Source organism: Antrostomus carolinensis, unplaced genomic scaffold, assembly GCF_000700745.2.
Source record: "Antrostomus carolinensis isolate BGI_N321 unplaced genomic scaffold, ASM70074v2 scaffold2164, whole genome shotgun sequence".
Taxonomy (NCBI): Eukaryota; Metazoa; Chordata; class Aves; order Caprimulgiformes; family Caprimulgidae; genus Antrostomus; species Antrostomus carolinensis.
The window spans coordinates 1-60,114 of record NW_010309867.1 but is presented as its reverse complement, the minus strand read 5'-3'; the positions used below and the strand labels follow the sequence as shown (position 1 = coordinate 60,114).

General features: G+C 36.9%; 2 protein-coding genes across 2 annotated transcripts; one reads left to right on the top strand and one right to left on the bottom strand.

Moving 5' to 3' along the window:
• Nucleotides 1–4,134: 4,134 nt before the first annotated feature.
• On the top strand, nt 4,135–12,076 carry LOC104523573 (homer scaffold protein 1; the record flags this gene model as incomplete). Its single annotated transcript, XM_010166203.2, has 3 exons — nt 4,135–4,245; nt 5,853–5,933; nt 11,073–12,076. Coding segments are annotated over 3 exons (381 nt in total), but the record flags the coding sequence as incomplete, so codon positions are not given.
• A 19,423-nt stretch (nt 12,077–31,499) lies between these two features.
• Nucleotides 31,500–59,695, bottom strand: JMY (junction mediating and regulatory protein, p53 cofactor; the record flags this gene model as incomplete). The annotated part of the gene is made up of 8 exons (XM_010166202.1): nt 31,500–31,807; nt 34,047–34,599; nt 35,896–35,991; nt 38,390–38,476; nt 44,884–45,071; nt 48,814–48,979; nt 57,165–57,334; nt 59,462–59,695. Coding segments are annotated over 8 exons (1,802 nt in total), but the record flags the coding sequence as incomplete, so codon positions are not given.
• Between the last annotated feature and the right edge of the window lie 419 nt (nt 59,696–60,114).

Below are 60,114 nucleotides of genomic sequence, written 5' to 3'. Positions count from 1 at the left end.
AGAGAAGTTGTGGATGCCCCCTCCCTGGAACAAGTTACCTTGCTGTCTAACTTCAGCTGATGCATTTATCACTGAAGTATGCAGCTGAGTATAATGCTAACCATATAACAGAAGAGTTAGTTCATTAAATAGTCACTAAAAAGCCCTTTCAGAATATTTTTCCCTGTGTGCTATCCTTACCTGGATAATAAATGGAAAATAAAGAAGCAGAGGCTAAGAACAATACTTGTTTTCTTTTTTAGTCTCAAATATGAAGCCACAATATTGACTTTTTTTTTCAGATATGTAACTCAGTGCAGTCTTAAGGTAGCGTAATAGAAGAATCTGCTTTAATCAGTTATTGTTTGAAGACTGTTCTTTCAGTCTGAATTCTGTACTGGAAATAAATCTTAATCACAGGTATATTGCTCAGTGTTGCTGTGCAAAGGTTTGAATGATTGATTGAGCCTTGCTTTTAAACATGAAACACTGAATGAGGAGATGTCCCTGAAAATAGTACGTGGGAGGGTCAGACTAAAACATTTTATCTTCCTTTTATTCCCCCTTCTGTGCATAATGCACAAACAGCAAACAGTTATTTTTAATGATTTTTGGACCACTGGTCATGAGAAAAATAAATTCAATTTGAAACAAGGAAATAGAGCAAGCAAGTGCTGTCCAGATTTTTGCCTAGAGCTTTATCTTTTGTTACTTCTGTCTTCAATTGCACATTCTTTATATCACATCATTTCCTAGTCCATCTTACTCTACAGACTTTTTTCAAAGAATCACAGTATGATTTTCTTTTTATAGGTACATTCAAGAAGATAACATCGTGAAAATATTTGACATCTTTTCAGATCTCTGTAGTAATGGGCATTTAAATAAAACTGCAATTAAAGTAACCCCATTTTTTAAATTGAATTTGTTGGTTTTTTCCAATGTACTGATTTTTCAACGAACAGTAGACAAAACAGTTGAACAATGCATTATTTTCTTGCATAAGCAGTAAGAGATGGATGTCTGTCCAGAGGAAAGCTGGACCAGAGTAAGACATCACAGCCCTTTTGGTTAATTGCCCTTCTGACAGCAGTTGCCTCTGTTGGCAAGAAGGTTTGTGAGAGTCCCTACTTCACTCAAGCAAAATTAGCTGTGTTTGCTTAAGCTGTTTCAACAGGTGTCTTGAGTTAGTTTGGATCAGAGTGTACTGGGGAGCGTTCAGGTGAGCCATGTAGCAAAGGTGTTTTCAGCCATTGGTCATGCACGCAGCCAGAGCAGTAACATTTATCATAGAACCACAGAGTGGTTTGGGTTGGAAGGGACCTTTAAAGGTCATCTAGTCCAGCCCTCCTGCAGTGAGCAGAGACATGTTCAACTAGATCAGGCTGCTCAGAGCCCCATCCAATCTGACCTTGAATGTTTCCAGGGATGGGGCATCTACCACCTCTCTGGGCAATCTGTGCCAGTGTCTTACCACCCTCACTGTAAAAAATGTCTTCCTTATATCTAGTCTGAATCTACCCTCTTTGAGTTTACAACCATTACCCCTTGTCTTATCTTTGCAGGCCTGGCTAAAATGTTTGTCACCATCTTTCTTATAGGCCCCCTTTAAGCATGGAAAGGTTGCAGTAAGGTCTCCCTGGAGCTTTCTCTTCTCTAGGTTGAACAACCCAAATGCTCTCAGTCTGTCCTCATAGGAGAGGTGTTCCAGCCCTCAGATCGTTTTTGTAGCCTCCTCTTGACCCACTCCAGCAGGTCAGTGTCTTTCTTGTGCTGAGGACCCCAGAGCTGGATGCAGTACCGCAGGTGGGGTCTCACCAGAGCCAAGCAGAGGAGCAGAATCACCTCCCTCGACCTGCTGGCCATACTTCTGTTGATGCAGCCCAGGATGTGGTTGTCCTTCTGGACTGTGAACGCACATTGCTGGCTCATGTCCAGCTTTTTATCCACCAGTACCCCCAAGTCCTTCTACACTGGGCTGCTCAGAATCCCTTCATCCCCCAGCCTGTATTGGTACTGAGGATTGCCCCAACCCACGTGCAGGACCTTGCACTTGGCCTTGTTGAACTTCCTGAGGTTCACGTGGGCTCACTTCTTGAGCTTGTCCAGGTCCCTCCAGATGGCATCTCATCCCTCAGGCGTGTCAGTTGCACCACTTGGCTTGGTGTCACCTGGAAACTTGCTAAGGGTGCAGTCGATCTCACTGTCTGTGGAGTTGATGAAGATATTAAACAGTACTGGCCCTGTTTGGAGCAGAAGGCCTTGACCAAATGGCCATCAGGGTTCCCTTCCAGCATAACTTACTCTGTGCTTCTGTGATTCGTGCTGTATCCAGATGTTAGTTCAGACACTGTGTCGATACATGTTTATCCCAGTTGGTGTATTCCAGTTCTGATTGATTGTGCTTGAGTAATTGTAGTGGTGAGTACTGTAACCGTCACAATTTGTAGCGGTCACAGATAATCTAAATAGATATGTTTTTGTGTAATTGAAGCAAATTGAGAAAACTATCTAAGACTTCAATTGTAATGCAGTGGCATATAAAACTGATCAAACTGCTATTACTTTTTGCCATGAGCAGTGATACTTCTTTTGGGACAATTCCAGCAAATAAGATGGGTCTTTGGGGTTGGGTGGGGGTGTTGTTTTACGAAGCGATATCCCCATCCCTCATTCCCCTTACCTCTCCCAAGAATTTGCTGTAATCTCAGTTCGGATGTCTAATTACAGTTTTCCAGTAGAAGAAACTAGACTTGTTGTGGCTGTTACAGAGGGGAAGTTCATGCCCTGTGGCTCAGAAAGGAGAAATTGATAGGGATTTTATTTTAATTTTCTTATATGTCATCTTGGCTTTCCTTTGACTTCTCTCTGCACTCAATAATCTACATTTTGAGCCTACAGATAGTTCAGAGTCTGAAATTACTGGCATCAGAGTGGATTCACTAGCTAGACTACATCGGTGCTGGAGGGCACCAGCCTTGATTCCTCAAGATGTTCTTTTTTATAAGAAATAAAATTGTCCTGGATAATACCTGTCCTCTGTCTAAGGGCTAGTTCTCCAAGAAAGTTAAATGGAGACCTGAAGGTTTTAATTGCAGAATTGGGTAGCACTTTGTTCAAAGGAGCTTTTGGGCTGGATTTGTCAGTTTCTGCAGGTTGATGGTGCTACTTTGTTGAAGATTGTATACTAAGATGAACAGGCTCATATCTTCTGGAAAAAAAAAAAAGAGTTATTAGGTTTTAAATAGTATTTTTAGTATTTTAACAGTTTGTTATTAAACAAAGATATTCTAGTGCACAAATCCATGCAGACATGTAGTGTGGGGATTCTCTAATATTTTGATCTGTAATTTGAGAGGTACATGAACAAAGACTTCTCTGCATAAACTCTAACCGCATGGATTTTATTTCTTCGGCATAAAAGCTATTTTTTAAACAACTGTTTATCTGTGAATGCCAGGACACTAACATCTCTTTGATTAAAAAAACAAAATAAAAAAGGTATACCACTGCCAGGTATCTTAACTTATCCAAGGGCAGATGGAAAGTGTTTACTGTCTGCTAATAAAGAGAAAGTCTGCAAATTCAAATTGTGCCATTAGCTGTTGGCTTTGTGACTGAGAGATGAAATCTGTAACAAGAGGAAGTAAGAAGTTGGCAGCTGTACATTGGTATACAGCTGTTACACTGTTGATGCCGAGTCAGAAATTGAGGCTGGGAAGTGTTAATTGGCTTGCTAGGAAGTGGGCGAGCATTGTGGCTTAGTTGATTGAGATGGTACAACATTAAAAAGTGTCAGATGGAGAGTGGTCTGTGTTTAATCGCCTGGCCGTTATTGTTTCTGAAATGGTAATTCAGGTCCTTTCATAAAATTTTCAATAATTAGTAAGTATAAGTTTTAATTAATGTTCTTTTCAGCCTGCAACATATTAAATTTATTGTTTCTAGGAAGTCATAGCAACCATTTTATGCTAACCAATTTATTAAGGACTTTTATGCTAATTTCATAAAAACACCCTCAACATTTCAATCAACATACATCACCCAGAACTAAGGGCATATTTCTAATGCAGCTATTGATGCAAAGAAATAATAGTACCTTGAATTTGTTGAAATTAATTCTGTACGTGTTGCTTCTTCTACTTGATTCAACAGGTGACTGAGCTAGAGTGTGTGAGCAGTCAAGCCAATGCAGTCCACACACATAAAACGGAATTAAACCAGACAATACAGGAGTTAGAATCTACACTGAAGAAAAAAGAAGAGGTATGGGCTAACATTTATTCTGGCTTTTCTGTTAGGTCATTTCTAAAGGTTTTCAATACTAAGCTTGTGATGGCTGGTAAATACTGTATTATTTCCTATAGGTGTTATGAAGTAAATTTTTTTTCAGCTTCTTTGAAATGGTTAGTATTTTTCCGTGTATATAATTACATCAGTCCAATATAGAACTAGGTATTTGAACAACAAAAAGAAGTATCATGTTTTCCTGTTTGCTTTTACCAAGCATCTCTGTTTGCAAAAGTAAGTCATAAGTGGTTTCCACAGAGCAGTCATCACACTGATGCAGTCCAAATTCACTAAGAAGGGAAGCTCTTGTAAACGCGCTTTCCTTTTTCCAGAGAGTAGGGTTTGGAACAAGTGACAAATCAATGCCTTTTTCAGGTCAATCTGTTTTTCAGGCTATGTTAATATAGCTGACTTTTATGATCCCTGAGATCAGCCCTTTACTTAAATGCATGCCAAACGCCTGGCCTGAAACTCAACAATATTTATTGTGCCATCTGCCTTGGGCTGGACCAGCAGCAAGAAAATAAAAGGAATTGGAGCAACACCTGCACTGGCACTGGCCACATATGAAGGATTGTTTGCCCCATGTAAGACCAGATCCCTTGAACCCTCCTTGACAGACGCAGCAGGCATGTGTGTGTGGGGGTGTGTGTGTGAACAGCGTGCCTGGCAGGGTCTCGCCTCCAGCAGGGCAGTTGTTGGGTGTTTCCAAAGAGGATGCAGGAGGGGCACAGTAATTACAGAATATCCTCCCAAAATGGAACAAAGCCTCTTCCAAACTCCCTCATACTTAAGAGATTAGCCTCAGGTTGGCCATGTTTTCCATTCTGGTGCCCATTCACTTTTGAATCATGCTGAGCTGTTGACTGTGAAGAGATCTTTCCAAAAGGAGTTCTGGGAGGTGATTATGCCCTTCTGGGGAAAAGTACATAATAATTTTGTTACCTTTTGGTTTCATTAACTGTTTCTGTTCTTGTCTCCTGAAAGTAAGCTGAGAGAAGTTTTTGTTTCCATTCATTATTTTATCTGTATTTGTTATTTTTATACCTTATTACTTTCTTCTTGCTAAATCAAAGATGCCCTTTCTTTTAGACTCTCTTTTTACAGAAATCAGTGGTCAAAGCATGCAATTTTTTGATGCACAGCCCTGCTGCTAGTGATACAATAAGCAGCTCACAGATGAAAATTGGATTTTTCACTTGAAAAAATGGGGAAGGATAGACTATAATAGAATTCAAAGTATAAAATTGTTTCTCTAATTACAAACACCCTTAATTTTCAAGGAAAAAAATATTTCAGGTATTTTGTATGGGAGAGGAAAACTTGGACTTTTATAAAAGAAAATGCTTATCTGCATTGTTGTTTATTCACAATGGAATTGCTGTTTTGGGACTGTGATTCAGGAGTATTGAGAGCAGGGCTTAAATTTCATGTACTGTGATGGGCAGTAGCCAGCTTTCAGTTTTGGTATCATTGCAAATGATACCAAAATGCAGGAGAGGAGAAGAAGCGGTAGCCAGCTGACCTGCACTGGGGCCAAGCCAGGTAACGTATTGCTAGCAAGGTTGTTTCTTCTCCCTTAGGAAATAGAAGGACTGAAACAAGAAATCGAAAATGCCAGAGAGCTCCAGGCACAGAGGGATTCTTTAACCCAGAAGTTACAGGTGAGCTATAGTGTATCATCTTAATTTAGAGAGAAGGGAAAAATGATCATCGAGTCAGCAGTTCACATCAGCACTTGTGCTATATTCACTGCAGGTGCCAGATAGATACGTAAGTTAGGCTGCATTGCAAGGTGGTGGGTGGGGGATGATCCTTAGAAATTTGTATCAAAATTTGCACCTGCTGTAAGTTGCTATTTTTACCCAAGAGAATAGACCCAAATTTCATTTGCACTGTGTAGTTTCAGGCTCGCAGATGTCCTTCATCAATACATGGTCTGGGCAGTGCTGGTCTCATTTTCACTGCAGTGTCTTCCCATGGGTCTTCTGTACCACTGAAAGTGTCAGGCTGGGATGAGTATCATCAGGTTGGGATGAGTTTGTATTCAGCTTTTAAACGTACCCTGACAAAGTAAAGGTTAAAGCATTCTGGTGTAGTACAGACTTTAAAAACAAACTTGCATGTTTTCTTGGAATTATTTAGAATTATTGTGTTTTTATTGTTTTTTCTGGGGTTGTTTCTTTACTGTATACAAAGCCAGATATCTCAGTGTACCCTCAGTATACCCTCCCTTGCTACATCTGAGCTCCTGTCTGTCTGTCGCCGGGCTGACACATACACACCTCCCTGGTGAAACCGGCCTTGTGCACAAGGCTGACCCAAAGCTTAGGTGGGTTACACTGTAAATACAGACCTTAGCCTTTTGGTAGGACTGTAAACTCGGGCATTAAATAGCTCCAAATCTGAAGTGCTGAAAGGTGACCCTTGCTGTTCTGTGGCTTGACTTGAATCAGGCTGAAAGCAAGCCCCATCAGACTAACCACAGCTTAAAAATCTTTAAGCAGGTATTCTTTGAAATGCATTACATGAATTGGAACTTCCTTGAGTCTCATTTTAACCTACAGAATAAACCACATAAGAACAAAATCAATTTATTCCCTTTTCCCCATTCTTAAGTCAAATTATTTGGAAAAAATATGTTATACATTAAACAATCATTGAAGATTATTTTGAATGCACCTGAGCTTGCCTGTTCCGCTATTCCAAAAAATGTTGCTGGCTTCAGGCTAAAAATGGGAGTTTCCAGCTGAAAACGAGCTTATTTTAGAGACTCAAAAGGGAAATCATAATGAAAGTTGAAAATAGTTCTAGCAGTAACATATGCAATGATTTCAGTGTAAGATCATATGAAAAGTAATAATGAGCCAGGAACTAGCTATCCTTAGGAAACAGAATTATGAGAGACTGGTAAGAGATGAAAGATTAGAAAATGCTAAGTTTTTATTAAAATTTTTACTTTATGAAGTCAGTAGCTTCCTTTTGGTATATTTATATCTTTAGTAACCAAATGGATATATTGTGTATATATATGTCAGTACATCACATTGTAGGTGATCAGTTCTTGAAAATAGTTCTATATGGTTCTATTCAAGTAAATCTAAAGCTCACTTAGGATCACTTAGTTAAAAGTTGCCTTTCTTAATCTTAAAGCTTAGTACTGATCCAGTGCAGCCCATCTAAAAGATCTTGATTCTTTATTTTGCTATAATTGTCCTGCTTTGATTATACTGGCCTTCTCTGAGCCACTTCACCCTACATCTGTGACGTCAGTGAAACAGTGTTTTCTTCTGTAGCTCCAGACTAACCATCTCACATCTGTTCACTTAGTTGACTCATCATCTCTTTTCAGGGGGATTGTCTCCAGGGTCCATATCAGTTCATCTCGCTCTTTTTACTTCTACTTTAATTTTTCCCTTTTGTGCTTGCAAATGGATTATGTAGCTCTAAAATATTTTGGAGTATAGCCTGTATGAAAAATGCTGTACAAAGAAATTACTATTCAAGGTGTATTGCATTTCTGACACACTAATATCAGGGAATAAATTAGAAATCCATCATTGGCAAATTCCAGTGAAGAACAATCTGTTATCACTGTGAAGGGTAAGTACTGGGGCCCTTGTTACTTAATAATTTCATTAGCAATGGAGAGAAGACATATCAATGAGTCATGATCAGTGTGACTCTCACAGTAAGTCAAGATATCTTTATTACTGTGGCTGATTCCTAAATATAGCTGTTGTGTATGGTTCAAATATTTTATTTGGATCCTTGCACTGAATTCCACAAAAGATTATTACAGTTAAAAAAACCCTGTATCTTGTTAATAATTTATTTATTTTCTAAAAGAAAACAATGTATGAGAAATTATTGCGTCCACTGTAAGAAAAGCTTGAAAAAACAGTGTAAAATAAACATTGCAAAGGGCCTGAACGTATCAGAAGAGTTGGTTAATTGTTAGGTAATATTAATGGCAAATACAGTTAAATGACACAACTAAAGGATAGTTTACATTACATGGACACCTCTCCAGTTCTTCCAATCCAGAAGCAACAGTTTTTAGATAGACTGGTTTGTAATAGGAAACTACACATGAGCTGGACATGAACTTGTAATGCAGTACTATTGCAAAAATCATTAATACTAATCTAGGGTTAATATGTGAAAGGATCAAATGTAGAATTTGTGAAGAAAGCTCTTCCAGAAATGAAAAGCAACAACTCCTGGCATATTTCAGTTAGTTCTACTTCCCATACATTAGTAGATATGTTAAGCATAAGTTAGGGAAAATAAAACAGGAGGACATGTGGGAGAAAGTCCCACATATCTGAGGAAATGTTTGGGAAGCTCAGTGTATATGGATTAGGAGTGTGAAGTCAGCTTGGAAAATAAATAAAATATACAAGCTGGAAGTTTAAACAAAAGAAGGGAGCTCTTCTGATTTGAAGAGATACAGGGCAAGGACTAGCAATGGAGGGTTAGCCTTTTGCTGAATATGGATGGAAGTTCCTACATCTAACAAAGCTTTCAGTTTTACCTGGGTCCTCCCACCCCAACAGCTTACAGCAGAGCAATTCATTGGTTCAAGAGCATTTGAGGAGGGCCTGAAACATCATCTTCAGTGCTAGATACAGGCCAATGGGATGCTTGTCAGGCCCAGGTATCATGAAATAAAACCATATGTATATCCATGGATTTGTTCCAAAGTGGTCCCTTTCATCACTGGCTTGCCTGCTTAGAGGAATTTATTATCTCTGGGGTAAAAGCACTGGCAAAGAGACTTACTGGAGCACACATATTTGGTGAGAAGAAGAGGAGCAGTGACAGGAGAAGCAGGATGCATGAGCAAACATGGAAAAACAGCAGCTGGTTTTGTGTGAGCTAAAGAAAGGACTGTGTCATTCCTGCAGAGCTGACAGGACCTTGAATTTCCTTTTTTCTCCTATAGTGTAGTCACTTGGCCTCAGGAGGTCTTGAACCTGTGCAGTCACTACACCAGGTTGTACTTGTCAGTACTCGGTTTGGAGGGCAGGAGTAGGCTCAATGAAGGAGAGCCTTCAGAGGGTGTGGCTGAATCATAATCAGTTAGCTTGTTCTTTTCTAGCAGCACTGGGGTAACTAATCACTATGTAAGCATATGTGCCTTTTTTTTAATATTGTTTCTGCAAATACTTAGCTTCCTTTAGTGCTTTGGTAACTTTATTGTTCAGTGTTAAACAGATCAAACTAATTCTTCTCGTGGTCCTGTCAGCAAGAGGTAATTCTTGCTCTAAGCGGTGCTGTTCAACACCAGTGCCTAAAACTCTGTAATTTTTAACTGGCACATTTACAAACAAGAAGGGAGGTGTTCCAGTTCAGCTTGGACATAACACTTTGCTGCATAAGTAGCCACAGTTGCAAGGAAATCAGGTTCTCGGGGCTCTGCCTTCTCCACCTGCACCACTTCTCGGGGTCCCAGAGCTCTTCCCTGCTGCAGAGTCTGGAAGCCAACACTGAATGCTGGCCACATCACCCCACCCCTCCTCTGGCCAGGGATGCAGTGGCTGATCGACAACTGCCATCAGACCCCTCACGGGTGGAAATGTGTCTCGGGCCACAGACTTTGACACAAGTCTGCAGTTTTATACCCGTTACTCGTGACTGCCCAACTGCTTGTTCTGTACGGGTCAGGTTCTTTCTTATGGTTAGCTCAGGTCTCTCCAAATGTAAACGTGAATATATTTGTTAGTTTTGAGGGAGACAGAAGAATCATAAGAAAAATGATGGGAGAGTGGGAGGGCAGAAAGAGGAGTCGCTCATAACTGAAACAACAACATTTAGCGTGAATTTACGGGATGTGCAATGATTGGGACAAATCACAGTATGCTATTCCAGGCCCATGTGACTGCTGCATTCATAATCTGATAGAAGAGAGGGCACCCGGTTTGCCCAAAGCCAAGCAGCCATGGCCTCCCTCCCATGCCAGGCCCCAGGCAGGGCTGTAAGGGGTCCCAGTGGGCTCATGCGAGGGGCTTCTCTTCCTCATGAGTGAGAGCCGAGCCTGCTCAGGTCACATCCCCTCAGCTGTGTGTAACATGCCAGTGCTTCGTCTTTCTGCCCGCTATGTTGGGACAGCTTCTCCCTAGGGCACTGGTGGCCAGTCCCCTTTCCCTGCTCCCGCAGCAATGCTGCAGTGGGGCTGCCGGTGGGTGCTGGGATGCACCGTGCAGTGAGATGAGACATTCGGCTTGCATTGGCTGGTTTACAAGCAGCATCACCCTGACATCAGTCTTGCTAGTTTATGTTTCTGTCTTAATTTTCAGGCTGAAAAGGCCCATAACGTGGGAGAGGAGTAAGGTAGTTACTCCATCCATAAAGCAGTATTCTGGATGAGTTTCTGTATGAGATCATTTAATGGGGACTGTGTCCTTGAGCTTGTCCTACTTGTGTCCATGTAGTCAATATCAGGGAATACTTGAAGTAAACCTTTGAGAAGCTGTTTTCAGTAGGTGGCAAGTTCCTGCGTGATAGAAGCAATAACTTACCTGAATAAGTATATCACATCTGTTGTTTACTGACTACATATTATCCCTCTCCAAAAGTTTCTGTCCTTCAGATGAATTACTGAAAAAATGGAGGAAGTGGCAGTACATATGCAATTGTAATAACAATTTGGGTTCTGGTTTTGGCTCAGTGGAAACTGTAAAGGGTCACAAATTGTTTTAAAAAGCAGTTGACAAAAATAGCACATGAATACCAGCAGGAGGTTAGACTGCTTTCTGTTTGCAGACAACACATTAACATGTTATGTATTTTCTCTGAAGGAAGTAGAAATTCGAAACAAAGACCTGGAAGGCCAGCTGTCTGATCTAGAGCAACGTCTGGAGAAAAGTCAGAATGAGCAAGAAGCTTTTCGCAATAACTTGAAGACACTTTTAGAAATTCTTGATGGAAAAATATTTGAACTAACAGAGTTACGAGATAACTTGGCCAAGCTAATAGAATGCAGCTAAAGAAAATGGGATTTCAGTGCCAATCAGCTTAAAGATGCACTGTCTCTCTTCATAGGACTCTGTTGGGCTCTGCATCAAAGTTGCACAAAATTAGAAAATGCTCCTCTGAGAGGGCTTGTTTTAAATTTGAGTCATATTTCAATGTAAAATTTAGAACTCAGCTTGTGGCTAGTTGAAGTAAAACAAACAAACAAACAAACAAACAAAAAAAACTTGAATTACAAATTACCTCCTTGTACATTATTGGCCATAGATAACTTGAAAGATATTAACAGTAATTGAATGCAATCCTTTTCTAATTATCAGTGATGGAAGAACTAGCAGTGTCCAAGGTCACATCCCCTTTTTGTGATAGACACAATATAGGTTATTTGCTGTTTTATTTATTTAAGACATTTAATTGCTGTGTTTTGTGCAAGAACTTGGTGATGACAGCCCTGTGTATTTTGTTGTTCTTAATAATTTCTCAGGATACTTTGCACTGTGGAGAAGCAGTGCCATTACCAATTTATTCTTGCCAGGAGTGAGAGAGAGTTGCATCTTTAATTGAAACAAAGTTACTATAACTGCTTGTACAAAGTTCTAACTTTTGGGCTTTTGTTGGTTGGTTGGTTGGTTGTTTTTTGGTTTTTTATATATATATATACTGGAAGATACCGTACTTCTTTATGGAGCTTACTCTTGTGTTCTACAATATTGTCCAATGTAAGGTTTACTTTTTCATATGAAATCCATGTAATTACAGTGAGATCTTCCACTTAACTATATTTTGAAGCCAACCAATGATGGAAGGTGAGTCCCCTAGGAAAAAAAAGGGGGGGGGGCAAAAAACCCCTGAGAATTTTAAATGTAAAATTTGACATACACAGATAACAAGGAATAGCCAGTCATTTGTTTTCTGGCTTTGATACATATATCACATATATATGTTCAATTAACTGTTAACCTGTTCTGCAGGAGACTTTTTCAGAATGTCACATGAATTTCAGGTTTTGTGAATAATGGCTTATGGGGAGCACTGTTTTAGTACAGATTGCATTAAGGGCATAGAGCTATTGCAAGTGATTACTCATACACTGAACTTGTCCAGCCAAGAAAGCTGTTTCTAGAAGTTTTGTTGTCATAGCAAATTGAAATGGAGACATGTTTACTCTTTTATGGGTCTTCATATCACATATTTATTGAAACTACACCAGGCAATATTCTGAACTGTTAACTAAATGTTTAAAAACAGAAAATTGAATTCAATTATCCTCAGTGAGCAGGTTTTAAAGTTGTTTTGATGTAATTTTAACAGACTTTTGGCAAACACACATTTCTTTATATAACAGATTTATTTAAAAAAAAAAAACCTCTTTGAAAGGTAAGACAAGTGTCATGTGTCTCGCATCAAAGTGCATTCTTGCCTTCTTGCCATAAATTGCTTGTAATGTTGAAGAGGGCTTTTTTAAAATGTATGAATGAGTGTCAGACTTCAGAGTCAAAAGATGCACGGACCTTTGTTTGCTCCCCAAATTAATTTGAATGTTAAACATGAAATCTAGCTGCTTATTAAATTTGTATAACACAATTTTCTCCACTTAGAGACTGCTATTCAAAACTAGAAAAGATAAGTTTGTTTTCATGTGTGTACTGTGTGTATGTACCATATCATACACACAGCTTCTCATTTATATTAGAAATACATGCATTATTTCTAAAATACCATTACTAGTGGTTTATCAGGTCTCCCCTGACTAGTCAGGAAAAAGGTTTAGGTCAAATGCTAAACCATTATGTATTATATGGTATGTAATGTACACAATGTTTAAGTTTTCTCCATATTTTTAGGGTATTTTCTCAATTATTTTATTTATTAAAGGGGTGGGGGGAGCTTGGTTCTGCGTGCTACTGGTTGAAAACTTTGTTGTGAGCTACATGTTTTTCATTCAGTGGATTGTAGACAGTAGTGTGTATATCTTCATCAGGTCCAGATGAGCAGATACAAGCTGTTTTTAATTTACATGGGGATCTTTGGGCCTAATTCTCCTGTCACTTGAGCTGCTGTAAACCAGATGTGTCCTTGATGGGATGTCAGCAACATTCCGCTGGCATAACATCTGTGGAAGTGCAAGGAGAATCTGGCCCGTTAATGCTCATCGGACATAACAAGGATGAAGAAAAAATAAAACTACAGAAAGTTCATGATGGAATAAACGTAATCTTATTTTTAATGATATTATTATTGACATTTTTAAAGATATGATGTCATTTACGTGTGGGAAAATAGTGGACAGAAATATTTCCACTTAGATTTTGTGAATATGTGTGGTACATGAGTATTTCTATGTATACGTACACACACATATGTATATACAGAACGTGGAAAAATTTAAATGTGCACATTTTTAATATTTTCCTATTGAAATTAAATTTAAAATTGGAAATTGATATTTGAGAATTTCTTTTCTCACAGAGTAGATACGCGTAATTTTTTTTTAAATAATACAATTACTGAGGGCTGCACCTTCGAATTCCCAAATAGTTGCCAAACATAAATATGGGATAAGGTGGACATACGTGCACATATAAATAAAATCCTATTGCTAAGACTATTTGTAATGTCTATGTACAGTAGGTGAGTGTTTAGAAATTGTGACCTACTTAGGTAGCTATACCTACTGTAGCCTCTCCACTTCTGTTTTAAGATAAAAGTTTGCCTATTTGAAACATTACTTTCCCAGAGACAGGTATTATACATTGTATCAATCTTTGATGAAACTATGGGAATATGTATATGAGAAAACAGTATTGAGTACTATAGCCTGAAAACATGACCGTGAACTTGCACTGGAGGGGAGAGCAGTCACATTGCATATAACTTGTAATATAGCAACTACAGTCTTGTAAAAAAAAGAAAAAAAGAAGAAAAAAAAAAAAGAAAAAAAACCAGAATTATCAAAAAACGTAACATAACAGAAATACCCAAGGGTTGGGGAGGGGAAGTTTTTTTTATTTTGAAATACACTTGCTGTTCTCTGGAGAATGTACTTTTACTCTTTTTTTTTTTTTCCCCCTCCTTAAATCTTTTTCAAGTATGTGCAAGTGATAGCAGCAGCTACCTTAATCTGTCAGGTGCTACTGGATTTTGCATTAGAGTGTTATGTTGTGAAATCCTGACTTTGACATAAAAGGTTTTTGTAAGTATATCCCCATCTCCATAGTTAGATTTTGGAGTGTCTTGTTCATAATTCATATGCCTCAATCATCCAGAAATTGCATTTTTCTATGTGAACAAAGTAAAACATGTGAATTAATCTATCTGTTACAGACTGGGGATTCCGTTTCCTGGCTAATATATCCAGGAAAGAGGAGAACAAAATGAACTTATAATGCAGAAATGCTGTTATAAAGTCTCTAAGAAAATACATTTTCAGGTAAAATATGAATAAATAAAGGGCTAAACCAGCTATAACACAAATAAGTATCGTTTAATGCTATTGGTGGCATTCCCAAGATAATTCCTTTTAAAGAAAACCCTGCAAGAACGAACGATGCGTCAATTAAAGTTTAATATTTTGGGATGTGTCTTTTCAGTTGTGAAAGGTTTCTGATTTCTGCTCATTTTTCTACCAGTTAGGGATTAACTTCAGGTTTACTTTCAATAAGAGGCTAAACCACAATTCATTCTATCATCTTTTATATTCTGTGCTGAAGTGGCTACTGAACAGTGCTCTGTGAACACGGCGTGCAAAAGTCAAAATCAAAACCTTTTTCAGAAATACTGCATGGAGAGAGGAATGGAAAGCTTGCAGACCTTAATTCTGGGGATGTCAGTAAAACCACTTAATTTGATTGACTGCAGAAATGTGGGATCTTGAGGCCAAAGACAAATCTGATTAGAGATTAGCTCTGGATGTCAAAAGACAAAAAAAAAGGACTGTCAAGAACTTCCATCGAAATGCACGTAGTTCAGTCTCAGTAACTGGACGTGCCAGCTCAGTGCACAGCTATACACTGTTGGTTTCTGCTTTTCAGGAAACGGACCTGACTCTGCAAAGCAATGTTCAAATTGTCTTGTTTACATTTTCTTAGTAATGCTGCATAGGTGCACTACCTCTGAATGGTGCTAAGCAGAGAACATATCACAGAATAACAGCTATTTTTAAAAAAATCTCTATTTTTGCTTAGTAGCATTAGGTCTTTGTTTAACTCTGCTTACTTCAGACAAGTGGGATTAATTTTCCCCATTATGTTAAATGTTTGGGAACAATGAGCAGAGTTTTGTGTTAGATCTTGAGTCAGTTCAGCTTGTGTCCACTGTTATAGCCGTGCAACATGGCCAGAAAGCAGGTGCAACTGTTTATATCACAATACCTGCAATACCTCTAGATACCATAGCTAGAAGTGGGTTTTCATATCATATGGGGTCTCAAAATTTGCCCACCACAACCTCTCAGGGACCTGTGGCTGCCAGTACTGCTTCTGAACTGCTGGCAGCTCATCCTAGGACCAAAGAAACAAGCGTAATCTACACCCACTTTCTCCCTCATTGCCAGGTCTTGCACAGGCAAAGCTGAGGTGCAGCAATACACCTAGCAGTTTGTGTTCTTTTCAGATACAGGCATGGGAAGGAGGAGTAACCATCAAAGATGTTTTAGGTAAATTCATTAGGAAGGATCTTGCTTTCCTTAGATATACACATCATGCTAATATTGAGCACACCTGGCTTGCCCCAGAACTCTGATCTGATTGCTCTAGGCTTCTTAAGGTCAGCATGAGGTGTGTGTTTCATGAACACCACTGAATTCCTGGCAGTCTGCAGACCCCATGTCCTTTCAGTCTTCTATTTTCACAACTCTGGAGGTTTGGTATCAGTATTAGTTATAAGCAGTGGTTGACAACACACCCTATTTTTTCCTGCCATCAGTTCCTATCACCTGTAGTACTTGTGTAACAAAGTTTTGAGCTGGGTTTTGGGGTTTTTCTTTCTTTTAATGTTGAAGTAGTTTCAGACCTTGTCCATCCCTGCTCTGGGGATTATCATCTGTTCTCATCCGAGTGTCCTCTCACTGCGTGGAGCCAGCAGTGTGCAGCTGCTTTTGCTTTTGCTAGATTGAGAATAGCAACCTAGAAGATTTCTTGGAAAATAACTTGCATTTCTGTGACTGTGGTAATTCTTGAAGAGGCAGGATTTCCTTCCCAGTAGATCAAGAAGGAGGCAGAACTCAGGACCTTCGGAAACAATACGTGCGTCCAAGTGCTAAGGGGAGAGGAAGACCTACACCGACAAGGTATGTTTAATATGCGTGTATGGATTTCCCCCTTTTGAGATAAATATGGTCATGCAAATATTTGCAAGCTTAGGATTTTCAGAGAGGGAACAAGACCTTTGAACTTCTCTGAGTCTGGATTGCATTTTTTTAAAGTATGATGGGAGTGTTCTCTAAACAAAACAAAAGAAATGTGAAGCAAAATGATCTTGTACTTCCTTGCAAGAGAGACATCACAGCTGTTACCTGTGGATGGAAATCTAAAAATTAAATCTACTTTATGTGCATCTGAATATACAGTTATTTTTATAATTCCAGCAGTGTTGTTTCTCAGGAATCTGCAGCAGTGGGAACCAGATATCAATGAAAGGCACAGCTCTCTGACTTTCACTTAGTGAGAGGAGCCTGGATGGTTATGTGTAGTTAAGTGACTCAAGTAGTATCTAGTCTGAGCATCGTGCACAGAGTCACTGCTGCTTAGCCTCACTGCTACACCCTGTTTGCTGGGTGGAAGCTAGCACAAATGTGGCTGCAATTGCTGCACTCGCTGTCTGTCCCAGAAGCCACTCTGGAGGGTTTGTTGTCCTTTGTTCAGAAGCTGCTGGTTTCAAACTGTAGCCCTGACATTACCAGTCAAGCCTCTTTACTCCAAAGCATTCCGCACATTTGTAGATTTGCTTGCAGGGGGAGAATACAGAGGGGAAATGTCACTCTGTATCTGAAAGAAGCAGAGTAGTGTGCTGGTTTGATGAAAGCATCTTTTCCCCACCTCTTTGAAAGAGAAATAAATTACAAAAGCTTTATTGGGGTGGTTATTGTTATCATTTGAACCTACAAGTCAAAACACTTTCATCCTGTATTACTTGTATTTTTCCTTTTCTCCTGCTTAACTTGGAGCAGCCAAGCACATGTTTACGATAAATGTAAGAAAGTCCTAAGCTGCTTATGGAATGAGATACATAAACATCCAGTGTCCTGTTCACTAGGCAGGCACATCAGCAACCCAAATAAAAAAAACACATATCTGTAGGGATGGGGTGCTGTCTGTTGTGCATGGACATCTCAGCCTCAGTGAAGAAGTCAGCCAGCCAAAGAAGCCAAGAGAAGAGGCCAGTGATGAAGCATCAGGGATGTTCTAAACAAGCATTACTGAAGCATGCCACGAGGAAGTATTTTGAAGCTGGGTAAACCAGTGAACAATGCAAGTATTTTCAGCAGACAGGAGTTTGTATGCTCTTTATTGATGATAACTGCATTGCAGAAACAGAAAATTCCTCTAAGGCATGTTTAACTCCTCAAGTCAAAATACAGTATTTCAGAAGAAACTAAGCTGATTTTCTTGCTAAAACAAAGGGATCATATACCAGGCAGGAAAAATTTACATCAAACCAGAGGACTTGTCATCAGCTGATGGAGACAGATCTTTTGCAAAGGAATTAAAGCAACATTTAAAAAATTCCCTGAGAGAGCTAGTACAAAGATGAGAGCGGATTTCTGTGCAGCAGCTGCAATATGCCCAAATCAGACTGGGAAATCTAGCTACAAGACTTACAGCCTGGACTGGTAGGTAGAAAACTGTGCTGTAGTTTCACAGGTTTTTAAGGGAATTGTGACACTTCAGCCAAATTGCAGTAATGAAGCTGTAACAAGGTCATATGTATCTAAATCCTGAATTATGTATTCTAATCCTGAAGGAATTAAGGCCTCCCAGAGCACAGCAGAACTCAGCCCCATGGCTGAGCAAGCAACCACAGCAGGAACTCCTGGTATGTCTAAACATGCAATCACCTCTGTAACTCTGGCAGAGAGAGTGGGGTTTACTTGCAGGGCAAAAGCAAACAGATTAACCAGCCATTGAGCCTGGTTTTACAGCTTGGGAGTAGCTATTATGTGGTTGTGGCACAATTCACTGTGAAATCTTAAGTCTCTTTTTCAATGTGCTGCTCCAGAAAAGGGAGCCACTACTTGAGGAAGTTGTAAGCTGACATCCATGACTCCCATAAACATAGCTCTGTGTCTCATATTGGATAAAAGCTGGGGCATAGCTGCTTGGAAAATAGCTGGTGACAGTGGTGTGTCAAGACATCAGGCCTTCATGAGCTGAAAGGCCTGGACGTATAAAAGTGAAGATATTCTAATATACAGTATTTCGGTATATATATGTTGTTTGTTTTTTTTTTTTAAGGAAGCCCCATGACTTGCTATTGCAATGACACGTTGATGGGCTAGCAAAAGACATCTTGGTGTCCTCTTTGGAAACAGCTATGCTGCTTCCACTGGGAGCGCTCCAAAGCATGCAGTAGCTAAATTTTGCATTCAGTTGCTTAACCAAACTGGTACAGACAGTACCAAATGCTTTCTTATTCAGAAGCATCCTTGAAACCTTGAGTATGCACTAAAGAGTCCAGCGAATTCATGTATCTGCACCTCAAATTTAGACCTGTTGGGCAGCTGATGGCTGGGAGTAGAACCCAGGTTTACCCCAGATGGCTTGTCGTGCAGTCTTGACAAATGCTGGTTGGGACACAGAGGTTCTGTTTAAAGTTTCCTATTGCTAATTGAGCTTAAAAACTGAAGACTTGAAGGTTTTTTCTTCTGTGAAATGGGACATAGCATTGACTTAGAACTGGAAGTGCTTTTGAGTATTTAAATGTGTTTTAGATGTAATATATGTTAGTTTATATACAAATCTAAGCAAGGCATGTCCTGCTAGGCAACCTGCAGCTCACGGTCTTCCTGAAAATACAGCCCGAGTAGTGTTTGGTTTGGTTTTTAATGAACAGTGACAAACTTCATCTCCTGTTTAGAGATTTGCTCTATCAATCAAGCATGGTTAACTAATGCTATCTTTGACTGAGGACAAGCCCTGCACTCGTCCCATCTCTTCCCAGAATGGATTAAATGAGAGTGGACATGATCTGAGTGTCACTCACTAGCATGCATCTTTTCTTGATCCCATCTGCTGGTCACAGGCACCAGAGGAATGGCCCATGAGTGGCCAGACCTCGCAAAGCCTGCCCAGCTGGCCCACTGAATGCCATTTAATTTAAAACTGAATGGCAGATCAAGGCCAGGTGGGGTAAGGGATAATGGGACACATAAAACACTGTTGCAGAGCAGGTGGAAATAATTTGTTCATACAGTGGTAGTGGGCATGAGAAGAAGTAATGACCTATGTTTGATATTAGGGGACACCTTCAACCAGTAGGCACTGCAGTGGATCATTTGGAGAAGCCGTGATCTTCCATCAGTAGAAACGTTCAGGAAACTTTTATGGGAATTACACAGGTATATGCGCTTCAGAAAAAAAAGGACAGGATGTATGATTTTTTTATATATATATTATTAATTTTATTTTTTAATGCCAATTCAATACCTTCTGGTTTTAATATGTCACCAGAAACCAAAGCAGTGTGCAGTGGTTTCTTTGTCGAATTGTTTTTGCAGGACTTTGCCCACTCCAACAGTTGTTTTACTCACAGAAAGTGAGTGTGGGGGTGAAAAAAGGCCATCACTTTACAATGCTTCATATGAAGTTGATTCATAAAACATCTGTTGTGTTGTTTAAATGGTGCAGTTAACATGCATGGCAGTTTGAGCATGCACTGATGAATTTGTATGCTAAGAGCTCAGTTACATTCCTATTTAATGGGATTAAAATAAAGTACTGAGGAAGAAAAAGTAAGAGTTAATATAAATGTTTTGTATGAATTGCATGATTCTTTAATTTTTCTTCTTCCTGTGACTTTTAAACAGTAATATATAGAGAGTGTAATGCAAATTAGAGAAGTTGTTTAAGATAAAAGAATGAAGTAAACAGTGAGTTTTGTTTGAAAGACAAATTTGCTTGGCCTTATATAAACCATATGGGGCACAGTGAGATGCCTTAAGAGAAGTCAAGTCTACTGTCTTCCATGGTGAGAAGAAAGAGTGAAAATAAGGTAATACAGATGATTTGTCTGTGGCACAAGCATCTCCAACAAACACTCCACAGATGGCACACAAATACAGTAGGAACAAAGGATTAAGGCAGCAGATACAGGGAGTGATGCTGAATGTAATTTCTGTTTTAGTTTGGGGTTTTTTTTCCTGGAGTTTTGGTTGATTAATGAGGAGAGAGTGAATCCCAGCACTAACCAGACAGGCAGCAGCTGTAACAACAGATAAGAATCTCTGCCTGTTTTTATTCACCAGCCCTTCCTCTTGAGGCAAGGTTTCAAGGGAGACAGGCTGTCTCTGAGCTGATGAAAGTCTGGACAGTCAGCATGACAGTGATGAAGATTTGCATAAAGTTTAGAGAAAGTCATAGACTGAATCTCTGTGCAAAGTAGGAAAGGGCAGGAAGGCATATCTGTGGGAAGAAATCAGATCTGCAGTTCTGCAGGATAGAGAGCAGGACAGAAACTTGCACCACAGGTTACGTGGGAATGCTGCTGCAGCTGCCTGGTAAAACCTCTGGATGGAATTGCTTTCTGCTGTAGTGCAGTTTGTGTCAGCAGAGTGATGCTTTTAACAGCTGAATGGCTGTCATGGTACATCTAAAGCTTAGAGAGGCTGTTTCATCATTTGGTTAATTACATCCCTCCCTCCTCAAAGGTAAAAACACAGTGGCAAAACTTTATAGCACTAGACCTAAGTAAGTGATCTGTGACATAAGTGTAAAGCTCAGGCTTTGGTGGCGGTGGTAACATGCTGGTGGTTTGGTGATTCAGAGATACTGCAAAAGTCCAGAATTCATGTAAGTTCTCTCCTATGGCAGGAAGAATAAAGCCTGTAAACTGTGCTTCTCCCCAGTGGGAAAGCAGCAGCAAGAACTGTTGAAAAAAGGAACAGTTCATAGGTTTTAGAAGAAGAGATCTGACAAACTCACTTTCCATTTTTACTTACCTCCCTCCCTTCTCCCCAGCCCCTCTGCTAAATATTAAGTGGTGTAACAGAAACAAGCCCCACAAACACGAATAGTTTCTCAGAGAAAAAGCTGGTGGTTTATTTCTGCACGTTTGAGAAGGCCTGTGGCTCAGTGAATACTTACTTACAATGTACCCTTCCTTTACATCTGACAAGTAATGAACTTGGGGGGGAAAAAAAAAAAAAGAAAAAAAAGAAAAAAAAAGATAGTTCTACCCATGTCCCATTTTTTATGTTTAGCACTTCCTCTGCATAGCGTACCACTGCCTTCCAAGTGTGCCCAAAGATATATTCACTAATTTGCAGTTCTCATGCATGCATTAAATATACTTCCAACCTGTAGGAATACCCATAAGAGCCACGAAAAAGCAGCTACTTATCTACTGAAGCCAATGTCAAAGTAGACACCAGTTGATGGCAGTAAATACTCTTAAATGTCCTGCAGAGCAGAACGTGTGAAGGTCCCTACACCAGGGTCACACACACGGCCGAGGGCACGGCAAGGGCACTAGGAACAGACCTCAGCTACAAATGCAACCCTCTTCTTTCACAAGAAAAATCAGTGATGATCACAGAACTTGCTTATTTCAAAACTTATTTCCTTCTTGTTCTACATGTTCTGCAACAGCCAGAAATTAACAGCATGTCCCATGCCATTATCACCAGGAGTGAAAAACAGCACTAGAAAACTGAGCCAGACAGACCTTGGGTTTTGGTTAAGACACTTTGCAATGCAGATTTGTGCTGCAAATACAACCTTTGTTTCATTTTGTTATTAGAAATGCCATACGTTTTTCTTGTTTTCTCAAGATTCTAATTGCACTGAGAAGTTCCTGTTCCAGAAATACACCCGTTTTTCTTTTTCCCCCTCATGTTAAAGGACCATCTGGGCATAGAACCTGCCTGCACTGATTTACCTGCACTGTAGGTTCTTGTACCAGAAACACAGGAGTGAAAGGAAAGATACATAATACAAACATATCTCTTGTGTAAGATATATGTCTAGATAAATCACAGAATCATAGAATAGAATAATAAGAGAAAATGGGGAAAAAAACTCTAACCCAAACCAAACAAAAAAAACCCAACCCCCCAAAAAACCCAAACAGTTGGCAACGCTAGTCTGGGCCGTGACTGGTCATCTATTTTGGGATATTTCCCCTCCCTGGGAAAAAAAGTTGAACCCTTCAAGACACTCATAAATGTACTTTGGAAGTATCGAAGGTCTTAGTATGCAATCTAGTTTGCTTTTGAAACATTGTACTGTACCTATACCAAAAAAGCAAACAGCGGAAAATTAGCATGTTTTTGATCTGAGCTTTTCCATTATCATTTCTTGTCTTTTAAAGTGACTGCAGGTGGAGGCTTGCTCTCTCCATGTAATGGCATTGCCACCAACTAGCTCTAAAAAGGTAGAAAAGTGTCATAAGGGAGATAAACTTCTAACATTTCTGGGTTTAAATTTTTACCCTTTTTCATGAGTGTGATTTGTATTTAAAGCACTGCATTATTTAACAGCAAGATTCTTTAATCGTACCTAGAATTGTTTATGTGACTTAGTTTACAATGCTGTTACCTAAATACAGTTATTCCCTGCTGCAACATAGCTTAGGGACAACCATCTGCCATTAAGCAATGGCAGGCAGCTTGAGGAGTTAAAAGACTAACAATGGAAACCTAAATGAACTAGATGATAGTAATATTCTTTTTGTGGGAAACAAACTGCACTAAAAATATATTTTTAATGTTGGTACATATTCAAAGTTAAAACCAGACAGCAGTCAAATAAATATCCTTTAATAAAGAAAAAAGGAATAATTTTAAAGCACCAAAACTGTGAGTATGATGTTACATTGCATGTGCAAGAAGGTGAGTGCAGTAATTTGTGTACAGGTTTAAACTTATGAGTCATGATAATAAAAACCATAAAATACACAGCAATAAACTTGCACTGCAGAAAAGCTGCATTAAAGAAAAAAGAGCAAAAAAGACAGGTTTTTTGGGGTTTTTTTTTTTTTTTAGTTTTTAGGTATTACTAGAAATGTTTGTTTAGGTTTTTACTTTTTTTGAACCACACTTGTTGCTTAATACTTTCTAACATTAAGCATTTTTAGGCATAGTAAATTTGCAGTCATTTACAATAAAGTATGCATTTAATATGTCCTTTTGAATATAACTGAGTTAAAAGAACTTTCTGAAAGCCAAGCACAATAGTAGTGCTTGAGTCTACTGATAATATTGCACGAAGCTAGTGAATGGGAAATTGGTTTTCTTTTGATTCTTACTTATTCAACAGGCTTAACCAAGAAGTTAGTTTCATTAAACTTCACTAGCTTAATTCACGCAAGACAGCCTGCAGCCATCTGTATTTCTTAAGCTTTCATCTTATGCTGATGTATTTGTATATATTTAAGATTAAATTTAAAACATATAGAAACCATAGTAACACACTGGGGGAAGTTAGTGAGTATCCCCAATCCCCAACACCTATTTCCTAATTCAGAAATCAAAAATATGTTTTTAAATCTAAAAATCAAGCCAGTCTACGGCAAACTGGTGACAATCTCTGGAACAGATTCTCTGCAGAGTTTGGACTGTACTCAAAAAAGCAGCCATCATCCTTTTCACTTGTTCCAAATGGACACCCTACTGATTAATAGCCTTAGATATCAGCTTTAAATAATACTATACATTAATATTAGAAACTCAGCAGAGTAAAATTCATTGCTTGGTCATTTTCCACATTAGAGGTACATCAGAGCATTCACATTTGAGAATGGAAAGACTACCTTTTCTGTCAAATTCTGAAGCTCTGGGCCACAGAATATAAAGACCTGAATCACAATAAAGATACATAAATGTCAAGTTGCAGATTCACCACAGAGCTGGGAGTTGTGGATTAATAGTCAAATTTACCGGGAAGTGCAAAGACCCATATATACAACAGCCCCTCCCAAAAATATTCTGGCATGCCCACCCACCCTTGACCCTCCAAAAATTTCTGATTTTAATATTTGTGTATTAGGCAGCAATTAAATATAAATTCATTTTGTAGGAAACACTTAAATTACAGTATATTTATAGGTTAAAAACAGCCATTGCTGTACTTTTTACAGCATCCATAGCAGTATGTCAATGTGCTTATTACACTAGAGAGTAATTTGCAGTCAAGCTTAGGATGTCCTACTGTCTGTCAGCTCCAGTAGCACTGAAATCATGCAACACGCTCTCCCAGTAAGGTGCTTGTTTACTCCTTTTCTTTGCAAGAAGCTTTGCTTTTCTTAACATTAATTCTGTAGTGCTTAAACATAACAACATATTGTCCATGCTTATGGAATCATTACCAGAAATATATCCAAGTAATTTAATTACATAACCATTACAATTAAAATAACGTCTGATTACACACGTGAGCAAACTTGATTTACAAATTACACTCTTGTAATTCAGTGCAACAAACAGAGTAAGGGTAACATTAACCTATAAAAGTTTCTGCCTCCTCTTCTCAGTAAGTTGCATCTTCAATAATGCACCTGTCATTCCTTTAATATTAAACATTACAGAATATAGTGCTTATACTCAAAATGATTCTTTACAAATAATGTAGTAAAGTATGTTGAGTTTTATCCCCAATGCAGCCATAAAAGAACACAATATATAATAATACTAATGTATTTTACATGTATCTAGTGTAGGAAGCAGACTGTAATTTTTTTAAAAAAAAACCTTAGAAGTGATGTTTAAGAAAAATAAAAAAGCCTTCATCTACCCTAGACAGGTAATGTAGTTAACTAACATATGAAAACATAGTAAAGCAAATAAAATAAAGACTGTTGGTCATTTGTAAAGGATATGGAACCTCTGTCAACGACAGCATGAAATTCATGTTGATGCAAATTCCATTTCAGATCAAAAGACTATTGCTGTTTCATTTCTTGTTCCCCACTCATAAATGATTTTTCAGTCCTCATGTGAGCACTTGCACAATAAACATTGTGTTCTAACTCTTTACCTCACTGAATCAGTTATACTATACTAAACCAGTTTTAATCTGAAAAAAGAAAGAAGTTATTAAAAATGTAAAAAGCCTGAAAGCTGACAAACTGCTTATGATAAATGACTATCAACAAACAACGCAGCCACAACAATGAAGTCCAGCCACAAATGAAAAATACCAATAATAAGTGCAAAGTTCTTTTTATGCAGGCTTTCTTTCCTTGCATATGTTTATGTGTTTTTTCTGCCATGATGCTTGCTAAGATTTCTCAAGGACCAACACAATTATTACAGCTTTTCTCAGCTATGGAAGAACCGATCTCAATGCACGACTCTCATAATTTCCTTAAGTTTCTTTTGAATATGCTTAAAAGTTTCCCCATTTGCTGCTCCAGCCACATCACTGCAAAATTTCACATTATAGGGGATGGGCATTTTATGCATTAGCCTGTACACTATATATGCACAATTTTTATATCAAAGTGGAGAATTATGTGAAATTCTGACATCTAGTGACTCATGGAGGATTAAGATCCAGGAATTTTTTTTAGCAGTATGTGAAAAAAAAACATTTACTTTCCACATTGAAGATGGCAGTTTTGAACTCATATAAACTGCTATACTCAGCATAACAACTATTTTTTTGTGTGTGCATAAAATACATGTTCATATGAGAATTCAATTTCTATAAACTAAGCTACTACAGGAAACTAAGATTTCAGCTAAATATTAAACAGCCTAGGGGCAGTAATTCTTCTCAATCATGCACACATTTTTCAAGGCAAAGATGACAGATCACATGACAAACAAATCTGAAAACTGTAGTACAGTACAGCCTGAAGCTGTTTAGATAAATCACAACACAGTGGTAAACTGCAGACACAAATGTTGTGCAAGGGGACTACTGCACCTATACTTTAAATTCACACTTTTTTTCCTTGGCTTGGAACTTTGCTAGTGTCCCATATGCATTCTCTAAGGAATAAAACCGCAGGCTGGAAAATAGGAAAAAAATGGACATAAAAGCTGCTCAATCACCACTGTTAATTTAGCACTAAGTTTCAGATGAACTGTGTAATCTGAATTACCATTCTACAGCATAGTTCTGCTTTGTGCTACAGCCAAAAAATTATGTTATTACCAGTTTTAATGTGTGGTGTGACTGGAACTACAGACAAACGTAGAGCAAAAATACACCACAGCTTACACTATAGGCAATGTCAAATGATTATGATGAACTTTGAAATTGCTCTTACTGCTGCATGAACATAGTATTAGACAGCTTGGAACCATGCCATGTAGCTTGGGGTTCAGAGAAACAGTTTAAGAAAAAAAAAATATCGTGTAGTTTTAGGTCCTTGGAAAGCTGGTGTCAGGTGTTTCATAGCGCTGATCTCGGGGCAGAAAAATACAGACCTGACAACTAATACAAATACAACTCCACAGTAATGCTGCTCAGAGGTACTCTGAGAATGAATGTTCACTAACTTTATAAATAAGGCAACAAGGTTAAGAAAATGCCTGTTGACAGCAAGGGTGACATGAAATCCTTTCAAGATGTTTGACAGAGCTTTAATTTCAGGACAGCCACAGCAAAACAACTGAAGGGTCCAAGAGCTGAGGTTCCTTTAGGTTACATAGCCTATTGCTAAGGTAAATTCTCCTGTTCCTATTTATATAAGTAAATGGCAAGATGTGAAATCTCCTGTTATAAATGTTAACACAGTACATGTTCCCTTACATGACAGAAGCAGTGCATAACTCCACTTTAAAAAAACATCCCCATAGGAGTTTCATCTGTCAGAAGAGCAACAGTGAACGGATCACACTACACAAAGGACAGGGACTGTGTAATTCTCAAACACAATGTATATCATGCTACTAGAAATAAAATGCTAGTGAAAATTCAGTTCCTTAGAATTTTAACAGGCTGACTTGAATATCACATGTCTAGACGGTACAAGGCTACTTGTATCTCTGTACTGACCTGTACCTCTTTGTACTGTGGTATTGTAAGAGTAGCTGCCTGCAGCCATTAGTCATGAAGTTTAGGATTACTTCTAAGTATTCATTGAAGAGGAAGTTTTAACTCTCCTTTAAAAAAAAAAAAAGTCAGAATCAAAAGGGAACTTTTTTCAGCCAGTAGGTTTTGGGTATGAAATACAAACATTTTTTTGCAGCCACTAGAAGGAATAATGAAAACCAGCAAGAGAAGCATGATTTTCACAAGTGAATTATCAGTATGTTTAAATGCTTTGATCTTTTTTAAAGAAGGCTGCTTAGAGTAATCAAAAGCCATTTTAAACCAAAAGAGAAAAATAATTTTAAGTATGAAATTACAAAATATTGCTTCTTAAAAGAAATGATAAAAGTATATCTAACTTGGTTCAGCATAGCTAAGTATTATTTTCAAAAAGCATGAAAATGTCTGCTTTAAAAAGGTGTCAAACTACAAATGACATTCTAAAAAGGTGCTGCAGTATGTCTTATGTCTTGCTAAATGTAGCATGTTGGAAACAAATACATTGTTGAATATTGAATTCAACTCTTAGTTCTCATTGTGCTGTAGTCACTTGTTACTTTTCATACTGACATACACTTCTTCAGACTAAGAAGAAAAAAGTCTTAGTTGCACGTTACTGAATTTCAGCTACTGTTGTGCAGCTAGGAATTCTGCCCTTTCTGCAACATGACACTGCACACAGTAAGCTTCTCTGCAAGTAGCCTATTTAGTTGGATTTTCAAGCAGATGATATTCAGTGCAGTGAAGGGGACGTTTTATAGCTCGTTTGATGTCTCAGCCGAATCCCAAAGTTACTCTAACAGCATGTATTGTCCCAACTCAAAATGCGCCCCTCACTTAACTGGCCACACATTACTAACGCAAATATAAAAAGTGCTTAAGAATTGGGCGTTCTTGATTATATAAAACGCGTATCTAAACAACTTAGCTTTCTGCCCAAACCAGAATTCTTTAAAGAAATTAAAGAAAAAAGTGACCTGAAAATGAAAATTTCAGGCCATTTTTTCCATTTACTGAATCATTTGCCAAAGAAAGCCTCCCGTGGAATTGGTGGTCATAACTGCTGGCTCTGCATTTTCAGAAATGAAGAGGAAAAGTAATCTTCAACTGGGGTTTCTTTTCTCACGTCAGTGGCTGGGAATCACCTGTTTGGGAAAAAAGAAAAAGGAACATCTGAAAAGCTAAACAGCTGTACAAATACTCTCTGATCAATGTATCAGGCAATTTCAACATGCAATACTGAGCAGCATCTTCAAAAGCCTTGATTCTCTTTGCTCCTAGGGTAACAACACACTAACTCTGAAGCTAGGGCACAGAGAATATAACCAGGTCTTTTTTTGCCTTCTGGTATTATTGTCAGTGAACACATAGTTTGAAGAGGCCCAAATTACTGGATTAGAAGACTAGGGAGAGCAAAAGCTCACTTCTTATATGCTCCTTTGTCCGTCACCAACCCAGGAACCCAGGTTTTGCACTACTTACAGTACTCTTAATGTACTATAGTGATTTATGTGTACCATTACGTACACATACACACAGACAGGCTTGGGATACTTTTGTTAACCAGTAATCTGATTTTTCATACAGAAGCTACTGCATATTTATACTACTTGTTCAGCCATACTTCCAATGCACAGAATGCCTCAACATTTTTTTACATAGTTTAGTGTGTCTGTAAGGAAGGAACTGATCTTAAAAAAAATTAGTCACAACTTTATGTAGATGTTAACTCATAAAAGCAGGAAATAGAAGAAGTTATTAGATCTCCTGCAGGAATGAGGTACTATTAGTCTGTCTTCAAACTTCAGTAATTAATGAAACCACTTCAGTGGGCATCGTTAATACTCTTTGCACATAACTTTAAGATGCTTTTTGGCACCTGATAAACATATATGATTATAACAGATTTAGCCTTCATTCCTAAGGCAAATAAATGCATTACAGCTTGCCTATAAGGCTGTATGTATATTAAGCACAGTTTGTAACATATGAACCAATATACTTTTCTATAATTGTTTTCAGCCTAAAATCTCTATGCAACTGTTTTTTGAATGTGCAGAGCTTACAGTTAAAAATCACTAGGTCAGTCTTAAAGCACGGTATTAAATGGATAACCTCAAAGTAAAACCAAAACAAAACATTACAAAAACCCACCAACAAAACTATTCTGCAATTTCTACAACAGACTTTCCTTGGATTTTACTCTTCTGTAATAAATTCAGGGTAACCAGCCTATTTGTTCAAGTAAGCACACTCATATATGGGAAAAGGGCTTTTCCTCAGTCTCTGTTCTCCCAGATTATTTCACATGCTTCCACACTGGGGACCCATATTTCCTTTCTGAGCTGTTAGCTATTTTGTACAACCATTTTTCAATCAAATCTTTACTATCTGGATAATTTCCTTCTTTTTTTTTCTTTTTTTTTAAAAAAAAGAAGTGTTCTTGCTAAAAAATGCAAACAAGATACAGAAGAGTAAGTTAGATTTACTAAAATCATAAAGTCAAATCACAGATTTTAAATTTGCTCAGCTATCTAGAAAATGGAAAGACAGTAACTGCACTGAGATGACATGCCAAGTCAGTTCCAAGGCATGTCTTTTCTTATAGCTGTCACTTGATTCCTGAAGGGCTGTGGTAGTTTTCAGTATGGAAATAATAGAAAAAAAGTTATATTCAAGCAAAATTATTTTCACTTTGAGTTTCAGCAAGTACATCTCCACTCCTGGATTTTCAACTCCGAAACTAGCAGTACTAACTTGGTATGGAATAGAAGGAGCATGCCATAATCAGAATTAAATCATCAGCATGGCCAACAGCTAGTTCATAAGGAAATAAAGGCAACATTTATTTTCCTTTTTTAAAATTTTAAACACTATAATTTGAAAATAGCATACCAGTTGAAGAGATTGAGACATAGAATCTCATAATCACAACAGCATTCAGCCTGTGATGTGCTAAGTCACCATCACTTTTTAAACACCTGTACGCATTTTATCAGTAATCACTCTCCCGCTAAGGTAATAACTAACCAGGGCAGAAATGCCTGACTGTAAACATCCAGAAAGGTTATCTTTTTCCTACTGCAAACTGTGTTGGAAATTATAAATATTTCTCTTCCATACTCTTGAAATATTCTTTGATTTTTAAACAGATTTTCAAGTTGTTTACAGATTGTCATACCTTTCTTTTCTCCAAATTTTAAGTTTAGCAGGAGCTTTCATTGAGACTTCAGTTCATCCATAAGCCAGTAGCAGGAAAGAACCACCACAGAACAATAATGCTCTATGCTGTTGTAATCATGAACCTCTTTGTGCTGCTCATGCAGCCATAATTCTAAAAACTAATCTCTTAATAATTTCTGGTTTATTCTGAAATTATTAAGTTCACCTGCTGAAGTCTAATATCTGAAGGCACTGTAGCTCAGTATTATGCAAGTTCATGGGATTCCTAAGTAGCAGAAGTATAAATTATATTTGTATATTTACTGTTATAATCTGGAAATTCAATTAACTTGGAGAGTTTACAGCCTGAAACCAAGCTATCAAAGGACACAAAGGTTAAGCAGTGAGATTTCTATGTGTTCAGCAGTCACACGTAATTGTCTTTCACTTGGAGCTATTCAGTCTGAAGTGATAAACATGCTAAATAATTACAAGGCCAGAAGTAATTAGAAAATGAGTACAAGACATGTCCAAGATTGATTGTGCTGCTTGTTACTTAAAAGCTTTTTAAAGCTTTTTGGTAAGCTGCAAAAAGTCCCTTCAAATTTACTAAATAAAATAGAGCTTTTTATAGGAGCAGTCCTGTCAACATTCAGCGAAAGTATTCAAACAGTAAAAGGCTAAGATGTTGCCTAAGAAAAGTTTTCCTTACTATAAACCTTAAATTCTTTGAGAAGTCAGTGATGCTAAATCCACACATACAAGTTTTACCACGCTGTGACAAGTTTAGTCACATTCATACTAAGTCTCCTAGAATACTCAACCTGAGGCTTAGCTGCTATTGTTATACCAAAAGTGTTGAAGAATTTTTTTTTTTAAATGTAGGTTAATTACAGGTTAATTTTCCCAGTCTGTGCAAGGCAAACTCTCCTCTTCATCCTCTGATTCAGGTGACGCTTCCTTAATTCGTCGCAATGCTTCATGGATGCTCCTTGTCAGAGGGTCAGTATCAGGCAGAATTGTAAAGGATTCTCTCAAAACATCTTTCTGCACTTTCTTCAGTTTCACCCCTTTCCTGATCTGTGCCAAGATGTTATTGCTATCATCTTCATCAGGAAAAGGAGGGAGACTTCTCTGCTCAACTTTTCTTAAATGAAAGCTGCCACGTTTCAAGGAAGCCAGCACTTCATCCATTGGGGAACTCACTGCAGTAAATCAAAAGACCTTCAGTATTTTTGCTAAATTTATCAGTCTTCATTTATATTTCCTACAGACCAAAAAGTAGCCACATACTATTAACGTGATAGTCTAACACTATAAGTATAATGGTAGCTCCACTGCTGTTTTAGCCTCCAAATTTATCCTATTACCAGGTCAGAACAGGTTTATACAGACAATCCTAATTTTGAAACTACTTAACCTCCTACCAGGCAGATAATAAAACTTTTTGAAAAAGATGGATTTCCTGTTTGCAGTCAGGAAAATCAAAATAGTCACAATAAATTCAACTTAATGAAAGTGTTTATTAATATTATTGACTTTGAAACTCAGGTAATGAGTACGTATTTTAAGTATTGGACTATGCAGTCCATTCTCAGCACCTGCATTTTGTGGCTGATTTTCCTTACTACAGAACTACTACTGAGACAAGCAGCAGTATATGGATTTTCCTGCTTCTCTGGATTCATGTATGTATTAGCACCTAGTCTATATAATTTTTATATATTTTTACACATAAAAACTTAGACAGCATGCCTATATAGATTCCTTTCCTTCATAATCAATGAAAAAAGAGAAATAAGAGTTAATACTTCATGACAAATCCTTCCTTTATCACCAATTTGAAACTACGTCTCTGCAGAAATAAAAATCAGGCTTTGGGTTTGTCAAGAGCTACAAGTAGGTAAGATCACCATCCTAGGCAATAATTATAATAAAGTATAACAGTTTGAAATGGCTTGCATACACTAGCACATACAATGTGCAGCACATATCAATCAACGATGAATATCCATCTCCAATTTTTTTTTATATTGTAGAATACATTTTTAAAACGTGGGTGGGCTTTATCCATCAGACCAATGGCCCAGACAGTTGGAACAGACACAAGGAAAAGAGAAACAAAAGAATACACAGCTGCAAATTCCAAGGAGGAAGGAAGGACTGTAAAACACTCATCTGTCATACAGAAACAAATTTCTGAAGGCACTTAGAGACTTGGAACATCTCAGGGAATACAGTACAGCAGGTGGAGTGCTGCTGCAGACCTAAACAATACTCTTTTAAGAGGCAGGATATAATTTGATTTTATATTTGTCATTTTATGATGTATATCAAATTGCACATACAATAGGTGCTTTATGTAAAATTGTAAGATAAAATGGGTATCAGAAAAATAAACAATAGGACTACAGAAAAAGAAAAATGGACCACTCTTATTTCTGTCTGATTGATGAAGACAGTTCTAATTTGTATTTTATATGCGGGAAAATGTCAATGCAGGGATGTTTTTTGTAATTAACAGAGCCAGATAGAATTTTTAATAAAGTGTTAGTGCAGCCATATTACAGCAGTGTGAATCAGGCTCCACTCCAGGTACTTTTTCTTAGTGACTTTCAATAAAATAGTTCAGCTGAGAGCTTTTGAAAATCCCGTCTCTGATTTTCAAAAAAAAACTTAACTCCAATACAGCATGTTTCACTGGAACACCAGGATTATTTTGTTCAAACATAGCTGCCATTCTCCCCATTTTATATATGGGATAAAGAATAAACAGTTAAAAACAAGTAAGCACAGAATCCAGAAGTTGCAACAGATCTCCCAGCTCAGCCCTGTGCTCTGTTCATTCTCCTCAGTTTCCAAAGATGTTTTTGAACTTTTAACTATTCATTAACATGCTTTGCTGAATGACTACAGATTTAATTTCCAACTGTAGTTAAATGTATATATTCTTACTCAGCTCTCAAGGATACTTGCGTGCTTGTGGATTTTTGTATGAAAATTTCAAGAAAACTTTAAGATAGCATTCTCAAGGTTTCCTATATCCCAAGATAAGTATTCATTTTACTAATAAATTATGTAAAAGTCAGTTATTAAAAAAACTTCATCCTCAGGTGAAGCATATAATATTTGCAATACTGGCTGTAAATTAGATAGGGAAATATTATTTTAGGCAATGATTAGCTCCATTTTCTAGCAAGTCTAATGTGGTATATCATAGAATCAGTTTCACAAGTGTTTTCTGTCTAAATGAACAAGTATATTGCACACTGTCATAAAGTTCCTAACATTTGTTTTAGTTGCTGACATTTGTCAACTGAAAAGGATTTAACAACTTGCCCGTTAATAATTATAAATGAATTGCAGCATACACTTTTCTATAGAGCAATTCAAAAGAGGAACTGATGTACATTACAATTATATACCCAGGAATGAAAATACTACCTCTCCTCCTCTGTAAACCCTCTAGATCACCAGTCTTCTTAAGCTTCTTCTTGGCACTGACTAGCTGACTGCTGTCAAACAGATGTGCTGGTGGGACACCAGAAGAGTGCTGGACTCCTTTCTCCTCACTTGGACGTTTAACAAAGCTGTCGCTTTTCTCTAAGAATTTGGTGACATCTTCCTTGGAGGGCAAAGGTGGAGGCAGAGGTGGAGGTGGTGGAGGCAAAGGAGGTGGAAGTGGTACTACAGTAACAGTCTCTGGTTGAAGCTCATTACTGGTGACTGGAGAAGTACTAACATGAGGCAGTTCAGAGGTAACACTATTGGGAGGTAACGAGATATCCTGAAGTTCTTCTAAGCTTGTGGATTCCTGCACTTGCAAAGGCTGAACTGCATTTTCCAGTTCCACCTCTTCACTTTTCTCTTGAACTTGTATGGTTGCTGGCAAAGATTGAGGCTGATCGACACAGGACACTGAGCTGGCTGCACACTTTCTTCTTGCATGAGCCAGCCGTAGTCTGGTTGATTTAAGTATTACTTGCCCAGGGTACCGCTAAAGTGAGAAAGTTATTGACAATTAGGTAAGTACATGCAACACACTCTTCTAGATACTAAGTACTCATTGTTAGGGTTTGCCTTTCTGACAAGTAGAATTCATCTGCTATCTCCATTCATTTTGCTCTGGATGTAAATCAAAGCAAATATAACCTTACCTTTATGCAAAAAAAGATCAATTTTCTTAATTTTTATTCTCAATTAAGCCACAATTTACATGTGGTTGGTCTAGTCAGGGATACACAAGGGTTAAAATTAGGATTTCACTAAGAATGAGACTGTACATTCAAAACTGTTTTTTCTGCAAACTAAAATTCAAAATTCCCTCTTGCTTTCCTTTTCTAAAACTGGTCAATGGTTCCCTCTGCAACAAAGTCCTCTCTGACCTAAAACACTGACCTTAGATGTGAATCACACTGCTTGAAAAAGTACCTCTTGAAAACACCAAATATTTTGAGACTTTCCAAACTATTTTAATTTAGTTCTTAAGTTTGCTGCCTCAATATCTCTCTTTTCAGGTTAGTTTCATCCATGGCGATTTTTATGCAAAAATAAACTGCTTCTGAAGGACAGATCTAATTCATTTTGCACAACTGTGGTAGGCCTAAAGCAACAGAGATCATAGCAATATAAACATGCTCATACATAAAGTCAGCTTGTTAACAGTTGCTGGTTTAAATAAGAAAACTTGCTCTAATTTATAGAAGCTATCCAATTCAAAAGCCTTGCAAAAAATAAGGATATGAAGAGTGTACTGCTGAGCAGGACAGCTTTCTAGTAAAGAAACTGTTCACATCTGTATTTTTTAATGTATTCAGAAAAAACAGAGAAAGTCTTCACCAATTAATACAGTCTCTGTTTTCTTGCACTTTCACCCCTTTCCTTAATCTCTCCCCCTCATTTCATCTCCTATCCATTTTCTGATACTTACATTGTAATAGAAAGGGGCAGGTATTGGGCAGGTGTTCTAACAACCAGCAGTAGTAGAGGTATGTCAGATGGTAATGTTCTTTGTGGGAAATAGCATTTAGATTATACTTTCAGGAATATTTGCTAAGTGTCTAGTCACAAGGTGTAAATGTAGGAGTGAACAAAAGCTTATTATGGCACTGGGAATGTAACAGCCAGAGGAGTTAGTTACCACCAATGCCGTATTTTGTTGTAAATTTTTCAAAGAACAGTTATCTATACAATAAAAGAGAAAAATCTAATAGCATAGTATAGTCCTGGAACTATAGTGAGAAATTCTTTTGCAAAAGAAACTGGTGGACAAGAACAGCTCTTCTTCTGCTACCTGTTTAAATGTGCGAAGTCTGTCCAGTGTTTTCTGCCGTTCCTGACTAACCCAGGAGCTCTTTTTTTCCTCTTCATCTTGTAACTGATCTCGCTTCTGAGAAAATACATGGAAAACATATAAGTATTACATCCAATGCTACATTTAGCATAATTTAAAAAACTTAACTAAAATAACTCCTTTACTCATTTTTAGGAATTACATAACAATCTACTTCTCAAATAAACACATTTCTGAACTTCAAAACTTGCTCCCTTTAATTAAAAATGGTATAGATTAGACAGACAGCAAACTGGTATTCATTTTCTCTCATCCCCAAACCAAAATGACAGTCCAAATTGCAAGGTTACACATTTAAAACAAGTCATATTAGGTAGTTTTGTGTTGCAAGAAATCACAGAACTCAGTGCCACAAAGTTTTGAGTCCAATACTGAGCAAATTAAGTAAACATTTTCATTATAATTTACAACAGTAAATGAAAGTTTTTTATTTAATTAACTTATGCTATCATCATTAATCTAGCTTGATTTTCTGTAATGTTACTTAAATAAAGGTTTGAAGCCCTTCCTTGCAGCTAAGACAGTTTTGTTTTTTTTTACTTGTTTGGGGATCTTAACCTCAGTGAAAACACACGTCTGGATCCATCTCCTTTAACTAGTCATCCATTTTCACAAAACTTCAGAGAAGTTACTATATCTTTGAAACAAAACACTACTCTTCAGTCAACTTTATTGAAAGTCAATGCTAGCTATCAGATGACAAAAGTCATTGTGTGCAAGTTCAGAAGTTATCAGGAAAGGTGATAGAACAGGTGACTATAAAGAAAAAGGCCCTGAGCAGAAACAGCAGCTTTAATTCTTAAAAGACTCACAGCATTAATTTTAAAAGCCCATTTTCATCATCATAATTAAAAAATCTGATCACTTTTGTGAACTTCTATTGTCATTCAGTCAACACAAAAGCAGTGTCTGTGTGCCTGCCCATTTTCAGAAGTCAGCTAGTGGCCTGATGTCCTTCATAAAGAGTTAACTCCTGTGATTTGGAAGGAGGTAAGTATAGATGCATTAGGGAAAGGAACAGGAGAACGTGTCTGGAAAATAGTAAGGACAGAAAACAGGAAAAGGTGAAGAGGAAGAGAAGGATGTGGTGAAAATGACAGAGCCATGGGGCAAAGAAGTTAAAACAGAAGCATAAAGAAAGGTTTATATCAAAAAGTAAGGATAGTTCTACCACTACACCTGCATGTTACGTAAGCAATCAGGTCAAACTTTTCCTGAAGCAGTCTCAAACTCAAGGGGGTTTTGTTTGGTTTGGTTCAGGTTTTTTTGTTTTGTTTTGTTTTTAAGTAAGAATAGTGAAATTACAATTCTTACTTGGTTTCAGATTTGGACACCCTTGAGGTTATCTTTTCAAAATTCTTCATGAAAACCAGTAGCTGAAAACCTTTTACAATAATAGTATAAATTTTTCCATCATATTATTAACAGCAAAAAAAGAAAAAAAATTCCATAAGGTTCTTTATATAATGCAAGCAGGCAACTCCATTAAATAAATAAAGAAAAGCCCTGTAGTGTTTGAGAGACAAGGAAGTCCTTCAGCTTTGTCAAGTCTTATGTTTAAGAGTGATAAATGGACTACAATCCACACAGCAAATTCCTTTGCCGTATTGTAAGAACTGAAAAAAAAAAAGTATATTTTTCTAAGTTCCTGAAAGAATATGCCAATACATACTGTCTTTCACAAGTAGTCTTTTCATAAAATGAATTACACAGCTGACTTCCCGGACAAATGTATCAATGTTAAATATGTATAAGAATGAAATAGAATCACTTTCACTAATATAATTGAAGCCTGAATTAAAGAGACTTGGATTTCAATGCATCTTTGTCAGTGAACTTTATTAAATATTGATACTGTATCAGCTCCCAAGACCTAGCCCAGAATTTGAGTATTCTTTAACATAAAGTCTATTATGTTCAGCATAAGAGTTGGACAAGCTAGCCTAGTCTCTACAATGAGACTGCAGAGAATCATGGAGCATACAGCTGGAACTACATCTTTATACAACAGAGGCGATGTCTTTTACAGAAAGAAGAAAGATAACAAACAAGCTTACTGAGACTGAAGAATAAACGTGTATGGTTTTCTTACTCATTTTAGCATATCTGATGCAGTACTCAGAGACGTCTGGAATCATCTATGTGCACATGATAACACAGTGCATGCAGCCTAACCCTAGCAGTAATCACTTAAGACTGTGAACCTAGCATTAAAGAACTGTTTTATTTGCTTGGGTTCAATGTCATCCTAACACAGCTATATACTCCCCCTCACCAGCATAATATAATACAGAAATCCATGGTACAAAGGTCAAGGATATACATCATCTTTTGAAAACAGCCATCACTCTGAATAGTCTCACAATTAACATATAATGAGGAATGCAAGCTATTAACTAAAGGCTAACGTCAACAGCAGAAAATTCAAACTTACTAGCTGAGCAGTATGATGCATTTTGTATTCCTCCTCACTCTGGTGATGCTGTTGGATCTTTTCATTATGCTTTGCGATACAGATCTCCTGTAGAGACATAAAATATTATCTATAAAATACGAATGTCAAATACCAATTTACAGGGTATAATGTCTTATTTAGCAAATAGCACTAAGAATTTAAAAAATAAAAATTACAAAGCATATCTCACAAGCTAATTTAACTTACAATAAAAGCAAAAAATGGAAACAAAACCAAACCAGACAACCCAAGCCTATTACTTTTAACTGCCAAAAGAATACACAGAAGTAACAGCTGCTTAAAAAGTCTGTTCTACAATACCAGTAAAAAAGTGACAACAAACACTGATTTGTCAAATAGTTCATAAACCCTTGTGAAACTCCATATACTTGTATACATGGATAATAACTAACTCTCAAATATACTACATATTCCTGTTTATACAACTAGGCAGCTTCCCATTTGCAAGTGTCAGTCTATGTTCTGCATGTACAATCTGCATGCACAAACACTAATAAAGTTGTTACAATTTTATACATGCACAACCAGGTTCACTTATTATACCACATTCACGTCTGTAATGTCTGGTTTAAAACCAAGTATTTATTACATTGTCTGCAAGTAAGAATAGGTTAAAAAAAACCCCAAACAAACAACACAGGCCATGTTGCAATGATGACAAGAAACAGGATGACACTTAAAACTTCAGGCAGGAACAAAAAGAACTGAATTAAGTATCAGTTACAAAGATCAGGCACGCGTAAGAATTTAGAGCAGCAACAAGACAGACAAGTTCATAGGACAATACGGAGGGCCAGGAAATCAGACAGTAGGGGCAATGAAATTAGGCCCACTACAAGCAACACAGAGAACTAGAACGAAGTCATGCGTAGCTAGAAACAGATCTCATGGCTGTGTAAGAGGGGGCAGTGTTAGGAAGCAGTCTGGAGTGTGACTGCAGCTGGAACACCAAGAGATGGGCTTCCCAGGCATCAGTCACCGTGACTTACTGGGTGGAGCCAAACCCAGACAGGACCTTTGCCATTGAAAGCACTGCTTGGGGCAGCTGACAGAGTTATCGGCCATCAAGCATGATACTATACTAATGGCAGAAAGACACAAAATCAAGGAGGGGAGGGATAAAAATTAAAGACCACAATTTTGGACATTTGGAAATGCAGAAAAAGCTACGTCCTCTTTCAAGCTGACTACAGACATCCTGTGATCATATAAAAAGGTAGCCAGTGTTCCTGTATAGGACAGAAATGCCATGCTGTCTTGAATGTTTCTAAACAGTAAGACCATCAGCGTTGCTACTGTATATAGTTAACACTCCAACAAGAGAGTAAGTTTCTGTGCAAATACTGTCCCAGCTGCATTAGAGGTGCATACATATATAGCTAAACAAATGCTGGGGTTTATGTTTTCTTGTTTATGGGGTTTTTTCCCCCTGAAAAAGAATTTAATTAATATAGCTGAAAAAGTTAATCCATTTAATTTGTAACTGGAAAAAGTACAAACGACCTCATTTCTGCATTTCAAAGACAACAGTAATAGCTTCAGAATATTATTCAAGAATCTGAAAGATTTTTTTGTAATACTACTACTGACACACCTTTATAGTTTATTCTCTATTTCTGTGTAAAGTTCAATTAAAATTCTAAAATACCAAGGAATGTATGTTATGAGATATAAAAAAGTATTGTAAAATAATGAGAAAATGTATGTTAGGTTTGGTTTAGGTTTTCAGGTCATGAATACTTGGCGGGCACACTTTTATGTAACATTTTCTCTTTAGCATCAGTATTTAAATCTTTCTGATTGAAAGCAATAATGAAAGATATTTTAAGCATGTAAAAAGGATAAACCAGACCAAAACATATTTTCTGCTGACTTTGTACTAAAAAACAACGTACTTTAATGTAATTAGATCTCTATGACTTGAAATAATAAAAAAAGACTAGGAACAGCTGAAAACATGTTGCACCACAGGATTAGAAATCTGAAACATCTTAACTAATTACAGAAATAATCTAAAAACAAAAAGAAATGTTGCAATTTCACAGGGACAAATGCAGAGTTCTACTTGCAGAAAAGATTAAGTGACTGCAAACAAACGATGAAGAAAAAAAACCCAAAACAGCCAGGTGGTAGCATGAAAGAAAATTATCTGGATTATTATGGTAGATGACAAGTTGTACATAAACCAACAAACTGGTAAAAAAAGAAAACATCATAATGGGGTGTATGATCAGAAATACAGCCTGCTGCACTTGTGAAGTAGTCCTTCCTTCTCAGCACTGGGAAATCAGGAGCATCATGTCCAGTGAGAGCCACACTTCAAGAAAGATGCTGACCAATTACATGGAATTGAGAGAGCATCAAGAAGTAATATTTATTTATCTTTTAAAGATAAATAAACCTGACTGATTTCACAGTATCAAATTGTACTTCTATTGAAGAGACAGAAAAGGAGAGCTGAGGAACCATTTCAACCCTCATCACTGGATAAGCTCCCATGCTTATGACTAGTAAAAAACGTAAAAGAGATCTGCATTAGTATTGTATTTAACTAGTTCCAGTGAAGCTCGCTTTGAGACTGAACAGCATCCAAACTAAAAGGTTACCTTCCAATTTAGCAAGCTCAGTATGTGCAGAAAACTTCTTTTACTATAAGCATTCTGTGTAGTTATGCCCTTATGTTGTAGAAACAGTAATAAAACTAACAATAATATTAGAAAGCATCTCAAGTAACCCTATGCCAGCTGTCACTACATCAACGTAACACCTGTTTTGGCATGGGCTATGCTGTAAATTGTGGGTTTGCAAAGCAGTAATGACATCCTATTAAATGGACACAATAGGACATGAGGAAGCTTCCTAGGTCAAAGCACAAGTTATGAATATACCCCAAACAGCCTCACCGACCAGCTGCTTGTCTCAGTCTGCTCATGATAAGGAATACTCTTCTTGGATGTAAAATAATTCAACTGCTTCACAACTCTCTCTTTCCAAAGATATTTTTCTAGACATCTTCTGCCCCATTTTTTTTACCTCTAGCTCCCTAATAAAAGAGCTGCTTGTTCCATATGATAACCTAATTAATACTACTGTGTAGCCAGCAGGGGGTAGACTGGGATAACAATAGCAATATCCTCGATGAAAAATCTGTTACTATTTTTCAAAAAAATAAGAAAAATAATGAGATTGCTATTAAAGTCATATTTTTTAATAAGTATCTTGCTGCCATTAACACAAAGGGATATCAGGATATTATTGCTTAACAAATGAATAGGTTTGTATAAAAAATATGAGAATAAAGAGTTTATATTCATGGTAGTACAGTGAAAGAACATCCATCTGTAAAACCCTAAGTTTAAAAAATGCTGGCTCGGTTACTCAGAATCACAACTCAATGAGGTTTCTAACAAATCTTTAGCTAAAGTTTCTAAATAAAGGCTTGGTAAAATTATTTTACAACATCATTAAAAAATAAAAGCATCAACTGCATAAACAGGGAAGAAATTTCTGAAAAAACAAAATGCATAGATTATAGTAAAAAGGTTTATATTATGTATACTCTTATTCTACATAGAGTAACTGATTCTCTTTCACTGCATTTATCGCCTCAACAGTAAAGATTCCCAAATACCCAGATGATGAAACGAATCCTTTTGAAAAATAAAAACTGATGATAGAGAATAATTTCCTATTTTTTTCTTGATCATGGTATCTGCTGCTAGAAAGGAGGCATTTTCCTAAGGGAATCTTCAGTTGCCAAAAAACTGATAATGAGCAAGGACTGTAATTTATAAATACATCACATGACTGAGATACATATCACTTAATGCACAGCTTGCATTTTCTTTCCAACTACGGAACTGCCAATGTAAAAAAAAAAAAATAGAAAGAAAAAAAACCCCAAACAAACCACACACCAAAACTTCACCAACCCAATCCAAAACAGAACACTTGTTTACAGTTCTAAGATACTTTGCTGTAACAAGCATAGTCAGGAACACAATCCAAAAAGCATTAAATAGACTCTCATCTCAGTTCAACAATAAATATTTCTTAATTGAGAGAGACAGACTTTGAGAAAAGATTCACCACATAGTGTGTACTTTCCAAAGGCACCCTCAAAAACTCATTCTTTTCTCCATTTAGCATTCAGTCATCACTGCACTAATTCTCATCATCTAGAGCCTGCTTTTGTATGCCATCTGTATCTTTATTCTGTATGCTTAATGTAAACTGCAAACTCTACAGAGCAAGATCCCTTTTCTCCCCCTCTTAGTTTTATGAAGTACAACTACCCTCCATCAGGCACTATAAACAGCGTTCAGGAGCAACATTTTGCAATGTCACGAGCATGGTCACTCAAGATACAAAGCTTGTTTATTATGTCTGAATCAAACCCACGAGAGTCTTGATTTGCAGGTAATTCCTATTAAGCTTAGTAGGGCTCTGTGTTACTCAGCAGTAATAAGAGCAGCTACAGTAAACATGTCCAACATAAATACCCATCAAAATGGCTACGTTCTTTTCTGCCCAACAAGTGCTGCAAAACGGCATACAACAACTGATTCTGCCTATTCTTTTTGCTCAAACAAAAATCTTTTATTTCCCTCTGCAAGTTTAAATACTTGTTATTCTAATCTGTGATTTCTTTAGAAGATGAAAGCTAAGGATGTCACTGTAGCACTCAACTGCAGATCATGCTATGCTGGGCAATGAAATCAGTAGAGAGCTGGAACTAGTTCTGAGAGCACAGTGATGTCCAGCAGTAAAGTCCCACATGGAGACATTACTTTAGGTCCTGAAAGCAGCAGAGCCACGTTCTTCTAGCACAACATTGAGCAGACATGACTACATTACTCCTGCATGCAGACTCAGATAAGCAATACCACCATATACAACTCTGCATCGTGTCTCAGTGCACAAGCAGGCATGCTGCAACTACTGTTAACAGCCTAGAACCAATTCCTTCAAACAATGTATTTTATCACAGCACAACCTTGAAACAAATGAGCCAACTGAAGGTGACTAGTTCATTAGACAGATAAGAACGCATGCTAGAAAACCTCTGCTCCTGCCTCAGGGTTGCTTCTTGACTTGTTAACTCCCATGAATTAAGTGAAGAACAGGCTGTTGCTTTTACACAGATTTGTGTACGCTGTAAGATGCCAGCAGTGTGTTTTCACATTCAGAAGAAAATAGCAAAACCATTATAATGTAGCCTGTATTAATTAGGATAACATGACAGACAGGATCTATTCCTTAAAGTACTAACTAAAAAGCCCACATTCTTGATACTTTTCCTTTTTACAAATTCACATAAAACAAACTTAACGACTCTGAGCAAACTACTTCCCATAATTGGCTAACAAGAGACATTTCTTTTATAATAATGTATTTGGAGTCTCCTCTATATTGTGCTAATCAGAGACAGGACAGTGACTGAATAAATATAAAAAACGCAAAATATAAAATGTATGAACTACTGTTTTGTTTGCTCTGTTATGCTTCAGATTCAGGTACCAGTAGATATATTAGTTATGAAGGGGAGGCAAGACCCGAAGGCTTTACCCTCAATCTACTAGAACTTTTCACATAAAGCTGTCATCTCCCACAGCAAGAGACATGACTGGGAACATAAAACCACACCAACCTCTGATCCCAGTCTAGAATGGGCTCTCAAATGAGACTTCTGCATAGCCTTATAGTATATAGTATGGGGTGGAAACCTATTTTCTAACAATTATTACAAGCTCTTTCAGAACTTTGATCTATTCTCCTCATTAATAACGTATATTCATGTAACCAAAAACTGATAGGGAACAGTATCACAAGTCATTCTGGAAAAAAGAAACTAGCATATTTACATACACTTGATACACAGTTTCAAAACATTAGCTATATTAAAACAATTTTCTGCACAACAGCCCAATCATATAACGCAGGAGAAGGAAAGCAGCCCTAAATAGCATACCTAGTTTTATAAATTAAGAACATATACTGGGTCTCATAGATATCAGCTGAATGCAGAGTAGCAATGACACATGACATAAGTTTAAAAGGATGAGGTAAGAGAATGAAAATAGAACTCATTAGTGAGAAAACACCCTTGCAAATTATCTTCTGCAAATATATATAAAACTACTCTCTGTAAAAGCATGCACTCTAGCATGTACTTTCCACATAAAAGTATTCTGATTAGCTAACAGAAATAAGTTTACTTGTTGACTTCAAAGTGATTAAAGGTTCCTTTAAAGCTAAAAGGCAAACAATCTCAAATATATCCATTTAGTAATGCATGCAATTGTATTTGGTAATCTGTAAAACAACTTTTATTAAGTAGTAAATATAATCCACAAAAATTCTAGGAGACTTGGAAGCTGTATCTGAAATTAAACCTTTTGAAGTTTTATTAAATTTGCTAATTATGCTAGAAATCTGCAATTTAATAATACCTTCTTATTTCTGAGGTAGGCTTTTTTGGCTGAAATACGTCCACGCCTTGCTTCCAGCTGACGGATTTTTTGTTGTAACTTTTGCAGCTCCTCTTTTTGCAAGTGTATAGATGTTGCCACATCCTCTTTCTCAAGCATGGCTTCCATACTTTCGTAAGTGTCGTAATATACCACTTCATCTCTCTTCTCTGTTTTAAAAATGTCAGCAATGAAAAGTCAAATCAATAGTTTGTATTTGATTAACATTTTGGTTTGTTCAACAACAACCCCCCCACTGAGCTGCAAGATTTAATGTAGAAGAAGGCTATAGTGCTTCGGAGGACTATAAAAAATTAAAAGGTCAGAGGTAAAGCACTAAACAGCAAAGCACTATAGGCCTTTAAAGTTTACATGAAGAACAGAAATTAATACCAAGGAAGCACAACCTGCTATTTAAGTAAGCTCAGAGCATTAAAAAAAGACAAATACAAGTGTAAACGAACGCTTGTGTCTGTAGCCTAACTTGATCATAACGTCCATTCACGTCCTTGTGTCTCTTAACTAACACAAGGGAACCTACGATGTGCAGTAATATCCTCTGGTCTTCACTATGAAGTTCAGGATATACAGGCTCTTTCTGAACCCTTTGGCATGAGATCCTTTTGCCATAACCTACTGTTAATTCCATGAAAGGAGAACCAGACAATAAAACACCAAAAATCCTCTCTTTGGAGGTTTCTGATCTCCCAGTCACTGCTGCTGCTCAGAGGCAGCAGAGGGGGGGTAACTTCAAGGCAACCCTTCAAGGCATTACAGGCCTGAGAGGAGGTCATTATTAATAGTTTTATCAACGTTCATGATTTTTAGCCTCCCGAGTGAAGCATCCAGTGTAACACTGAGCTCATCTCTGAATGCTGCCTTCTCATCTCTTGCCAAGAAGGAATTTTTAAAGAGTGGTGATTATAAATCCTTGCAGAATGCTGGGATGAAGAAGCAGCAAAGGCTTCTTGTTCCTTATTTCACTGGCATACCAAATAGGATATTTTTGTAGTACACCAAGAGGGATATGCATTACTGCTGGCTGAAACAGGCAGATACAGCTGGCATGACTGTCAAGTGTCTACTCTGCAGCACCACCAAACCTTCTAATTTCAACTTCATCAACTACTTTCAACAAGACCCTAACTTCCTCCTACTTCTGCTACTAGATTATCTGGGAGAGGGGCGGGGTTTTCTTCAGTACACTGTCCATTTTAAAAGCTGTTGTCACTTCATGTTATTTGTGTGTACAGTCTCTGCTGCAACCAAAATTCTGATTGTCATGCTAATTTCAGGTCAGTAGAAGGCATGGCAGGACTAAAAAAGAAAGCATAGCATTCTATTAACCATAAAAACTAATAAAAACAAATCTACTAGAGTCTTTACTTTAGAAAAGAAACCAAACTGCATAAAGTTTCATCCACACATAAAACTGCCAAGTCACTAGAAGTCACTTTGAGACATCAGTGAATAAAAATAAGAGTCATGACTAACAATAAATATCTTTTTCCATACACTTCTGAAACGGGAGAATTTCCATGCAAATTTTGTTTCAGAACACCTTCATGCAGCATTAAAGATAGGAATTTACTGTCTGAAAAAACAAAAAACAACCTTGGCAACTCTACTGCAATCTCTATCAAACATTCCAAGAGTTTCCTACAAACAGCTTTTGAGCTTTTGAAATGCCTATAAATCTGGTAAGTGCTTAAGCTTCTATCAACTCAACCACTTACAATAAAACAATCAGAATTATTCCTTTTTAGATATGATCCACAGGATTTTCACTGGTTCAACTCACCCTCCAACCAAAGCAGGAACCTACTATCACATTCTCTGTTAACAGCAATTCATCCACCACAAAACCATCTTACAAGGATGTACAAAAAGTTAGCATGGCTAGGACCTGACCCTTTAAAATTCTAACTTAATAAATTCACATTTCATGAATTTCAGTGCAGGTATTTGGTTAAGGACATTTAATAACTACTCCTGTTGTTTATAATATGACAAGCCAATATAATTTGCTACTTTTCAAATCCAATGTACTGAATTTGCAAAATAAAATGTTTTTCTTATTGCTTACAACCAACTAGCAGTCAAATCAAATCACATTCTCAAAATACTCTGTTGGGACTTCATTAGGAGTACTGCTTATGTCCCTCAAATCAAAACAGAATCCAAAACTCTCTGAAATATCTCTGCAGAGCCAATACAGTCAGAGTAAAGAAGAGCAACAGCCTCTACAAGTCATTAAGACACATGTATTTCATATCATGGATATGCACAATTACAGGGCTGTTACTTTGACTTTAAGCACACTTCAAAAAGGAAGCATAACAGATGCAACAGACCATTCTTTTCTCTTTGACTGCATAGGAAATGGAACATATTAAAATGCCACCACATGTTTTAGACACTTTCATACAGATTAGGGGCTGAACAGTCTTAAAGCAGTGCAGCCACTTCAGTGTCACATTCTTCACATTAATTATTTTATCCCCTCCACCTAAGTAAAGTCCAAAGAGGTAATTTCATCCTTTGAAGAAAATTCCCACACATTTAAGAACTGTATTTTTAATCTTCTGTCCTATTGGATATTAACTGAGAGTTGTTAAAAAACAGTAATTCCTTCTAACATAGACAGTTTTCTTTAACAGAAAAAACACAAAAAACCCAAACTTTTTTATTTTGTATTAAAGAATACTTTATAAATCTAAAGCAGCAAAGGAAGTCACAACAGTGAACCACTTTGTTGCCCTATGGGAAGGAGAGAATTGGTTGTTTAGCTGACAGAGGATTTTGTTTTATTTTGGGTCAGGTTGTGGGTTTTTTTTTTTTCTGAGATTTCTGGAGAAAACATTAGTGACAAGTCATAATAACCTATGATGTTTTTACAGCATGCTTAATCTCTGAGGGTCCTTATGTTTTACTATCAGGACATCAAAGAGAAAGGATTTTGATACACATTCCTTCTGAGCCTGCTGTTCAAGGTATTTCCTTCAGTCCGTAGGTAAACACACCATACTGTGTCTTCAGTACCAAAATTAAATGTCTGCTTTCCCAAGTACCAAAACTATCTCTCTCTAAAGCACTAACTAGCTCTCCACAGTGGCAACCAGTCAAAGCTGCCACATTTCTTCAAGTCATATACTGAGTTACGGCTGTTGCCATGACAAGCCTAAAAGGAGGAGATTCACGTAACAGTGAGAAGAATCTGTGATACCTATGTTTTCTCTTTCTCCAGAGGCAACTCACAATACAATTCAGCTTCAAATCTCTCTTCCTAAGTGACGTTTTTATCCATAACAAAATTTGCTACACAAGCCTTATGCACTAAAAAATATAAAAGAGCTTGTGCAAGTAAAAACATTAACTACAGAAGAGTCCAAAGGACAGAACTGGATTAAAAAACGCTGTATGATTTACCTGTACCATTTCCATAGTTTGTAAATACACAAGGTATAGTAGATTTTGGAAACATAAGTTTTGCATCACTGCTCTGAATCAGTGAGAGGACAACACAACAAGCTTCAAAGTTTACTGAAGGACTCTCAATTTGCAGGAATAGCTTCTGAAAACCAATCACTTCAAAGACATTAATAATACCAATGCGAATTTTCAATGACACAAGTCCAGTAATTAAGACATTTCCTCCTTCCTGAATTTAGTCTTCCAAAACTTATATAGTATCTTATATGTTTATTTTCAAAGACAGGCAGTAAGAACCAAACCAAAATGCATGTATATGTCCTGTGAATAGGTGTAAATTTTAATTTAACAGTACTTATGTTAGAAGATCCAGCTCTTCACATGGTAAAGAATCCGTTCTCATTTAATTTCCCCAGGCTTTACTAGACTTCTAGAAAGATAATTTTACAGATTATGTCTTAATTAAAACACATAAAGCACCTGACATCAGTCTTCTGATGCTTTCAAGTTGTGCTGTCAGCAGCAACTCTTCACATTTCAAGATCTCAAACTGCACTTCATATAACTGAAGCTGTAGATCATAATAATCAGCTTCTAACTGGTCCAAATGAGCTATGGCTTCTGTACCACCTTTCAGGCTCTGCATCTAAATGGAAACAGAAAAAAAAAATAAAAACAGAAGAATCCAGGATAATGAGGAGAACAAAGCCACAGACTTTACAATTACAGCTAGATACGGTCCGATACAGTAAATGTAACATGTTAAAAATGAACACATCAAGAGGAGATCAGCTATACACTTTCCAGGCATCTTTAATATCTGACATTTTTTCCATATGACAACAAAAAAATCCATGGCATTGCATTACTATTTGTGACTGTCAAAGTGATAAGTCATAGAGTGCACAGTCTGAAACATACTGACCACTCTTTTACTCTACTACTTGATTCTCTGAAGATATGTAATGAAATTAGTATTCTCTTATCTTCAGTCCAAAAAAAAAAAATCTAAAAGTCATTTTGTTAATGCCATCTGAAAACTACAGTTAAAGCTGTCACTAAAGCTGAGCTAAGAAAAAAAAGTGAAAGGTGGTGAAAACAGGGATAACTACACGCACTGATCCTCTTGTAATGACAACTTAACTGAGAAGTTTTATTGTTTCTGGAGTCCTTCACGGGAGAAAAAAAGATCTAGATTAAAATATTTATTTATATTTCAGTACATATATGTTCAGTTCAACATAGAAAAGTGACACAAGACAACTTAAATGAATTCAAATCCTCCTCTGTCATTCAGGAAAATATGATTTAACTGCTCAATACAGTTAGTCTTTCAGGCCACATTTAAGAAATACCAACAGGCAAAGGCATCTTATGTGCTGTCTCACTTCGTAGAGAATTCAAAGCCACAAAGCTCTATAACCTGCATGCAGAAGAGTTAGTTTGCTACCTGCTCAAAAAGTGTACCTCTTACAGTTTCTTCCAGATACTGGATGAAAATACATCTAAATTTTACTGAAGGTTGTGATCTATTTACCTTACCATTCTGATGGAATGTGGTCCAGTTTCTGTATTACAGACATTCAGTCTTTAGAAAGGGATGTCTCCCACGCAAATACAAGACCTATACATTTTAAAAAATATTTGCTAGCATGTTTTTACATTATGCCGGTTTCTTCAAGGTGTAAAACTGTATCTGTAATTAACAGCCAGAAGTGGGTTTCCTTGGTTTTGTTACTCAATACTTTTTTCAGGCAAAATGTTAATTTCCAGTATCCAAGAAAATGGAACATAGTAGGCAGTGCAGCGATACCTCCCTAAAATGTTTCACCAGCCTCTAGCACAGCTTGCAGCACAGCTTAAGCCACAGTGCTGCTTTTTATGCAAAACAGACTTACTGGGTTTTACTTCATAAATTTGTCCTATCTCTTTGTTTATAGCATGTATGCTTTTAGCATCTGCATCACCACCCATTAACAGGGATTTCACAGCTCAATTAAACAGATCTGTATACTACTTTTCTTTCCATATAAGACTGATAGTCAGAAGACCTGTGAATCAATTCTTGTTAAAGTCTCTATTAAAAATTTCTTCTACTATAGTGTATATTTACTGAATGCATTTTTTGCATACCAACTATTAGCCTGAAAGGCTGAGCCCTTAAGTGAATATCATAGCTCTTACAATCAATACTGTATAATTTATGTTTTAGTCTAGTATGACACTAAAATGTCTTGTTATGACATTCTATTATTCTGCTTCCATATTCAGTTCTTAATTGTGACCAGAACAGTAAATGACACAATGATGGCATATGGGGGTTGGAACTAGATGATCTTTAAGGTCCCTTCCAACCCAAACCATTCTATGATTCTATATTTGGAGTGAATTAGAGGCTAGCTTTATTGAACCTTTCAGTTTTTCCATATAAGAGGGATAGTGTTCATCAGTCAGGCAGGGTATCCTGAGTTTTGACATTTTCAATTAATTTTCTCACTGCAAAAAAAAAATACACCATAGCAACAGAATGTGGTGGTGTTTGTTTGTTTTCATATTAAAGCAATGTCATTCAAACTTCTACCACAACTAAAAATTTTTGCTGTCAGTGAATTGTGAAATTCAAACTTAAACGTATTTTCTTTATAAAAACATATTTTCTTTATAAAAATATGTTTCCAAATTTAAGTTCACAATACTTTGTATCAAGACTGCAGAGGTATAAATAGGTCATCTTCAAAAGCAACAGCTAATCAAGTTACAACAGCTCAGCATTTCATTCAGCAGTAGTGTCTGCCTGATAAAGGACCTGTCTGATAACCGAATCTTAGCCCTACAAGCATACATTACAGATGCTGTCAGCTACCTGGTTTGATTTAGGGGTACAACACCACTATATTCAGTTTTCAGGTACAACAGTAATGGGAAATTAATATTGTCATATGGCTCTTGGGCATATTTCCTAGCTCCATAATAGCCTTTAATGAAAAACTATGTTAAAACTTTATGTGAGATACTATATGTGTGTGATAATTCAAAACATTATCAGAACTAGAACTGAGGAGATCAGAATTTCCTGCTATGCCACAACTTCCTGCATTAACTCAAGCAAATAATTTAATCTCTCAGGCTGTAACTCAAGCAACACTGTACCATCTTTGTTTTCTCATTCATACTAAGTGAAAAAATTAGGCAGGGAATTAAGTTTCTCAATAGTTCTATGGCAGAAATATATCATGTGTAAACCCATGCATCGGTAACAAAGATATAATAGGTTAAAACAGAAAACCTCTGACAAGAACTATGAACACAAGCACTAAATGGATAGATGACAAAATTAATAGAAAAACAGACAAACATGGAATACAGAAGTGAGTTCCATCAAATCCAGCTTTCCACCACCATGGAATGTGTTCACACAAATCTAAAATTAACTGCTTTCAAAAACTGAGTTCTTAAGATAATTTACATGTTGTTACTGTTGTTCTTATTCTGCTTTAGTAAAAACAAAAACAAAACAAAAAGCTTCCACAAAACTGTTTCTTACTCCCACTGGAAGTCTGTTCCAGATACTACCTCCTAACTGCCAGAAAACTTATTCCATATTTCCAGTGGATTCACAATCAGTTAATACCATTTGTTCTCGTGACAGTACTGAACAGCAACATGTACTGCTCTCGACTAATATTTATTCCCACTACTATTTTTCATAGAATCACAGAACAGTGTGAGTTGGAAGGGACCCTTTAAAGGTCCAATCCCCAGCAGTCAGCAGGGACACCTTCAATTAGACTAGGTTGCTCAGGGTCCTGTCCAACCTGACCTTGAGTGTCTCCAGGGATGGGGCATCTACCACCTCTCTGGGCAACCTGTGCCAGTGTTTCACCACCCTCACTGTAAAAAAATTTCTTCCTTGTATCTAGTCTAAATCTACTCTCTTTTAGTTTCAAACCATTACCCCTTGTCCTATCGCAGCAGGCCCTACAGTTGGGCTCTGAGGCCTAACTCCTCTGCTTTTGTGGAGAGCAATGTGGTATCATCTCAGCCTTCCTTTTATTTGTCAAACAACTTTGACTCCTCTTGTAAAACAGACTCACCGTTCTTGGCATCCTTGTGGTAGCCCTCCCTGCAACTGCTCCAGTTAGAACTAATCTTTCTTGGGTGATCAGAAACGTGTGGAAAAAAAGCATAGAAGAAATCTCAACTCCATGTGCAGTGACACTAACACTTCTCCCTTTGCTGGAAATACCTGCTTTGACAGGCTGGAGAGTATCTGCTGCTGTACCACCCTGCTGCACTGGTGGTTCGATCACATTGCTACCAGGTTATAATACCATGGTCATTCTCATCTGCTGTCATTTAAAAAGGAATTAGCCTGCAGTTCATAGTAAAAAGTTGTATTAATTTTCCCTTGCAATACTTATTAATAGCTATTACTAAATTTTCTATTATTCAGCCTTTTAAGTAATCTGTTATTTTTCAAATAGACTGCAAAGTCATGTTTCAACCCACACCGTGTGAATCCTGATTGTTCTCTAGTTCAAGTATTCATTTTCCTTCATCACTGTTGCTGTTTGAAAAATCTCAGAAGAAGGGAGTTAAACTTAGGAAAAAACCTCAGGTCTTTTAAGTGTGAATATGGAAGCTCATTCTTAAAAACCAAGAGAAAATAATTTTAAAGAATTTCTAAATTATTTTAAGGGAAACACAGAGCACCCTGACCACTAATAAAAGGCAGGTTCTCACTCATAACTAGCAACTTGTGGAACAGAAGTATTCCTCCAACTAATTAGGTATCAGGAGTCGGCTATAGTCAGGCCATGATACTACAGGGTATTATAAAAAAATAAGGTTAAGATAATCACTCACAATTAGTATCCTGGGCAATCAGAAAAATTTCAGACACTAAACGAAACATCTTTTCTCAATGAAAAGGGTTTACCACTGTTTTTATAAACTTGTTTCTTTTCCAAGACTAAGTGTCCAAAAATTCATAGACAACCTGCTGAAGACCAACAGTGTCCTCATGAACAATCCTATCTGGACTTTGCTCTGAATTGTCATTCTTTCTGTCTTAATCCTCAACTCAAACCCTGCTAAACTAGTTCCTCAATCATTCTAATATTTTTAAAGGACTATCCTGGTTTATCTTCTGTGCCTAGAAAACAGTAGTGGTTTGCCAGAGAAGGTATTTCAGTTCTGATTTTCTAACATTACAGTGAGTCTGTTTTAAGTGACCATAAATACCTTGTCTTTTCTTTCTCTTGACAAATGGGAACTAAATGTCAATGATGCACAAAATTCTTGAAACAAAAAAAAAAGTCTCTTCAAATGCTGGGGTTTGCCCTCTTTAATACTCTTTAAAATAAGATTACCCAGTCATTCTCTGGAAAAAAAGAGTATAAAATTAAATTATGTTCTAATAATATTATTTCAAAAGAACTTATGCGTATTTTGATGACTATTAAGTCCAAAACAGGCTATCATTGTTAATGAGTAATTTTTTTTAATAATGTCTCACTGCATCATTAAAAGCTTAACTATGACTCCCAAGTTTTGTCTACAGAATGCAGCCCTTTTCTTCACCTGGAGTGCTTGAAGCTTTCTGCTTTCTGTTTTCTTAAAATACATTTTATTTCTAAGTCTTTTTGAACTTTAGATTGAACTGGAAAGTATTACACAAATATTTAATTTAAGATTAAAAAAAAATTAAATTGTCATTTTTATGAGTAATTTCTGTTTTCCCAATTGAACACTGAAAGTGAAGAAAGCGAAAATTCCTAATGCTATTAAAAAAAATAATTTAGATATTCTAAAATAAATCTTCAAAGATTTCCCAATTTTAGCTTCTTAGCCTTTCCAAAAAGCTGACACAGAAAGAAAAAGTTAAAAAAGATACAATGAAAATTACCAAGGTGAAACAAAGTTGTCTGAAAAATAATATATTGCATATCTACCAAAATCACTCTCAAGTTCTTACAGAAAGATTAATTTTCCAGAAATAGCTATTCATGCGTTCTTGAATTGAATCCTTAATAAAATTATTATTTTTGCTGATGCATCCAACTCAGGCAAAAGTAAAATGAAATGCAATATATGCTTAAATACTCATAGTCACTGGAAGTAAATATATATTTGATTCAGGCTCAATATATAGGAAAGGAAAGTACTCTTAGAATTATCAATATATGAATTTAAAAACCCACATAATATTTTGTTGGAATATAATTTTTTTAAACGAAAATATCACAGAATATTTATCATGTAAATTAAAAATTGTTTTTGAAGTGTATCTTTAGAACTCAACTGTACACTTCAAAAAGGAAAAAAAGAGAAGACTAGTTACTGAATCCCATATATGCCAGATGGGACTTGTTAGAATTTAAGTCTCCAGTCTCTTACTTCCATTTGTCCAAACTATTTTACATACTTAAAGAATTACAAACGATTCTCACTTTGATTTAATGTTTCTGTTTACTGTCACGAGGACAAGACTTGGCAAACAGTCCACAAAAGCAGCCTCTGGTCTGCCTCAAAAGGAAAGCTGTCATCATTCCCCTCAAACAAAATTCAGAACAACAAATGGAACTTAAGTACAAATCAGGAAAATAAGGGCAATACGTAATCTGTGTAGAGTTATGATTTCATTTTTTTAAAAAATACAGATAATCATGGGGCTAGTATTTTCAGCTGTCAAATAAAAAAAAATTGTAACTAACCTAATTGCCTAAACAGGTAATCTTCATATCATGGTACTCTGGAAAATGTAGCAGCTTTCTAGATATTTACAGTGTCGACACATTTTAGGAAACAAAAAAGTTTTCGATTAACACTAAATGAAAACTACAGGAACAAAGACGTTATTACTGTCCCTCTTAAAAATCAATCAGCACGATCAGTTTAGATTTGCAGAAAAGGGAATTAAGTGCAAGAGAAACAAGTATATTACTTCCCATGTATCTCTTCTTCCTACCCAGTGAAAGCAAATTTATATATGCAAGTACAGCAGAAAGGTCTTAATTTCTTAAGCTTAAAGAAAAAAATGTATCATGTTTTCATTTTTTGTCGTTGCCTTTTTTTTTTACTGTCATCTCTTCCAAATACACCAGCTAATGTAATCATCAAATATTTTCTTGATAAGATTGCAACCCTTCTCCAATATGGGATTCCTCGTCACGTTTCTCAAATCCAACTTTGCATACTTAGAATCATAGAATGGTTTGGGTTGGAAGGGACCTTAAAGATTATCTAGTTCCAAGCCCCCTGCCATGAGCAGGGACACCTTCCAGGGACTTAGTGCTATCACATTCTCAAAGCAAAAAAAGATGTTTCAGAACAGCCTTGTATCTCCCCATCACCATGTTTTGAACCAGAGTTCTCTATACCTTGTAATAAACAAACCCAAAGCAAGATGCCCATGCACACCCATCAGGTGTTCCTCATTCCTCTGCTGCCAAAAGTCCCAACCTCTCAGTTCAGAGCCGGTCACCGGCTCTACACTGCAACGAACCTCACCTTTTCCTATGCAGCCCTTAATGCTTTGGCACATCAAAACAATCAATCACCCATTTACCAGACTGAGATCTCATTCAACAGAAGTTCATGGAAGTTCTCCACTGAGACAAAAATAAGATGTGCTTGGAAAAGATGATGTGTGGCTGCCCTAAATATGTGAACATATCAAATATAATATTTCAAATCAGTACTGGGGGATCCTCTCATCAACTCATACCTAAAGATAACAGCAGCCTGATAAGCTCAGGTTTCCAGACAACTCTTGGCTTTCTAAATATAAAGAGTGTTAAAATGGAGCAAACTTCCTATTTTCACGCTATGGGTTTTGCAGGTACCCTCTCTCCTCACAGATCAAGCTCTCTTCTACACAAGCTCCTAAAATAGTCATATAGTCTAACAGGTTTGCAAACCTATACACTGCTGAAGTTGTGAGTTTGCTGGATAACCTTTTCATAACAGAGCCACCGGTTTAGTAAAATTTTGCTGAACTATTTGAAAAGTGCTCTAAGAAAAAGCAACTGATTGGATAGAATGTAAATTAACGTTAGTATGACAGAAAAGTTCTTAGCACCAAATATCCATAGGATAGCAAATTTTAGAAGAGGATTTGTAGCTATTTTGCTTTTGAGGAGGTGTCATAAAAACCCAATACATGTGCATTTTTTTCTGCTAAGATATTTAAATACAGTTTAATGCACACACTCTTTTCTCGGGAAAGCTGTATCTAGCAGAAGCCCCTCTGGAAGACTGTCTTAATAATTAGGGTAAGCAGAGACAAAGAGAGTATAGTACAACAGGCTAGTCATCTGTGTATTTACTAATGTTCCGATACCTTCTATCTGGAATGTCAGAACTATTCCAAAAAGGTGGTCATGCCTCTTAAGAACTAAAGCATGGAGATTACATAGCAGCAGATTTCTGTCCTATCCCTTCTCTTCATTTTATACATCTCAGTGGACAGCTGTAAACATTAACAGTAAAAACTGTCTTCCTGATTAACTAACCAGGAAAAGGAAAACAGAAAACATAAGTAAGTGGCACAAAACCCATCATACCTATGTTGCAACTCCATTTGTCTAACATGGTAGAGGGAAGTAAAAGTTTAAATACAAACTTTTACTATTAAAAGTGGATAAATAATTACTTTCAGGTTGGGGGGGGAGGGGAGAGTTGGGGGGGTTTTTTTATAGTTTGTTTGGGGGGTTTGTTGGAGTTTTTTGTTGTGTTTTTTTTTCTTTTTTAAAGTACAACAACACTCTTTAAGGTTTCATTTTCCTCCTGCATGTTTTATTTTTCTATTTATTCGTATGAAAAATTACCTCCTCTTTCAGTGCATGTTTCTTCTGCTCCAAACAGATTTCCTTAGCGCGCATCAACTGCAGTGTCTCCTTAGAAACTGCATACTGAAGCTTTTCCATACGTTCCACTGCTGCTGCCCATGCTGCCTTACCAAATTTCTTCTGGTCTGCTCGCATTCGATCGTACACAGCTACAGAAGGGAAGAAAAGGCAGATAGCTTACCAGTCAACTCTTCAGATCACTAGTGATTCTACTGTAGAGACAATGCACACATTTGTATCCAAAAGCAGACAAAGTTCTGTTAGCAGGGAGTAGTCACTCTACAGAGTACTAACCTTCAAATCCAGCACATAAGTACTCCTAGGATTCACATAAATAGGCAATTAGCTATTTGTTGATTATTTTATCATTTTAATTCCAATTTTTGTTATCCACAGAAAGACCATTCTAAATACACAGTACCTGAACACTTGAACCACTGGTTCAGAATTCTTGACTTAATAGAAATATCTCATTAATACTACCATGTGGTCTTGTACTGCATCCCAAATTTTCCCCACTTCTGAAAGCCCCAGTTATCAGCTACTAAAGTCTCCAGTTTCCTTTGATAACTTCTATAGTGCAGTCAGAAGTTTAAACAAATCTGCAGAGTGAAAAAAAATTACAATTTAAAACAAAAATTTCAACTTGACCTCAAGTGCAATTCTATAAGAATACTGCAGTAAATTTAAATAACATCTATCTTTTAACTCAAAATGCAGGTGGCTTCACAAAATTAATTCAAATTCACTAAACAAATTAGCATTTGATTTTACTATGCAGGGATGAATGAAAATGTTTCAGGAAGATTTCAGAGTATCAGGAGTCCCTTGCCTGATTCAAATTTTCTATTCTTGAGCCCCAGACAACATCTAGTTTGACACACATGAGATTTTCACCATTTTTAATATATAGAACTATCACGTGATACTGTACTTTGCAAAGCAAAAGCCATAAAAGTCACGCAATCAAAGGGACAGCATTCAGTCCCTAGCTGCTAGAAGACATTACACACTGTTCTTAGCTAATAAAAAATACTTTTATGTTCTTAAGTGTTTTCCCTCTGCTATCAGTATTTTGGTAGGTAAGACCACCCTGTGACCAGCAGGAGTCCAAAAAAACCAAAACATAACAACACAGGCAAGCAACCTGTACACCAAAGGTCTATGGCTGTAAATCGTTCCCAAGCATTTAATTTCCCAGTGTTTTTCCCCACAATCCTGACTGCTGTACATAAAAAAACATGTGAACAAAACAAAAAGTAAGTAACTGTAAATATAGGTTCTTTATCAACTAATGGGGTATTTTATTTGCTGCCTTTGTCATACTAGAAAAGGAATGAAAATTATTAAATACATTTAGAATTTGCTCTAATTAAATTAATCCCAACAAGCTTGAACTCGTTTAGTCACTTTTGTCAAAATAAGGTGGAGTTTCATGTTGTACTTAACTTGGGTTGTCACCAAAAGGAATGATTCTGCAGTTCACTGTTTCTCTTGAGGTAGATATAACAGTCATACAGGGAGATCACAGGAAACCTATCCATGTAAAAAGATTTTCTCCCAAGGGTACAGCTCATTTACCTGCTTGCACAATCAACTTCACCAAGGCAAAGAAATGAACAGGAACCCAGTCAGTCAGTTAAGACAGGAGGACATAAACTCTGTCAATGGTAGCCCATAGTCAAACTAGAAGAGGAGACGTGAAATCACATCCCCAGGTGTGTTTGCGCTAATAAACTGATTATTTACATTAAGATGGTACAAGGATGAAAGCACAGATGTCCATGGCAAGTCACATGACCTGGTTTTACTGAACAATCTCTTTAGTAAAACTGCTTAGGACTCAGAGCTATGAAAAAAGTTACTGAAAAGCAGGCCAGAGAGAAAAAGGAAACTAACTGAAAGGTAATAAACACTCACTATGGTTGTCTGCCATATCCAGTACAGAAGACAGAATCTATCAGAGGCTCTATGTTCCCTAAACCCTTTGCAAATTTACAGTGCAGCTAATACAATCACATTGAGAAAGTGGTTATGAAACTTTCATCTAAAATTTCTATTCTGCTCACTTCTGCTGATGTTCTGAAGAGGCTTATTTGGTGAAAGAGTTGAAGAGACACAGAAGAGAAAACAAATAAAAATGACAACTGCATTTTCCTCATGGAGGATCGATGAAAAAAAATTAATAAATCACAGTACAATACAGAACATGGTAAACATTAAATAAATTTTTAAACATCTTTTATTTGACAGATAGATTAGTAGAAAGTAACTACCTTTCTGTGTTTTAGCTGTTATTTCAAAGTATTTAACTGTAAGATCTTGAATAGAAAGCACAGCCATGTGAGCTTTTCTCTGCCAATCAGCATCTTCTTTTTGCAGACTCTCAATTCTTCTGGGGCCTAGGTAGTCATTCTCTATCGAGATCTGAAAATACATCAGTCCATAATTAACAACACAATTAATTCTTCCTACTTTGCCAAAAGCAAAAGCAATCAGTTTCAGGGTGGCTAAAAAAGAAAGAAAAACAAAAAAGACAGAAAATTAGCAGCAAACCATCATGGCTTCTATTCTAACATTTTCTCAAACTCACGTTTTGGTCTGGAGGTTCCTCATTTGGACTCAAAGTTCTAGAGAAAGTGTGGTCTAACAGAAAAATCTTCCCATCTCACACCTAGATCAGATAGCCAAATCCACAGTTTCTTTTCAAGTAATCACTTTGTCAAAAAAACCATTACAGCTACTCTTCCTAAATAAACTATATTCTCCTTGAGAAGAATCCAAGCCTCATGGTAAAATAAAACTGGCTACCAATTTTTTTTTTTTTTTCTGATGATGAAACTAGCTTTTGAAGAATTTCATGTTGTGCAAGCTTTACTTCAGGGCTCGTGCCACACCGCCCAAGTCCTAGAAAGCCAAGGAAGGGTCC